The sequence below is a fragment of the Triticum aestivum genome, chromosome 3A (genome assembly GCF_018294505.1).
Source record: "Triticum aestivum cultivar Chinese Spring chromosome 3A, IWGSC CS RefSeq v2.1, whole genome shotgun sequence".
In the NCBI taxonomy this organism is placed as follows: domain Eukaryota; kingdom Viridiplantae; phylum Streptophyta; class Magnoliopsida; order Poales; family Poaceae; genus Triticum; species Triticum aestivum.
The window spans coordinates 703,029,266-703,101,354 of NC_057800.1; the positions used below are offsets into that span (position 1 = coordinate 703,029,266).

At 44.3% G+C, this 72,089-nt stretch overlaps 3 protein-coding genes and 1 pseudogene across 3 annotated transcripts; 1 reads left to right on the forward strand and 3 right to left on the reverse strand.

Annotated features, from left to right (window-relative positions):
- Nucleotides 1-8,664: 8,664 nt before the first annotated feature.
- Nucleotides 8,665-10,064, reverse strand: LOC123059268 (anthranilate O-methyltransferase 3-like). The gene is made up of 4 exons (XM_044481874.1): nt 9,990-10,064; nt 9,441-9,836; nt 9,095-9,361; nt 8,665-9,006 (listed from the first exon to the last, which is right to left on the reverse strand). The coding sequence occupies exons 1-4, from the start codon at nt 10,062-10,064 to the stop codon at nt 8,665-8,667; spliced, it is 1,080 nt and encodes a 359-aa protein (XP_044337809.1).
- A 9,458-nt stretch (nt 10,065-19,522) lies between these two features.
- LOC123059267 (anthranilate O-methyltransferase 3-like) lies at nt 19,523-22,333 on the reverse strand (annotated as a pseudogene).
- A 13,053-nt stretch (nt 22,334-35,386) lies between these two features.
- LOC123057210 (ent-copalyl diphosphate synthase AN1, chloroplastic) lies at nt 35,387-51,412 on the forward strand. The gene is made up of 15 exons (XM_044480303.1): nt 35,387-35,756; nt 43,151-43,230; nt 43,364-43,664; nt 43,750-43,933; nt 44,041-44,255; nt 44,365-44,485; nt 44,604-44,716; nt 44,831-45,057; nt 45,451-45,566; nt 45,670-45,768; nt 45,869-46,111; nt 47,335-47,461; nt 47,612-47,860; nt 49,474-49,692; nt 51,317-51,412. The coding sequence occupies exons 1-15, from the start codon at nt 35,387-35,389 to the stop codon at nt 51,410-51,412; spliced, it is 2,760 nt and encodes a 919-aa protein (XP_044336238.1).
- Nucleotides 51,413-55,579: 4,167 nt separating this feature from the next.
- On the reverse strand, nt 55,580-58,019 carry LOC123059269 (probable jasmonic acid carboxyl methyltransferase 2). Its single transcript, XM_044481875.1, has 4 exons — nt 57,027-58,019; nt 56,431-56,823; nt 56,096-56,362; nt 55,580-56,024 (listed from the first exon to the last, which is right to left on the reverse strand). Exons 1-4 carry the CDS (start codon nt 57,099-57,101, stop codon nt 55,674-55,676), a joined length of 1,086 nt encoding a protein of 361 aa, XP_044337810.1. The 5' UTR covers nt 57,102-58,019; the 3' UTR covers nt 55,580-55,673.
- Nucleotides 58,020-72,089: the final 14,070 nt, after the last annotated feature.

Genomic DNA, 72,089 nt, shown 5'->3' on the forward strand with positions numbered 1-72,089 from the left:
ACCACTCCTGTTGCCATAATCCAGACACCTCTGGAAAGGAACCTTTCGGCCACGGAGCTCCGGCCATCTTGCTTATTGATGCGCCTCCGCACGCCGCATGTTGCCCCTCGATCATCTTCGGCTTCACTTCAAAGGTCTTGAGCCACAGGCCGAAGTGAGGGGTAACGCGGAGGAAGGCCTCACACACGACAATAAATGTCGAGATGTGGAGAAAGGAGTCCGGGGCTAGATCGTGGAAATCTAGCAAGTAATGGAACATCAAGCCTCTAATGAATGGATCCATAGTAAGGCCTAGGCCCCGGAGGAAGTGGGAGATGAACACAACGTCTTCGTTGGGTTCAGGAGTAAGGACAACCTGCCCTCGGGCAGGCAGCCGATGCGAAACCTCGGCGGTCAGGTATCTGGCCTCCCTCAACTTCTTGATGTCTTCTTCCGTAACGGATGAGGGCATCCATCGGCCTTGAAGGCTAGATCCGGACATGATTGAAGGTTCGGAGCACCCGACCTAGGCTTTGGGTGTTAGAACTCGAGGCGGGGGAAGGATTCGATTGAGCACGGGAGGGAAAAAGTAAAAGCCTTGTCCCTTTATAAAGAGGGTGAATATCAAGCGTCCTCTCCGTAGCCGTTTGGACTTGCCTATAATCTAGGAGTCCTAGACACAGTTGGGTTACCCAACCCGTATTGATGAGAATCCCGTAATAAGGGGACACAATCTCTGCTTTGACAAGACGTGTCGAAAAACTGCCTCGCGTCATGTGCGGGGCTAGTTAAAGGAAACGGTTCGAATAATAAACGAGCCGTGACGTAATGTCATGTTGCCAAAATAAGTTAGCAAATTGGATTTTTGAAGTATTATTCTCTCTACGGTGGTATGTGGAGCTTATTTTGCAGGGTCGGACACTGTCCTTATATTCAAATTCTTCCGTGGTGTATTCGGAGGAGGAACCCGCCTTGCAATGCCGAAGACAACACTGCATGCCGGACTCATCGTCATTGAAAGCCTGGTTCACGGGCTACTGAGGGAGTCCTGGATTAGGGGGTCTCCGGACAATCGGACTATAACCATTGGCCGGACTGTTAGACTATGAAGATACAAGATTGAAGACTTCGTCTCGTGTCCGGATGGGACTCTACTTGGCGTGGAAGGCAAGCTAGGCGATACGGATATGGATATCTCCTCCTTTGTAACCAACCTTTTCTAACCCTAGCCCTCTCTGGTGTCTATATAAACCGGAGGGTTTTAGTCCGTAGGACACAATAACTACAACATACAATCATACCATAGGCTAGCTTCTAGGGTTTAGCCTCTCTGATCTCGTGGTAGATCTACTCTTGTACTACCCATATCATCAATATTAATCAAGCAGGACGTAGGGTTTTACCTCCATCAAGAGGGCCCGAACCTGGGTAAACATCGTGTCCCCTGCCTCCTGTTACCATCCGGCCTAGACGCACAGTTCGGGACCCCCTACCCGAGATCCGCCAGTTTTGACACCAACAAGGGGTATTCCTCGGAATACGTATTCCCCACTGGATGGCGTACTTCTGTTATACTTTGGCTTAGAGTACGTTTTCTTGTGCAGAAGGCGTATTACCTAGGAAGGTGCTTTCTGTTTTCAGCCGCCAGGGGCCTGTTTGTAGAGTTATTTTTACAGAATGGTCCCGGGACTTCGTCGGGCTATAACTTTTCAACCACAACTCCGTTTGAGGTGAATCCAAAGCCCATTTCTTCATCTCGTCGAGCATGTTCTGTTCAGATCATTTTCACTATGTTTTGACATACTAGAAATGACCTTATTGCCCTTGTCATTAACCAGCCCCTTTCGAAATGGAAGTGTTTCCGGCGAATCTTTCTGCGATGTTTCCGCACATCATCCCGGAGCCTTCTTCATCCCCGGGCAAGCCACAACCACCATTTGCATGATAGCCATGCAGTAGCTTTGGTTTTCAAATTGAAAGTTTAATAACTGTATGTTTTCTTGGCTACTGATGTCATTATTTCAGTTATGCTTATGGATCGGTGATTACCGCCATGCTATGTTTTCTTGCACTCTGTTATCATGTTCTACTTGTTAGTATTACTTTCATATTGCCATGCTTGATAGTAGTACATGTTGGGTTGGTCATGTTCTTCGGTTCATGACTAACGTCGGTTACCGAGTACCGTTAATATGCATTGTTCCTTTGTTGTTAATTTGTTAAGTGTTTACTCGATTATGTTATTGATGTATTATTGCATGATATTTATTGTTGATGTTAGTGGTCATGTTATACTATGAGTAGTGTTGTACTGGTGATACTCATGCTCGTCATTATGCCATGCTCAGTTGGATATGATTCATTGTTGATATGGTGGATAGTTATGAGTGTACCCTCTTGCTCATGTTGATATCATGCTCATGCATTGTACTTGCATCATGTTATTTTATCATGGCTCGGCATATTGCATTCAAGTTTAACCTGATTAAATTGAACTTGAACAACTGTTGGCTGAGTCATGGTGCCACCATATGAAGCTGACCAGTGCAACCACACTTGCCTTATGGGAGGGTCCTAATTGGGTCTATTGTTGTGCCTCTCGTTGGTGCCTCCAATGAGGGATGGTTATGCGCGGGCGCTACCTTGGCCAGGTAGGGCGGCCTAAGTCTTGTGAGCCCGAGTTTGGTCATGTGCACATGTGCCCGTTTGGGACCATTTATTGTTTTTGCCACGACGTTGGCCGTTGGTGTCTTTGGTAGGCACGGGGCCACCCATGACTTAGCCCAGGGGGAAGTTAGTCGTAGTGGTCGGGAGAGTGTCATGGCAGTAGGACGGTTTTGTCAGAACGTCGTTGGTCCACCCGAATGGGAGTGCAAGGCCATGGGTTCTGTGGTGTGGGTAAAGTGCGCTACCTCTGCAGAGTGTATATTAAATCTATCGATAGCTGTGCCCGCGGATAAGGGCCCAGTTCGTAGTTGGTCACACTGTGGGTCAACAGTGATAATAATAACTTGCTTAGTAACAACCCTGGTTCGATGATGAGAAAGCGATTGGTTGTGATCGTGAGATGATCACCGTGGTATCGAGGATACCGAGTTGATGGAGATTTGTGGTTGTGATCGTGAGATGATCACCGTGGTATCAAGGATACCGAGTTGATCGATATTTGTGGTATTATGCGAGGGTCAAGGGTAAAGATCAAGCTCCTTGTGGTCATTTAATGATCACTACGGTATTGTCAAAGCCAAGCTTGATTGGATCCTGATATGATCGTGTGATGTCCGTGATGGTTACGAGGTAACCCGAACAGACTAACTTGGTGCATGATAACGTCATCATGTTGCATGATAGTGTCATCATGTTGATATGTTCATGCCATGCTCGTATTGTTCTACATGTATCATGTTGTTCATGCCATGTTATTCTGATAGTATCATGATAGTCCTTGTTAACCTGTAATTGCCATGTTGTTGTATGTCTTGATTGGTTTGGTTGTTGTGAGCTTGCAAGTACATTCAATGTATTAACCTGGCATGTCATGCCAGTTTGCAGGTCATGCCGGATTTGATTGCTTGTTTGTCGTGGATCCCTTATTTGCGAGCTAGGATAAGCGTTCCAGGCAGAGTCCCTGCGGAGTGGAGTTCATCACCGTCGTCGTTGTTCCGCTGCTAGAGTTATTCCACTGCGATGTGTTGTTCTGCTGCTTGCATGGAGCAATCGTGGCAGGCGTAGTGTCGCCGTGCCGATGTAATCCCTTTGTACCCTTATAGATTGTAATAAAAAGCTGATTTGTTCTATGCTAAGCAGTGCTGTATTCCAGAAGACTTCTCCTCGATCTCTGGGCTGGAATACGAGGCGTTCCGGTTTCTCTGAGCCAGGGTGCCACAATCTTCACCATAAGCAGATACTTTCTCAGGTAAACCCCTACTATTTAATAACATTCATGCCACATCATGTGTGATAGCAGAATGGTTACATTATTTCCCTCTAAAATGAATCCGAAATGTAATATGGTTGGGTACTTGCATCTTAGGACATAGCAGCTGGGGGCTATAAAAGGTTCCATTATCTAAAGAAAATGATGTAAATTTTACTTTTTGGGTTACCTGCAATGGATGTACCTTCCATGTCAAGCCTTGCAAGCTACTCTTAAACTTAAGGGATATGCTTTTTTAACCATCAAACTTTCAAGATAGATTTTGAGAAAAATAGAAAATTACAATCAATTGTTCTTAACTTATTTTTCTGTGTTGTTAGACATGAAGTATTGCTCCTAGTACTTTGTTGAATCAACAGACATCATTTGTGTTCAATTTTTTTGAGTATTCACGTAATGTGAAATATGCAGCGTTAATATATTTTAGATTTGATTTTGGTTGACTACATGCTAAATCAATTATATGATTTTGTTTGTTTATGATGTCAAGCTTAAGAAAATCAACAATAGATCTAATTTTTCATTTGATATGCCAAACATATAACATGTTTGCTTTCTTTTACACTTCCTATGTTGGTCTACAACTATACAGTAATGCATGGTTTAATGCTGGTTTTGGCTTATAACTTATCTATGTATTCTGCTAATTTCAGTAATAAACAAGCCCTTCATATTGCCATACAAATCATTTAATTAATAATTTCGATGCCCTAGCTTACATTGACCTGGCAGATTGAGAAGCTACAGAATTATAAACATGAACCCGTAGATTATAAATGACTATAAGGTGGTTATAAGGATGGATGCCTTTTAAGGAAGAGAGGAAATTTGTTAAACTGCACATATTATTTCCATGAAACGCCCCCTGTGCATATGGAACACTTTTAGTAATTATATAAGTTGAGAATCATTACATACATACATGCAAATAGTAGAATAAGTCAACATCAAAGTAAGTCACAACAAAGCACAACTTGTACTTCTAATGCGTATCCATGTGGTTTGTTACGTCTGGTAAGTTTTATCTTTCCAATTTTATTTTATTGCCTCCACCATATAAAAATTATGTATTTATACAAATGAAAGCATTCGAGAATTTCTGTAGGAAATAGATAAAGAAGTTTAACAACTTAACATCTCCCATCCTCCTCTAAACTGAAAGTAATTTCATATTAAGCCATACGGACGTGATCCACCTTCTTTGTTGGAAGTTCAGATTAGGGAATGGGAGGAGGGAGCAAGATAGTTTTAATTGGTCTAACTAGACTTTTGTTCTTTGTCGATGTAGTATGATGACTATTTAGGGTCATATCTTGTGTATTTCTCTAGATTCAAGTATTTTAAGCCCTAGTTTGGGTGATATGTGTCACCGGCTAGCTATCAGCATTGGCGGCGCCAGATACTTTTCATCCTAATGCCTATGGGTCACCCAACTTGCCAGAGAAATGTTGATGACAACTTATATTTTTATTATCATGCTTAAATGTTTATAACCATTCGACTAATGATGTGATTTACAGGACACTGATAAAAACCAGGCAATAATATACCGCATTGATGAAAAAGTTGAGTCTGACATGCAAGAACTTGCCCAATATCATCTCCAGAGGTGTGATGATACAACTAATAACAGCAAGACAAAGCAAACCTTCATGGATGTTGTTAAAACTTGCTACTACGCTGCTAATTGCCCGCAACATATGGTTGATAAGCATGTCTCAAGAGTTATTTTCGAGCGTGTTATTTGAAACAGAATTGACCCAACCACCCCCTGAGTGAATCCTCATAACCAGAACACTACCCCCGTACCCCCCGCGTCGCCTCCCCGAGCGAGGCGACCGGGGGCTCCCCTTCCCTGCCCCTCCCAGTGGCCCCCCTCCTCCTTTCCCCTCCCGCCGCCGCCGGCGTAGGCCACCAGGCCTGGCTCGCGTGATGCCGACGGCGGCGGCCCCGTTCTTTTCCTCCCCGCGCGGCGTTGTAGCTCGGGTGATGGCGCTGGCGCAGTGCACCCAGGCCGGCGTCAGATCTGGTGGCGGCTTGTCTTCGCAGGCGGCGCAGCTTCCGAGTGGCAAGGTGGCGGTGGCGTGGCTGCTTGGCTGCGGGGCGGCGCGATGGCTGGTGGCGGCGCCCTTCCGGCCCAGATCTGGGCCCTTTTGGGCCCCATCTGGGTCTGGGTGGGCCTGGCGTGTGCTTTCCGGCGTCATCTCCGGCGGACGGAGGCGTGGCTTGGGCTGGGGATGGCGGAGAAGGTGGCGCGAGTACTGCAGCGCAGCGGCGGGAGCTTCACGAGCCCGCTTCGGGCTCGGCCGGGCAGGGGTGTCTGGTTTGCTCCTGAAATACGTCAGGTCGGTCACCGCTGAGGGTGGTGGAGGTTGTTCCCTCCCACATGGCCGCTGACCCTGCTGCTCCTCGTTTCCGGCTGGCTCCTCTCGATCCCGCCGGTCTCGCTTCGCTTCTCACGGTGAGACGGCGATGGTGACTGCGTGTCCGTGGTGACGCATATTGGTGGACGGCATGTATGGTGGAGCGCGATGGATCGTCTGGGGTCGTGGTTGATTGGAGGTTGGGAGAAATCCTTGTCGGCTTGTTCGGGACCGACGCGGTGACGCCCGTGGGCGCCGCCATGCCTTCCTGAAGGGCGTCGGATATCCCCCATCCCTCCCACGGCCCTTCGCGTACCGGGGGAAACCCTAGGGCATGTCCGGTAGCAGCGTCGTTGTCGTCGCGTTCCTTCTTAAAGGTGTTACTTGGTATGCGGCGTTTCGTGGTGCTAGGAGTGTGGTGGAATTCTCCGGCGGGCACAGCGGTTGCGAGTCAGCTTCGTTTTCGTTGATCCGCCGTTGTTGGCATTTCTTTTCCTTTTGTGTTTTCTCTTTCTTTTCTTTTGGGCGTGCGTGTACTGCTTCCGCCCCAGCAGCTATCGTTGGTTGTATCGATGTTGTGGCTTTGTAATACAAAGCGGGGGGGAAACCCTTTTTCGGTAAACAGAATTGACCTCCGTGTATCATTTGCAGTGATAATTTGCACAAACAGAAGTAATGTAAGTAGTGGTAGATGAATGTATAAGCAGCTGTGTGCTCGCATAATTTTTGTGTTCATTTGTTTTCACAAGGCCACACCCTTGCGCCTTTTAGACCCGATTTATTGACCATGGTTGCAAGAGAGCAAGCACTCCTTTTCTTTTGACGGGAAGGAGGAACTCCTTGCGAACCAGACCTAAGATTTGTATTGTGGTTGCTGAGAAATGTTCTGCTAAGGAACTAGAAAATATTGGTTGGTGGAAAGACAAATTCGAAAATAATAATAGGATTATCATAATCCACAACACGGTGCCGAAAGAAGTCTTAAGTCCAAATGACGAATTACAAAGGAGAAAGATTATCATAACCCATGGCACGATACCAAATGCAGTCTTAAGTCTGAAGATGTTAGACGTAGCATGTCCTCCACATTGACTTTAATGGCAATAAAAAGGCTGCCACGAGACATCCCCGGCAGATCTAGGGCAGTGCTGGACTTGCAGCCAAAAAATTGTTAGCTAATGTTTTTACACAAGCCAATATTCGGCAATACTGAAAATTACCAAAAAGAATGGAGAACTTTTTTTAAGGTTGCCATATTTAGCAGCCAACCAGTAGGTTTGCCCAAACATTTGGCATTACAATATCAAACCAGCTGGTTGCCTGTTAATCCGTGGTGTGCTGCCACGTGTCACACACCATCAACACTCAACAGTGATTAAAAGGGCCGAAAAAGCTAGAACAAGGGAACACCCCACATACTTCATCTTTAAATAGAAAAAAATGAAGCACATAGTTGAGGCGCGTTATCAGGCATGCAGAACAAAAATAGTGGCAATAGCACTAGAAAACCGTTCATGCCTCCAGTCGCCAAGCTACAGACAACAGATATGAAACAAAGCTAGAAGCAGAATCCCCGTTGATGCGCTTGGCCTGAAGGACCCATGGAGACGCTGCCACATCAAAGACTGGCCTGAAAGTTACCTCGAGGCCTCTTCCAACTTAATTGCACGCCACTTGTTGCACTTGTGCATGCGTCACACCTACTTTGAAACCTGTTAAGGCGTTATAAGATTAACATACCAACCATTAGGATGCCACAGACAAGGCAACTGGAGGTTCTCATCAGATGCAGTGTATCTTGAAGAAATCAAGCAAGCAGGGAGAAACATCGGTTAACTTCTTTTTTTGATAAAAACACATGTAACTTTATTCATTCTCAAAACCATTACAGGTACTACATTGCTTTGGATCTGAGATTCAAGAATTACAAAGTAGCTCTCACGACTAAGAATTACAATAAAATATTTTGAAGACATTTTCTCCGTGGTATCAATCTTTGCAAGATAAAATGCCGCCTTGACTTCAGTAAAGAGACTGCAATTAGATTGGAGCAACGCTACTGCTACTCGTTCACATGCACAGACTCAAATACCAATAAGGGTGTCTGAAAGGCCCTTGAGCCAGCCATCCAAAAAGATGGGAAGTCGCGAGCGATGAGTGTGCTTGGGCCCGGGATGATTCCCTAGAAGTGCAGGTCGTTGAATCACAAAAACATCACCAAAATGTCGTGGAAAGATTCCAACTACACACAGATCAAACCAACAAAAGCAACATGTGACACAATAACATAAACTCATCAGATCCGAAATATCAAATCTGTGAGGACACCGAACTCTCTATCTTCATGGCACCGCCACAAACTAGAGTAACCGCCGGTGTGCCTGGTCATGCCTTCTTGAGGGATACCGCCAGCATCGGTCGTGGGCTTTTGGCATGTTCGAGTTGCAAGCTGCCTTCCAAGCTCCAGCGTCGCTCCAAGGTCCTCACGAATTCATCCATGACTTCTCCAAAATGAAGGACTATTATGGGCTCAAATATGGCTCTGGTCACACTAGCAAACCTGCTTGGGACCATAAGTGCGCTGTCCAGACCGACAAAAGGATTGTTCGCCTGCATCTCAGTGATTGAAAACGAGCCTTCATCTTGGATGATCTCCCTCAGCTCTTTGTTGGAAGGTTCATACACAGGCAAATAGAAAGAGTCAAACTTTGCTTTGTCGATTACACCCTGTCAAAAGCATACCAAAAGATCTGGAGGTCAAATACTCAGCGTTTGTTACTAAATTATGAAAATGCGATGCTAGAAAATATTGTACCTCTGAGACCATGACGCTTAGAATCTGAGCTACGAATTCGCAGAGGTGAGAGAATTCGGGGGTGATTACATCAGAATCCCTCCCTACAAGGGAAACAACCATCCGGCCTCCTGGGATCATTTCTTTGGCCCTCAGCTCGAGGAAACGTGTAAAATCTTTCCTGAACTGCTGTGCATAAGCCTGCAGGACCATAGGGCGCCTTTCAAGTCTGGTATGCTCATCAATGTCATATGCCGGGATCTGGTTCTTTGTTAGATCTTCAGGAGCCTGCGGAGATAAGGTTTTGCTTATACAAAATCAACAGAAAAGCAATGGATCAATCCAACGAGCAGTTTTAAACGCACACCTTTGAGAGCCAATGCAAGCTGTTGGACGAGAAGACAAGATGCAAGGAACCACTAGTGAAGAGCCTCTCGTAAAACGACCCCGGTAAGACACCGGCCATGACAATGGTGTCGTTGCTGCTTTGACGTAGCATGACCAGGTTCTTCACCACCATATTGAAGTCGTTGTCAGGCAGGTCGTTGAGAAGCACAGACACTTCAGGAGGTGGCTGTAGGAACTGGTGGCAGTGATTGTGGATGGCCTCAACGGCAATCGACACTAGAGCTATCGCGTTTGGACCAGAGGAGCAGCCCAGGTCGACAATCACCATCTTTGTGGGCAACAAGGTGCTAGTGCCGGGGCATAAATCAACGATGGCCGCTTCTATCAGTGGCTTCATCCTCTTCTGCTCACCATTCTGTAAATCAAGGTGCAGTTCTTCAGAAAATGTGCACATTATAATGAGTAGTGTGGCTCCCAAGCGTGTGTGAAGAAATTCCTGATGGAATTGTCGATGGAAGCCAGGTGTCAACATCATAGTGACTTAATCTGGAGGGAAAAATATACATACCTGAACAAAGGAGTTGCGAGCATAGCTTGTTTCCCCTTGTCCTTGATTCATATGCACCGTCAACATGGACGCCATCGCCAGCTTCTTGGAGCAGGACTAACGTCAGTCACCTCCAGATTAAAGCTATGTGAAGGAACCAGATTATAGTAGCTAGCCGGAGAGGCCTGGCTCGCATATATATATCTATGTCTATGATCAGGATTCCATGATTTCTAGCAACGTTTAGCCCACGCTGGCTACTTTTCCTACATTGAAAGCTGCTTCAGTTTTTTTTTTTTTTTTGAAAAGTCTGCTGCAGCGTTGGCTCGCGTTGCATCTCGGTACTGTATCCCGAAATAGATGACATATAAATTGTGTCAAAAAGTCAATACCTTTCTAGTTTGGCCGAACATAGATACAAAAATATAAATATACACAATATCAATATATCCATCATTAGTTATATTTTCAAAACTTATTTTTTATATATTATAATTATTGATATTTCCTACTCCCTCCATTCCACAATGTAGTGCTTCCTCTATCCACGTGCTTCAACTTTGACCGTAAATTTAACTACCAAGACCGATTGCGGCGGGAGCAAAAATTATATCAGTGAATTCGTATTCGAAAGAAGTTTTTAATTATATAGTTTTTTTCTCCTGCCGCAGTTGGTCTCATTGGTTAAATTTATGGTCAAAGTTGGACCTCGGGAAGCGCGGATGCACTATATTTTGAAATGAAGGGAGTACTATATATTTGGTCAAACATGTATTTTGTTGACCTTTTGACTTATTTTATACGCATATATTTGCGAACAGAGGGATTAAGTGACATTCATGCAAGAATGCGCGTATGAATCAATGGAATCATTTTCCTCGGTCTATATTTTTTTTATACACAGCAGTAAATAAACAGTGAGAAAAAACTACGAAACTAAATAAACAGTAAAAAAAATTCAAATTTCCAGGTTCTTGGCCATTTATTTGTGTTGTCAAATATTTTGATTTATCGTTCAGTTTTTTATTATAAATTTTGCAGCTGAACCTGAATCTGAACTTCCAGTGTACGTTTCACCCTTGTTTTTTCACGCATTTTGACTCTCGTTAATTATTGTGGTTCTGCAATCTCGTGTCTTCCACTGTTTTCGGTCAATGCAGGCATACGACTTTTGCTCAGTAAGACTGTTATATGAACACGTGCGTGCGTGTACTGCTGTGCTCCAAAGTCTCTCTGGATATAAGCAACCGGAATATTATGCCGCACGCTGCTACGACCAAAGAACACGTGAGTTGTAGGCTGTGGTACTATTGACTGCATGGTACTTCCTTCGTTTCATATTACTCGTCGCTCATTTAGTATAACTTTATACTAAATCAGCGACAAGTAATATGGAATCGAGGGAGTAGCTGACAATGTTCCAGTCCGGCTGCTTCGAACGGTCACTCCCCGCTTCAGATCTATACCAAGACAGATCGAGGTCACATACGTACGTATACGCACGTGTTCCAGTCCGGGTGCAACATAGTAGTGTTTCAATACGTGGACTAGGGCGTCTCCAAACCGGATCACCAAATTTTCGCCCACGAATATCCACGGACAGCCGGCCGGGCAGAGAGGGGCCATCCGATGTCCGCGCAAGATTCGAACAAAATAAGCAAGTTGAGTTGATGCTAGCGGCGGGCGTCCGACTTGACGGTGGTTTTGGACAAATCAAGCACATAGACCTCCATGATAGCATCTCCAACAGCCGTCCAATGCGCGACGCGCTAAATATCAGAATACATCGTCATATGAGCCAGCTTTTGCGCGCGGCGGTGCGCTGGTTCCAGCAGGCGCGCTATATTTCATCTTTTTTTTCTTGACGCCTATTATGTGAACTACGATTCGATACACATTTGGTTTCGGTAGTATAGATGTGAGATAGTTCGTCACATAGCCTACTTCTACGATACAAAATAGTGCATAGATAGTTCATAATCTTCTCCTGCGATAGATAGATAAAACGAAAAACTACTACTACACGTCATTCTCCGACTCGAACTCTGCCTCGGTGATGTCCTCCTCCAACGTCTGATGGTAGGCGTCAAGGAACCGCTCGTCGTTGGAGTCCCAGGACGACGCATCTCCTAGCGCGATGTTGAATTTAGCGACCGCCTTCCGCGTTCACTTGTCCTCGCGATAGGAGGCTCGCTCCTCCCTCCTCTCGTCCCTCTCCGTCCTCCTCTCGGCGAAGCACTGTTCCTCATTGATGATGTCTTGCGGGAAGCGTTAGCACCACAGTGCCATGGCTTCCTCATCCATCTCGGCCAGACTGAGACGGCGCTCCCACTTCCGGTTCTCGCGACGGTCCTCGTCGGTGATAAGCCGCGGGGGAGGCGCCAACTCCTGTGCCCGCTCCCGCGTCGCCACGTCCGTGAAGTTCCTTTCCCAATGGGACCGCCGGAGGCGCCACGCCGCAGCATCGTACGCACGGGCGCCCTCCTAGACGGTGTCGAAGGTTCCGAGGCCGAGGTGCACGTCGCCCGGCCGAATCTCGATGGAGTAGGTGCCGGACGGACGCATGCGGATGCCGTGGTAGCCCAAAGCTCCCCGACGCCGAGGTGGCATGGTGGCATGTCAGCGGTGAGGAGAGAAAGCGGTAGAGGGAGCGACGATAGAGTGGCAGAGGACGCTGCAATTTTATAGGCGCGCCAGACGTGGTCCGCCAAATCTAGCGTGCGAGCTGCTGCCTTTTCCCGCATGCTAGTTTCCCGCCTCCGATGAAGTGCACGATAACGCCCCGCGCGCGTCTTTTAACACGACTGTTGGAGATGCTCTGAGTACCCAAGCAAGTGCCACCTGAGTCTTGGTGAACGCTGCGGTAGGCTTCGCACACTCAACCAGCGCCGTTTGGACATTGACCTTGGCGGTAGGTAGCAAAAACCTACCAGTATGAACGACGGCAATAGAAAAAAGGAACAAATCCGAGAAAGATTTTAGGACGGGTCAAATCGTGCTAAAGTTTGATCAAAGGGTCAGAACAGTGAATTTAACAGCCCCATGCTGCTCCCAGCTTTGCATTTGGACGAAAACACAACGTCAACACCGACACCTTTTGAGGTATATAGTAATGGAGGGACACAGCTTTGGTGCCTTAAAAGCACCTGTCTTTAGGTCACTAACATATGGGTCAGCACCTGTCTTTGGGTCATTGACATGTGAACTAGTTATATGTTGGGCCCATATATTATAGACACAAAGACAAATGCCTTAAGGCACGAAAGCATAGTCCGTAGTGGAGGCGAGAGAGTTGGCCTCCGCATCGAGGACCGGGCTTCACTGGGTGTCATATTGGGGACGCGGAACGCAGCACCTCCTCCCTATGTTGCGTGAACTCGTTGTCAGACCGAGCAGTGAACTGTGGCGCCATCTGGTCCTCGTCGTCCGAGGCGATTGGCTCCGCCTTCATGGTGGACGGAGCCATGGACAACGACGGGTCCAGCGACAAAATAATTTTAAACAATAGTATTTTATAGTCTAGCTAGTGCCAAAGTTTTCTTAAACAATATGAGCAATTATAGATCAACTTTTGACAAGCTGTTACTTCTTGCCAATAGCCGACGATTCTTCTTCGAAAGAACATAATACTAGGACCTTATCGGTTCTTATCCAGCGAGGACAACTCATTTGTTTGCAATGCACAAATAACGGATTTGGTGGCAAGGTTCACTGTTTTGGTTACCGAATAGGCCACTTTTACCGAGGGGGACTGGTAAACATGGTTACCATGAAATTTTGAACGAAATTTATAATTTGAATTTGAATTCAATTTTTTTCAAGTTGATATAGATAGCCCCTTGAACTTATATTAGTTCAAAAAAGAGTGCAAGAAGGAGAACTTGAACCAACTAACTTTCAAAACTGCAAGAAGGAGAACTTGAACCAACTAACTATCTTCTATCATCTATCTTCTATCTTCTATCTTCTATTTACTAATTGGAGGCACCATACAAACTCCCATATTAATCCACATCATTAAGAATATTTCAACCATCGATTCTATATAATTGATTTATCTTGACCTTACGATTTGTGTTGCATTAATCTTGCTGGAAAAAATACACAATCTGACCCAACCTACACGTAGGTAATGACTAGCAGAAGAAAAAAATCATCCCTCCTAGAAACCACGTACAGAATTCTCATTCCCTCAAATCATCCCGTCCCCCGACCTTCCAAGTCCTACTCTGCCTGGAGTGTCACATCCAACCTCAAAATCAAGAAGATACAGTTTTGGTCATCCCACCAGCACCGTAGTATGCTTTCCATGGCGCTGCTCCACCAGGAGCGTCACCTCCGGCTCAGGTTTGAGAGGCTGCAATTTTGGTTATTGCAGCAGCGCGATGGTCATCAGCGGTCCAGGTAATACAGTGGACACAGCCGTCTTAGACAGCCCCGGGTATGCTCTTGGGCTAAACACTGATTTCTCGGATTCACCCAGTAGGCAATATATGTGCAACTCGCAACCTTCCACGTGTAATCATTTTTTTTATTTTTTTTAGAAAAGGAGGATATTACCCCCGGCCTCTGCATCTGGACGATGCATGCAACCATATTATTAATTATTCACAAAGACCATACAAGGTGATACATCAATAAGCCTGAAGTCACGATCTTCGCAACACCGTTGCTACTTGTATCCCCTTGATTAAGGCATGCCAATGTGTGTAATCATTATAGGATACTAACACACCGACACCTCTATTTTTATAATCTCAGCATGATATATATAGCTTTTGTTGGATGGCTTTTTAAACTATGCCATCAGCCTCTACAGAGATGAATAGATTGTCTTTTCGATAGATCTTCTACTTATGGCGGCGATTCTTGGTGGCATGGAGCAGTGGAGGCTTGGCGTCAGATGTGTGGCGATGGACACGCGCAGGAGGTCGACGTTGTCTGGCGTCGTGGTGGCGTCGATGGCAGAGAGGCCTGACAAGGTCGATACGTCAGTACATGCTTTGAGGATGGATCGAGGGAAGACGAAGGTGACGGCCCTTTGCAGCGTGTGCGTGTGGTACTCACTGAGAGTGCATCGGACCGGAGTGTTACCCAGTCCCGCCTATGTGGCTTTGGATGGGGCATCCGGCGTTAGTTGTTAGGATTTTGTGCGATGTCTGTTTGGTATTTGGCCCGGACATTCGGCACACCTTCATCAAGAGGATAGGAGTAGCAACAAGTGTTGTCTAGATGGTGGCTTCGGGCTTACTGTTGTATTTCTTTGTAAGATCTTTGTGAATAATAAATAATATGGCCGCATGCATCTCCCAGATGCAGAGGCCGGGGGTGATTCTTCCTTTTCTAAAAAAAAGAGAAGATCTTCTACTCCATGTTTGTTTATGATCCAAGCTCACCCGCCGTATAGCTGCATTGTTTTTCATTGTTTTCATAGCAACCAGTCTTAAGTGGTTGTGTCACTTTTAGTTCTATTCTTAATATTGTATTAGCTGATCGTAAGATTTCTTCTTACACTTTTTTATTTTGTCTAGGTATCCTCTCTACCACACAAGGGTTGACTCAGAGTTTTCTCCTAAGTTCTTATTGTTTTGTCTCGGTATCCTCAGTACCACACAAGAGTTTTCTAAGAGTTCTCTACTTAGTTCATCAAATATCATCCTCATCGGTGATCAAAGCCATTTTGGATCAGGAAACTACATGGAAATGAAAGAGATTTTGTGGATTGAAAATCAATGCACAGTGTCCATGAAGTTTCTGTACTTGGAGCACATAGTACTATAATAATGCAATCTCTGTGAAGAATATCATCAAGTAAGAGAGATTCATGGCAAGTGTATGTTGTAATCTACTACTCTGCATGTATTTCCTAAAATTGTACTGAAATAGTTCCTTATTTCCTAAAGCTTTAGTTAATTCAAGATTTATGTTAACAAATAAGAAGCACATTTGGGAATGATTCTGATCTGTATACATAACTTCGAATTTGAGATGCTACATTGTTCTTCTCTTGGGGAGTTGGTGCAAAATCTATATGAAAACCATTTGAAGTCCAGGACTGGAGGTGACGCTCTTTGTTCCAGTTTCTTATGTATATATGCAAGAATTTATCTGTAGTAAGCTGATATATTCAAACCTGTTGATACTTTTAAGGCTATCGGCATCATGCCAGTGCAAGACAAGCACCACGTCTCTTCCTCAAATTATCCCATCAGTAGCATGTGACAATGGCATATGTCTGATGAAATCACACGAGAACAACCATGGACCAAGCTTGGAGGTGCCTCATTTGCCATTATTTTTTACACATCTCATTTGCCATTTTGTTGAGTAGGGTGTCATGATTTAGAATAGTATCTGACCAGCTGAGCTCACAGTGTTCTGCATCTATTCAATTGTCCACGTACTGTTGACATTAAAATTCACCAGTTTTCTAATGAGGTATATTGTTGTTCATTGGGAGAGAGCTTGCTTAGTGCATCATTAATCTGTATTGTTTGTAAGAATTATTTTTTCTGAACATTCCAATCTTTACCTGTTCAAGGCTTCAATCTCAGCTTTAGTTCTTAAATATCCTATCCTGCATGTTTTGTGGCTACAACCGAACAAAATGTCAGTCCAAATATGTTATTCTTAGCCATGGTGTACTAACTAGCCTTTTCTTTTCTCCATATAATGTAACTATTGTTGAATTAATTGGTTGGGAAATGCCCATCATTTCTTGCAAAGAATCATGATTACTGATTGTGTGAAAAAAAATAGAATAGCAGCCAGTTTGATACAACTTATTTCGGCAGTAAGTTTTATTTCAGAAAGGAGGTGCATGTTGATACTCTGTAATCACGTCTGCTTCTAAATGTTATAGCTTGGTGTTAAAATCACAAGCCAGGTCGTAACAGTTAGCTTTACACAGCTACTTTTCATACGTTCGAACTTTATTATTACTCAAAGTACTGCTAAATTGTAGTTCGTATGTAGATGTCGTTGAGAATTTTTTTTCTTAACTGATCACACTGTCTTACCTAATACTCCCTCCGTCCGGAAATACTCGTCGGAGGAATGGATGTATCTAGATGTATTTTAGTTCTAGATACATCCATTTTTATGCATTTCTTCGACAAGTATTTCCGGACGGAGGGAGTATCAGTTTTGTATCGGATTCTGTGAAGCATGCATCCCATGACTCCCGCGAACAATATTTGTTCTGAATTGCTATCTCAATCTATCAAATTTGACACCCCCAATATCCCCAATTCAACTGCAAACATGTTTAATCTATATGTATATTATACAAGGATGAAAGTAATGCCGCTCGGATGCGTGGAGTGGAGGAAAAATCTTTAGATAGCTAGGTACCTGAAATGATAAGATGTCAACATCCGATAATTACATTCATGTAAATCCATTGAAGTTTTGTATCAGATATTCCAGACATAAACCTGTACTTCTTTTGTTTTTGCTACCAACTTTAACCTCTTATTCGTTTTTACCGTGGGCTTTCAAACAAGCTAACATTGTTTTATATGCTAATTTCAAACAATAAGTTCAAGTATGGCAGCAACGTGGGATATGCTTAAACGCTATAAAAGGAATGGTAAATGAAACATATTTTAATGTTTAGATTTCAAAATTATATTGGCATCACAAGATTATGGCTATCAGTTAAGAGTCATAAGTAAGTTAAGATTTTGATTCTCCACGTGTTCTTTTTTTATCGATCGGTTTTCTCCAAGTGTTTGTGAAATGAGGAAACAACTGTTTTGAGATTCATTTGCAATAAAACAAGCTATGTGTTTAAGTGTTTTAGATAGTAAACTTTGAGAGCTTATTTCTGAATCTTAGTATCAGTCAATCATACATTTTTTATATAGAAATATTCTTTCAAAATAAAGTTTACTAATATTTGTTCAAATAGCTAGCCCATGAGGGTGCACGGGTTGATGACTAGTGTTGAACTAATTGAGGTGCTGCCGTACTGTACTGTACACTGGGCGTTTAAATTAAAAATACTCAAAAAATTCGATTTTTTTTGCTTAAAATGCCCATTTACTAAGGGGCATGGAAATACGCAGTAACCATGGTAAATCTCGAAATTTCGAGCGGTAACCAAAACCCTGGCGAGGTTCCATATCCTTCTGTGTCACTAGCTGGCTTGGTTTGCTCGTACACTGGCTTGTGCGTCGGGCTGCATCTGTCTTGGGCCTGGTCTTCTTGGTGCTAAAACAAAGTTAAATAGAATGATTGCATGATAGTCAACTTTCAAGTGAAATGTTCTATTCCAGTTAATTATTGTTCATGGTGTGGTGCTCCTGAGCGTGCTACAGTGCTCATGGTGCTCCCATCGCTGAAGCAAGGGTCATATAGAGCTAGTGCTTACATGTGCATTAGTTGGAAGGGTCATATAGAGCTAGTGCTTACATGTGCATTAGTTGGTTGCTAGTAGTTTGTTTATTCATCACATGGATACGATATGAAACATTTAATATAGTTGACACTCAATGTCGGCAAGGAGTTTCTTTCCTGCATCAGCCACACGAAGACCAGCGATGCAGAATTAACTAAAACGCATTAGTGCCAACTGGTATTATTGATTTTATAACTGCTTCAGTCTCATCCCACATCTTACCCAAACAGATTTTATAACTGCTTCAGTCTCATCACACATGACGGATGTGGCGCTTTATTGCCGGATGTGGCGCTTTACATATTTATTTTCTCCTTTTTTGCTCGGATTTTGAGCTTCCTTGGATGTTAAGACTCTGTTACGATTTCTAATAATATGGCTGCATGCATCGACTGATGCAGAGGCCGGAGGTATTCCTCCTTTAAAAAAATATCTTACCCAAACAGACATAACAGAAACCTCAGGCTGAATTTGTTGCCCAAGAAATTTAGGGCAATATTTGGTGTGCAGCAAAAAAAGGAAAATACTAATGCTTTTGCAAGCCAATATCCGGTCATATCAAAACAACCCAACCAGTTATGTAATTTAGGTACCAACATTTGGGGAGCCAGTTGGGTTTCAAACCATGCAGCCTGCCAATCCGCCCTATGCAGACGACAGTAACAAACATAATAGTTTTCTTGATCTTCTGCATGCCGTCGACAGTAACGAAAAAGGGAACAGAAAAACTAGAGCAAGGGGACCACGGTGCTTCATCTTTAGACAGAGACACAAAGTATATAGTTGAGCCTTACTGTCTGGCAGGCAGAAAAAGGATTAGTAGAAAATCATCCATACCTTTAAATTATATAACAAGCTTATAACAGATCACACCACAGAGACAAAAGGTAAAGAAAACAGAACGCCAATTAATGAGCCCGGAAGAACATAGGGAGACATCTCTTTCAGCTTGGGTACCACTTGTCGCACTTATGCCAGCACCTGCTTGAACATCCTAATCAGGAAACCTCGCGTGAAGTGAACAGACCTGCCCAACCTATCAAGGGGTAAAGGTCACCATACCAACCATTACAACGCCACAACAAGCGGTTCTCATCAAATTCTGTGTATTCTGGAGGAATCAAGCTAGCAGTGACTCACACCGGTTACCTGGTCATGCCCTCTTGAGGGATACGGCCACCCTCGGTCGTGGGCTTCTGGCAAAGTCGTCTTGCATTGCATCATGCCCTCCACACTCCAGCGCCGCTCCAAGGTCCTCACGAATTCATCCATGACTTGTCCAAAATGCTGGACTATTACTGGCTCAAATACGGCTCTTGTCATATTCACAAACCTGCTTGGTACCATGAGTGCGCTGTCGAGCCCGCTTTGAGGGCCGTGCACCCGCATCTCACTGACTGAGAAGGAGCCCTCATCTTGAATGATCTCTCTCAGCTCTTTGACGGAAGGTTCATAGAACGGCATGTAGAAAGAATCAAACTTCGCTTTATCGATCACACCCTGTCAAAAGCATACCAAAAGATTTGGAGGTCAAATACCCACGCGTGTTAACAAATTATAAATAGTAATCCCTCGGTGCCAAAATGAAAGACCATTTTCGACACTAGTGTCAAAAAACGTCTTATATTTTGGGACGGAGAGAGTACTATACTAGAAAAAAAACAATGAAAACGTACATCTGAGACCATTACCCTTAGAATCTGAGCTATGAATTCCCACATGTGAGAGAATTTGGGGGCAATTACACCTGACCCGAGTCCCTTCATACAAGGGAAATGACCATCCGGCCTCCTGGGATCAATTCTTTGGCTCTGAGCTCCAGGAAACTTGTGAAGTCCTTCTTCAATTGTTGTGCATAAGCCTCAATGACCATAGGGTGCCTTTCCAGCCTAGTGTGCTTATCAATGTCATACGCCGGGATCTGGTTCCTTGTTAGATCCTTAGGAGCCTGTAGAGACAAGGTTTTGGTTACAGAACCAACCAAGAGAAGCACTGGATCAATCCAACGAGCAGTTTTAAACTCACACCTTTGATAGCCAATGCAGGCTGTTGGACGAGCAGACAAGATGCAAGGAACCACTAGTGAAGAGCCTCTCATAAAAAGACCCCGGTATGATACCAGTGACAACGATAGGATTATTGTTGCTTTGACGGAGTGTGACCAGGCTCTTCACCACTGTGTTGAAGTCGTTATCAGGCAGGTCGTTGAGCTTCTGGTGGTCGCTGTAAGAACTGGAAGCAGTGACTGTGGATGGCGTCGATGGCGGTCGACACCAGTGCTAGCACATTTGGACCGGAGGAGCACCCCAGGTAGGCAACCACAATCTTCGTTGGCAATAAGGCGCTGGTGCTTGTGCTGCTGCATAACTCAGCAACGGCTGCTTCTATCATCGGCTTCAACCTCTTTTGCTCAGCATTCTGCAATCGATTGAGTAGTAGTTCTTCGGAAAATCCAGTCTCTAATGTTCTCTTTATATTCTTTAAAATGTTTTCAGATTATATAGTTTACTAAGTAATATAAGCTGTGTGAACGTATTCTTGACAGAACTGTCTTGAGAAGCAAAGGAATCAAAAGGTCCAAGCTAGGGTTCCTCCCCTGCTCCCCCGCCGCCGCTGGCCACCCCTCACCACCTCCAGCCGGCGCCGGCCGCCGTCGCGCGCGCCCCCCGGCCTACCTCCCCCTCCTCCTCCCCCTCCCCCTCCCCCGGTGCTCCCGTCGCCCCCCCCCCCCCGAGACGGCGGAGCGCCCCCCCTGCCCGCCTCCCCGTCTCGACCCCCTCCTCCTCCATCTCCCTTCGCCGTCGCCGGCAGTGGCCTTCGGCGTGCCCCGATGGCGTCGGCACCGACGGACGTCCATTCCCTGTGCGCCTGGAGGGGGAGTCGGGGCTCCCTCCTGCCCGGCGGCTGTGCTGCTCGGCTCGCGGCGCTGGGGCCCGGCGACGGAGTTCTGCGGGCCTCGGGTGCTCTCGACGTGGCGGCGTGGCTGTTGGCTGCGGGGCGGCGCAGTGGGCGGCTGGCCGGCGGCGCCCGCTCGGCCCAGATCTGTGCCCTTTCGGGTCCCATCTGATATGGGCCGGGCCTTCCGTCCGGGGCGCGACGGCGTACCTCCCTGGTGGTGCTGCAACGTGGCTGCAGGGACTGTCCGAACCCGTTGGGATTCGGCCGGGCCGGTGTGGCCTGGCAAGTCCCTGTCGCTATGTCCGGTTGGCTCAGCGCAACGGTGGAGGTTGTTCCCTCCTGCGGCTGCGTTGCGGTTGCCACCGAGCCCGGTGTCTTCTCGTCCTACTCCACGTCTCGTGTTGGTGGCCTTAGTGAGATGGTGATGATGGTGCGGTATCCGTGCTGACACAGGCTGGTGGGCGGCATGTTGGGCGGTGCGCTTTTGTTTGTCTGGGGTGGCGGTGGTGGTTTCGGGGCGGGAGAAATCTCTAGCGGCTCGTTCGCCACTGGCGCGGCTGCGCCCGTGGGTGTTGCCGGACCCTCCTGAGGTGCGTCAGTGATAGCCCTTCCCCACTGACATGCATGTACCGGGGGAAACCCTAGGACTTGTCCAGGCAGCAGCGTCATCGTCGTCACATTTATTCATGAAGATGTTGCTTGATACGCAAGACTTCGGAGTGCTTGGCGGGCGTTGGTACTTCTCCGAAGGGTGCAGTGGGTGTCAGCCATCTTTGCTTAGTTGAGTTGCCGGTGTCGGCATTTATTTCTTTTTTCTTTCTCTCCTTTTTTCCTTTTGGGCTTGTTTGTGTTGCGGCTCCATCAAGCTGATTGTATCGGTTGGGTGTTAATTTATAATCTAAAGCGGGGGGAAACCCCTTTTTCGTCCGAAGCAAAGGAATCAAAGAACATTATGTGCAAACGCGAATTATAAAGAGTGGGAAAAACGTACCTGAATACCGGAGTTGCGAGCATAGCTTGTTTCCCCTTGACCTTGATTCATATACACCACCTGTTTGGAGGTCATGGCTTTGCTTGGAGCAGAGCAAAACTCCAGATTTTGAATATGCAGGTACCAGATCAGGATGGCAATGCTGACAATGCACTGGAGGTACAATATACTCTTTTTTCTCTCTGATCAATGGAGAAGTCTTTAGTGGGCTTGTGGCTGCTTATGGGCAGCTATAGTAGGGTGGGTCAGGATGCTTCCTTATTTTAAACCTTATTACAATCAGCATTTGGATGCTTGCCAAAAGATGCTAGGGATGAAATGTAGTATTACCTCCGTCCAAAAAAGCTTGTCTTAGATTTATTAGACAAATGTAAGACAAACTTTTTGGGACGGAGGGAGTATTTATTATAACTGGGGATCACTGATTTTCTAAACTACTTGGGCCCAACAAATGGTAATATCAATGTGCTAGATGACATGTTATGTAGATGCAGATCAGGTCACACTACATTGAAAACCATTCACTGCTAGAGGTTGTTTTCGATCCACGTAATTGCTATTTTTATATGTTCACTAGGAGAATCTACATGAATATCACATCGATATCTTCAGAGCATGTGGAGCGGAGCTGGTTCGATCTGCCAAACAAATTCAAAATCAGTCCCGCAGAAAATGAAAATAAAATTACACTCACCAATGCTGTAAGGCAACAATATAATATATTTTTCGATTACATTGCTAGTCGCCATAAGCTAAAGCCTGAGACCCTAAGGAGGCCGAGAAGGCTCCACAGTTGAAATCTCAAGCCTTGGTAAGTGATACAACCAGCATAACTATCAGTTTTTCAGTCTGATTTACTTGGGAGCTGCCTTGCAGGCTCAAGTGCTTCTCCGCTGTCCTCACAAATTCATCCATGACCTCTCCGGACGACCCAAAATGCTGGACAACTATTGGCTCGAATGCAGCCCTCATACAATTTCTTCAGTTGCCAATAGTTTTCTTTCCTGTTTAAGTTACATGTATCTCTATTCCTAACCTTCTGTAAACTCTTTCTGTTAGTCCTCTACAATGTTCGCAAACTCATGTTTCCCTCACAACAATGCGTTTTTCTTGGCTATAGTGCTCAACACAAGGGTGTCAAGTGTCTAGATATTCCAACTAGTCGTGTGTATATTTCTCGTGATGTTGTTTTTGATGAAACCCAGTTTCCCTTTGAAAAACTACATCCAAATGCCGGTGCTCTTCTATGAAAGGAGATTCTTCTCCTTCTTTCTAATCTATCCGGAGTTGATTGTGTGGGCAATGATGACTGCATTGATCCAATTACGACTGATTCTTCTAATCGTTCATCTGAGTGTGCTGCTACAGGTGCCAGCAGTGGCGAAAACGGTGCACCGAATGGTGCAAGGGCGGCAGAAAACGGTGCTTCTACACGTTCTGCAGCTGCCACGGGCCATCCGACGCGATCTCCCTCGGGATGTGCGCCTCTGATCGCGCCAGGGCCGACAACATCGGTCTCGGGATTGCCGATCTGCCAGGCGGCCCCGCGCCCTGCGCCTGGCCCGTGTCCACCTGCGGCTGGGCGCTCGCTTCCACCCGGCCTGACCCACTCGTCTGCTGCCACGTCAGCCACTCCCGGCGCTGGGCCAACTTGGTTTTCCCTTGAGCCCCGCGTCTACATCAGGCGGGGTCCACCCTTGTCGACTGCGCCCGACGTGTGCGTACGTGTGGGATTCGAGCCCGATCCTGCTGCTTCCCCAGGATCTTCTGTGGCTCCTTCCTCATCTCTTGTGGTTCGATTGGCCACAGAAGATCCGGCGGTAGCGGATCCATAGCAGACGACACAACAGCCTTCTCGGGATTGGTTCCGAGCCCTGCAGCTGATTCTTCTTCACCTGCGGCCACTGGATCTTCTGTCCTGCAAACTGCTACATTGCCACGCACACGTCTCCAAGCAAGTGTTATTCAGCTCGTAAATTACAAAACAAAATAAGGTTTGGCTGCATCCACAGGAAAACCACGCACACATCTCGAGGCACTTGCTGATCTGAAGTGGAAGGCTGCCATGGATGATGAATTTCAGGCTCTTCGGAAAAATCGTACTTGTCATTTGGTTCCTTAACGACAAGGTAAATATTTGATTGATTGCAAGTGGGTATTCCGAATAAAACGAAGGTCTGATGGTACAATAGATCGTTAGAAAGCTAGGCTTGTTGCTAAGGGCTTCAAGCAAAGGTATGGCATATGTTAGAGTTGTGTTGAATATTGTGTACAAGGTAGGTTACAGTTGGACTTGTAGTTGTACTGTGTTTACATAGGATGTGGAGTCGTGTTCAAGTAGGACACTTGTATCCTAGACCTCTCATATATAACGGGGGTAGACACACGATGCAACCTATGCCAACATAATATCACCGGAACGCAGGGGGAAGCCGGCGGCATGTGCCGGTGTCCAGGGCGACCGGGTGCGGTATTGTAGCGGTGTCATGGAGAGGAGCGCCCATAGTCAGGCCCCGAGGATGTAGCCATATTGATGAACCTCGTTAACAAATCTCGATGTCGTGCTCGTGTGGTTGCTTGATCTTCAGATGATCGACGGTAATGCCTCGGATTTATTCTAACAGGTGGTATCATGAGCTAGGTTGTTTCAAGGACACAGATCATTGATTAGAGGTGGAGCAGAATTCGTCGAATCGGTCGACAGTCGAGGCCTGTGACTGGAAAAGATCGATGGAGCGATCGAGTTCTGTTCGTGTTGAAAGTAATCGGAAAAGGCAGATCAGCGGGAGGCACGTGTGCTTATACGTCAGCAGTAGGCGAGACGTGCAGCGATCGTGGATCTATCGGGCGAGCGTACGAGGGGCGGCTGGCTGGCGAGTTCGTCATATCGATTCGATCCGGACGGAGCGCATGCAAGGTGTGTGGTCACAAGGCTTGTGTGCTGGAGGCTTGGAAGTTGGAAGCACAGATAGGAGCAGGCAGCCCAAGTAAGCTAAAGGGCGGTATGGCCCAAGCGAACTAAGGGGCGGCAGGCCAGAGGCGAACACCAGGCTTGGTAGCAGGTCGAACCAGCGACTACGTGTGTGCGCGGCCGTACGTGAGGCAGGACTCGGGAAGCCAGATGCCAAGGCACGTGAGGTTTGTTTGGAAGAAAAAATACGGCACAAGGGCTAGTCAGATCGTGATGCTGTCATGGAAAAAGAAAAGAAAGGGAGAGGCCAGCTACATACGTGTGTTGAATCAGGTGTTTGAGCTAGTTAGCTTTGTTGATCTGATTTGGTATGTTCACACGGGAAGGCTATGTGGAATTTGCTTTGGTTTTCTTTGTTGGTACACATTTGTGTTTGGATGGCGATGGTCACGATGATGGCTTGAGGAGTCTGGAATGTGTCTGCAGTCGGACAAGTTCGGCTGGGTTGGACTAGATGGTCTGACGGATCGATGCGAGTCGATTGGTACAGAAGACGGTGGTGGAATCGGCGATGACGACATAGGTGCGTGATGCTGATAGTGACCGGCTTCTGGGGCGTGGAAACACGTGGCACATGCCCGAGGGCTTGTGCGGCTTCGACAAGACTATGGCGCGGGGTTGATTCAAGGTGGTGTATACACGGAGCTTGAAGTTGACGGGGCGCGTGGGTGGACTGATCATCTACCATGGAGTCATGTTGAAGGTGGAGCTGGAGTCTGGAAGATTTCACTCGGTGCTGATTGAGGGGCTACGGCGTAAGAGCTCAGAGAGTCGAAGCCTATTCAGTGGGAAAAGCGAGCGACATGCAGTTCGGACTGGAGCCCAGTGGTCTGATGGAAGCGTAAAACTCGTCATCGGTCGGTGATGATCGATGGTACTCTGCAGTGAGGGTTGAGTGGTATGGTTTCGTGACCCTTGAGACTCGACCGGGACAGGGGAGGCTCGACGCGGTAATAGCGGCGAGGAGTGCGGTATGCACGAGGCATGGAGACGGGCCAGGGCTCTGGTGGTCATACATGTGGTGAGACAACTGCGAATTTGACTCAGGATGACTACAAGCAACGATGAAATTCCTTCAAGTTTCAGACAAGCGGTCAAGAAAGGAGCGATGATGTTGAGTTCAACTAACTCTTATGTGTGGCACCCCATATGTGAGTTGTTCACTTTCACGCAGGTCAATGATCAATGTGTGATGGCGTTGAACTGATGCTCTGGAAGTTGAGAGCGCAAACTAGAGTAATGTGAAACTTAATTTTGCTCGAGTGTTGACTGTGGTCAAAAAAAGGAGGGACTACAAGTTGCAGGTGGAGTCATATGGAGTTTTTGGAGTAGCAGCGGTGCTCATGGGATAAACTCAAGTTCAATGTACATGGAAGTTTGACGCATGGACGAATCCAAGGTGGTGGAGAATATTCGCCAAGGTGGAGTTTGTTAGAGTTGTGTCGAATATTGTGTACATGGTAGGTTACAGTTGGACTTGTAGTTGTACTGTGTTTACATAGGATGTGGAGTCGTGTCCAAGTAGGACACTTGTATCCTAGGCCTCTCATATATAACGGGGGTAGACACACGATGTAACCTATGCCAACATAATAGCATCGGAACGCAGGGGGAAGCCGGCGGCATGTGCCGGTGTCCAGGGCGACCGGGTGCGGTATTGTAGCGGTGTCATGGGGAGGAGCGCCCATAGTCAGGCCCCGGGGATGTAGCCATATCGGTGAACCTCGTTAACAAATCTCAATGCCGTGCTCGTGTGGTTGCTTGATCCTCAGATGATCGACGGTATGCCTCGGATTTATTCTAACAGCATAGACTACGAGGATACTTTCAGTCCAGTTGTTAAAGCTGCTACTATTCGTCTTGTATTGTCTATTACTGTATCTAGAGGATGGAGTCTCAGGCAGCTAGATGTGCAGAATGTGTTTCTTCATGGTGTTCTGAAAGAGGAAGTATATATGAAACAACCTCCAGGGTTTGAAGACAAGAACAAACCGTGTCATGTGTGCAGGCTTGACAAATCTCTCTATGGACTGAAGCAAGCTCCCAGAGCTTGATACTCTCATTTAAGTACAAATTTGCAGCAACTCGGTTTTGTTCCTTCAATGTCTGATACTTCACTGTTCATCTACAACAAGTCTCATACATCAATCTTTGTGCTTATTTATGTTGATGATATCATTGTTACAAGTTCTTCAAATGAAGCGGTGACAACCCTTTTGTGAGATTTGAATTCAGAATTTTCTCTCAATTATCTAGGAGATTTGCACTTCTTCCTTGGTATTGAGGTCAATGAAAACAAGGAAGGTGGTCTTCATCTTTCTCAGGAAAAATATGCAACTGATCTTTTGAGGATAGTCAGGTTGTAGAATTGTAAACATTCACGAACACCATTGTCCAGTTCAAAAAAACTCTCTCTCACTGAAGGTGAACCTTTGAGTCAGGAGGATGGCACCAACTGTCAAAGCTTGGTAGGTGCACTATAGTATTTGACCCTTACTAGACCTGATATTGCTTTTTCAGTCAATAAAGTTTGTCAGTTTCTGCATGCACCCACTACTGCCCATTGGACTGCAGCAAAACATATATTGAGATATGTGAAAAACACTTTGTTGGATTGACCTTCAGCAAGTCCTCATCCACGCTTGTGAGTGCTTTTTCGGACTCTGACTGGGTAGGTTGTTTGGATGACAGAAGGTCAACTGGAGGTTTTGTAGTTTTCCTTGGTCCTAATTTGATCTCATGGTATGCAAAGAAACATGCTATAGTTTCAAGGTCAAGTACTGAAGAGGAGTATAAGGCATTGGCAAATGCAACATCAGAAGTTATTTGGGGGAAAGCTGTTCTTAAGGAACTTGGTCTTCATCACACACAAACTCCTTGTCTTTGGTGTGACAACCTTGATGCCACATACTTAGCTGCTAACCCTGTGTTTTGTGCAAGAACTAAGCATATTGAGATAGATTATCATTTTGTCAGAGAACGAGTTGCCAACAAGGAACTGGACATTCGTTTTGTACCCTCAAGAGATCAAGTTGCGGATGGTTTCACGAAAGCCTTTGCCACAAGACCGTTTGAAGAGTTTAAACGTAATCTCAACTTGAGGAGTTTAGATTAAGGGAGGGCGTTAAACATCCAATATTATGGGCCGCCAAGAGTTATCTTGGGCACCACTTCTAGGAGATAGAGATAGTTCTCTTTCTTGTTTAAGTTACATCTATCTCTATGGGAAACGTTTCCAGCCGGGGCACCGGCCGAACTGTTACGCCGGTTTCACGCAAGCCGCGAGATGGATCGTAATTATGCAGCCAGAAACAGCTCACCCCTTTCCTTATCTGCAACACATCTCCTTCTTCCTTCTCCATCGCTCAGCTCCCCCGCCCCATCCCCACAACTCTGTTCCCTGTCCTGCACCACCGGCGTCGCCGCAACTCCAGTCCCCCGTCCCGCACCACTGCCTTCGCTGTTGCGACCCTCCTCCTCCACCCCCCCCCCTCCGCCCTCAATCTCCCTCCTCCTTTTTTCCTTTTCTCTATGATGGCCAACGCTTGCCCTGAATCCCGTGATCCCCGACGACCATCTCTCATCGGAGATGGACACGACGACAAGGGGGGAGCCCTGTGCGGCTGCGATGCCGGAACCAGCATCTATTTTTGCTGCAACCTGCCGGCCAAAACGCTGGAACCGGCGAGACTAGATGCTACGAGCGGCGAGGTGGAGCTCAGCGACGAGCTTCAAATGGAGGCGACCGGTGCTGCAACCAGCGCGGATTTGAGCTGGAACCGGCCGACAAAATAGCTGCATCCAGCGTGGATTTCTGCTACCAGAAACAAGGCGTGTTCCGACCGGCAATAGGCATAATGCTGAAAGCTTCAACCGGCAAGGAAAAATGCTTCAACCGACATAAAAAAAGCTTCAACCATGAAAAATCATAAACAAAAAAAGTTTCAACCGGCAGCAAAAAAAGTTTCAACCACAGATGACGGAAGCCATGGACGAGGACGAAAAGCTGCAACCAGCTCTGTTGTTTGCTACAACCGGCTTTTTTTTGATACAAACAGAGGATGGTTGTGGGGCACGGGCGATGACGAGTTTCGCTGCAACCATAGTCGTTTTTTGGTACTACCGGCGAATTTTTTTGCTACCTCCATCAAGGCAGAGCTATGACCTCGCGACAACGGGGATGATGATTTTTGCTGCAACCATAATCGTTTTTTTTCTACTACCGGTGAAGTTTTTTGCTACATCCATTTTCAGGCGCGACGGAGAGCACGAAAACAAGATGCTGGTGTGGGGTTGCCGTGAATCCCGGCGACGAGAACTAGCAAAGAGCGGGGAGGGGAGGGGCGGTGCTGCGACCTGGAGGGAGGCGGGTAGTAGGAGAGCACGCGCCCCCGCCCCAGCGAGCTGTGTGAGATGCAAGGGGTTGCGTGCGCAAGATGCGGGGGAGAAGACAAGCGTTTCAGCGAGAGGAAGAAGGGGGCTGGGCGAATCGTTTTTTACCTAGATCTGACGGTCTCCGCGATTTTGATCTGACGGCCCGCGCGCAACAGGCCGAAACGTTGTGCCGGCGCGCCGGCGCACATCACTGCCCTATCTCTATTCCCAACCTTCTGTAAGCTCTTTCCGTTAGTCCTCTAACTGTACGCTTGTGTAATCTTCTCGAGAGGTTTTCTCTCACTATCAATATATAAGCACGCAGGCTCCTATCGAGGGAGTTGAGACGCTTCGACATTAGTTTACACATACATCAACAATCGCAGTGGACTCATATTTTTTCAGAAATCTAGTTTAACCAATCCAAAAATTGTTCTTATTTTCCTTTGGGCCGTTAATTTAGTCGTCAGTAACACAAGATATAGTATGAACAAATTCTTGACCAGTCAGTCTTCAAAAGCCAAGTTTCAGGATTAGGGACCGTAGAAACAACACTCCTGAACTAATTAAGAGAGCAAAAATTACCTGAATACTGGAGTTTTGAGCATAGCTAGTTTCCATTTCTCCTTGATTCATATGCGCCATCTGTTTGGAATTCATGGCTCTGATTGCAGCAGGGTGAACCTCCAGAGACCTTGAACAAGAGAGAGCGATCTTCTGGCTGCTCGTCTTATGCTAACTGGAGATGGCTCTTCTGGCCGCTTATTGGGTCGAATAATAGGGTCAACGTGCTTTTCCATCCTAGGGCCAGCTAATAGAAAAGTTGAATATAAGATTCGATCAAATTAAGACCAGGATATAATATGCATTGTTGTGTAGATCAATTGTCCGGATATGCATTGTTGTGAAGATCATTTGGTCGGATATTGATTGTTGACAATGTTTCATTTTGTAGCCTTTCCGTGCGTGTAGTGTGTTCTTGAAGTTGGAGAAGAAGAATTTCACTGTCATGCATTGTTGGTTGAAATTAAATGGACAACGCAAGTGACATCAATACATTGCCAAGACCGTTGCCGATGGAACGAAGGAAGAAATCCGTGATCCAGCCGACCCAACAAAAGAACCATCCAAAAAGGTTAGAAGAGGGTTCGGAGGAAAGAAGTGGAATGAGGAGAGGGTGAAGCGAGAAGGAGCGGCGGCATGGAAGACGGAGATATTCAAGGACATCTTATTGAAGATGTCGGAGGCATATGTCAAGCGTTCCAATGTGAAGGAGGAAAAAAAGCAGAGAGTTTAAACATGTTGATGGCGCCGACCGAGAAGAAGTTCAAGCTCAAAGGGATGAAGACCATGCTCGAAGAGAAGAAGGTTGAGATCACAGCCACTTCGAAGGACGCAAAGATGTTGACCTAGCTTGAAGATGGAGGATTTAGATGATGACGCAAGGATGATCGTGCAAGCCGTTCGTTTCAAGATGTTGAAGCGATAGAAGGAAGAGCTCGAGGCAGAGGCAGCGACGGAGAAGGAGGAATAGGTGACGACGATAGGTTAAGCGTGGAGGCTCGGATTGCCTGTCTGAAGGGCAGAAAATCCAAATTTTTTTCTGAAACTGCTGGACTAATATTCTTTTGTGATCGGACATATAAAAACTGTGCATATTTGCCCCTTTTTAGTTGTGATCGGGGGCTGATGTGATCCTACGCTCGTGTTATGATCAGACAGATTTGAATTTGAAATTGCCCATACTAGTGGACACTTAAGTGATAGCTTTTGATGGTCGGCTCCCGCATCTATGTTCATGGGCTGGTCCCTCAGTCCGCAGACGGATCCGGTGTTTTGTTGAGATGCCTTAACTAATACTCCCTCCTTTCCTAAATATAAGCCATTTTAGAAATTTAATATGAACTACATGTGAAGCAAAATGAGTAATATATATATATATATATATATATATATATATATATATATATATATATATATATATATAGAGAGAGAGAGAGAGAGAAACGGCGGGAGTATAATTCAGATCCGATAGTGTTGTCTTAAAGGATTGGTTATTATAGGATGCAATATGGAAAAAAGTTGTAGTCGGCGTGCCGGTTGAAGCTTTGGCCAATCGCGTCACGCGTGTCCAATCCCTGCAGACTGTGTGTACCCCTCAGGCAGGTACTTCCAGCCCTCCTCCCCCCGCGGGCACTGTCGCGCGCCCCTCGCGCCCTTTGCGCCCCACCAGCCACCGCCTAGCGAGATTGCACACCGCCGTCCGGGCCCCTTGTCGCCATGGACGCGTCCATTGCCATGACCGCGCCCTTCGCCATGGCCGCACGCGACGAGGCCAAGCACGAGATGCCTCCGACTAGCAGTGGTGCGACCAGTGAGGACGTACAAGGGGGGACACTATGTTGTTGCAACCACCATTACTGGATTCGGCCATCGCCGACTCTAGACCTGAGCCAGGGAAGATGTCATGGCTGCCTGCTGCCATGGACGGACAGGTGCGTACGCAAGTGTTGCAACCATCACCTAAAACAACTTCAACAGCTGTTGAAAGGAGCTTCAACCACAGGTAGGAAAAGCTTCAATTGGCACTACCCAACAAGAAAAATCTGCAACCATTTGACCGAAAAACTTCAATCATATATAGAGAAAGCTTCAACCACGGCACCGTGCAAGCGGAAAAAAATTGCAACAATTGACCGAAAAGCTTCAACCACCGATACGAGTGTTGCAACCATTGACAAAAGAGCTTCAAGCATATATAGAAAAGGCTTCAACCATGAATAGAGGAAGCTTCAACCAGCCACTATCAAACTGAAAAAGTTGCAACCCTTACGAGAAAAGCTTCAACCTTAGGTGGAAAAAGTTTCAACCGAAAGATATGCAAAGTTTCAACCGGGAACTGGAAGATGAAAGAAGTTGCAACCGTTACAAAACAAGGTTTGATCGTAGATGAAAAAAGCTTCAATCGGCATGGTGGAAAGCTTCAATCTGCGATGAAAGTTTCAACCGGCATGGGAAAAGCTTCAACCTAACGCCCAAATGGTGGCAAGCAGCGACGTTGAGTGCTGCACCAGCAGCACGATAGTGGAGCGACGACGGTGGCTACTAGGTGCTGCAACGACGAAGGGTGTCGGCGTGCTTCAAGACGACGTCGTTTTGTTTGCTATGAGGGGGCGACGGCTTCCTACTGGACTGGGCGAGGACGGATGCTGCGACCGCGACCGCGACCGGTGGCAACGAGGATGGGGACGGGGATGGAGAGCACATCCAACATCGCTGGACTGCGAGAGGGGGGAGCAGGTCCAGGTGAGGGGGTGGTGGCCGGCCACCAGGGACGACGTCCAGGTGATTGGGGGGAGGGGGGAGGAGGGAGAGGGACAGTACTAGCGCCGGAAGGAGATGAAGAAGTCAAGGGGGGGGGGGGGGGGGGGCAGATCAGACGACTGGGGCTTGCTGTATCGGATGGACTAGGGCGCGACAGACTGAACTGTTGGCCTAGCGCGCCGGGGCCTACAGTGGCCATGTAATATTGTATATTGTCTTTAGCATGCATGACGATATGGGCGCAGAGATGTCCTTATCACACTAGAAGCGTCCATGTCTTTTGTCCACTACCGAGAGCTTCCCACAAGAGGAATCATTCCTTTCTCTCTTTTTGATTAGTTTGGAGATAGCTAACGGTTCTTGGCATGCGGTGACTGCTCTCTCTTTTTAGTTAAAATATGTTGATCCTTTGCTTCTTCAGAAGGGTATTGATAGGCCAGCATTCCAGCAATTTCAAATACGATATGTGCATTGTAAGCGCCACACCATGTAACTAATATCCTGCCTAAAATCAATGTGTAATTATAAAGCTACCTTATAGCTTACATCATTATAACACTAGGCTTTTGTATGAGAGCCCACTCCCCTTACTTTTCACATCTCTCTTCTTCACATAGACAAAGATGTTATAGCGTGCTATTTAAAATATTTGCTTATGTGCTTGTGTTGGCGCCGCCTCCTTGCAGCGCCGCTTCTTCTTCTACCTCTCGTTGCCTCGCACAACTCTCCTTCTCTCTCTATCTATCAAGAGCACCAGAACGCGCACACACACATGCATTAACCAAGGAAGAGGAACAGCTTTGCCAAAGACACTTCCTTGGTTACCATCGTGGCTACATGGTTTTCCTTCAGACCTTTCGACCTTTTTTTTCCAAACTAGTTGCTCCACTAACCAACTAACTACATGCACTAACCCATGATCTTATCTTCTCCTAGAATCTCTCTAGGTCCAAAGACTAGTACGTGCATGCAGCTGACAACTAGATAACTACTCCTCGCATGCAGCTAACAAACTAACTAGCTCTCTCAGTTCATCTAGACATGATTAATTCTAACATTCACCTCCCTAATCTTGTCATGTCAACTCCTCTAATCTTGATGCAGATCACCTGCAACCTCTTGTCATGAACTTTGCCTTCGCAGCACCATCGCCCCGTCGTCGCGGACGATCCATCTCGCCGATGGCATCACACCACCATGTAGACCACCGTCGACCAGCTTCATGCTGATCCTCATGACGGCTTCACGCCGCCGTACATCTTGTCAGCAGCATCTCACTGCCGTCTTCTTGGAACGGCATCTCACCGTCGTCTTCTCGTGGCAGCATCACACTGCCATTGCTAGCGCCGGATGGCATCGCGCCGCCGCCGCACCGAGCGGCATCGCACCGTCTCCTTCTTGTGGCGGCATCACACCGCCGCCTCCTCCTCGCGGCATCGCACCGCAGTCTTCTTGTCGCCGCAGCATCACGCCGTGGCCTCCTCTTGACATGGACGACGCCTTCGCGACGCCGATCACCACGCTGTCTTGCCGCACGCAGCGACCACCTCTTGACGTGCATGACACCTTCTCGACGCCGATCATCACGTCAGCTGAATCTAGCGGTATCACACCGCAACCGGCCACCAGCGGAACCACGCCGCCGATGACCTCCACCTCGCGTCGTCGACCTCCGCATCACATGGAGTCCACCGCGCCGCCACGCAGGAGCTCCATGGCCTCCATGCCGCCGTGCAGCGCCGCCGCACTCGCCGCGGTGCCGCGCACCTCCATAGGCCGACACACGACCCGGAACTTCATCGCGCCGCCGACGGACGCCGCCACCGTCGGCACGCCTCCGGCCGGCAAGAGCAACGACGCCCCAAGACAACCAAGCTCATGATACCAATTGTTGGCGCCGCCTCCTTGCAGCGCCGCTTCTTCTTCTACCTCTCGTTGCCTCGCACAACTCTCTTTATCTCTCTATCTATCAAGAGCACCAGAACGCGCACACACACATGCATTAACCAAGGAAGAGGAACAGCTTTGCCAAAGACACTTCCTTGGTTACCATCGTGGCTACATGGTTTTCCTTCAGACCTCTCGGCCTTTTTTTTCAGACTAGTTGCTCCACTAACCAACTAACTACATGCACTAACCCATGATCTTATCTTCTCCTAGAATCTCTCTAGGGTCCAAAGACTAGTACGTGCATGCAGCTGACAACTAGATAACTACTCCTCGCATGCAGCTAACAAACTAACTGACTCTCTCAGTTCATCTAGACATGATTAATCCTAACATTCACCTCCCTAATCTTGTCATGTCAACTCCTCTAATCTTGATGCAGATCACCTGCAACCTCTTGTCATGAACTTTGCCTTCGCAGCACCATCGCCCCGTCGTCGCGGCCGATCCATCTCGCCGATGGCATCACACCACCATGTAGACCACCGTCGACCAGCTTCATGCTGATCCTCATGACGGCTTCACGCCGCCGTACATCTTGTCAGCAGCATCTCACTGCCGTCTTCTTGGAACGGCATCTCACCGTCGTCTTCTCGTGGCAGCATCACACTGCCATTGCTAGCGCCGGACGGCATCGCGCCGCCGCCGCACCGAGCGGCATCGCACCGTCTCCTTCTTGTGGCGGCATCACACCGCCGCCTTCTCCTCGCGGCATCGCACCGCAGTCTTCTTGTCGCCGCAGCATCACGCCGTGGCCTCCTCTTGACATGGACGACGCCTTCGCGACGCCGGTCACCACGCTGTCTTGCCGCACGCAGCGACCACCTCTTGACGTGCATGACACCTTCTCGACGCCGATCATCACGTCAGCTGAATCTAGCGGTATCACACCGCAACCGGCCACCAGCGGAACCACGCCGCCGATGACCTCCACCTCGCGCCGTCGACCTCCGCATCACGTGGAGTCCACCGCGCCGCCACGCAGGAGCTCCATGGCCTCCATGCCGCCGTGCAGCGCCGCCGCACTCGCCGCGGTGCCGCGCACCTCCATAGGCCGACACACGACCCGGAACTTCATCGCGCGCCGCCGACGGACGCCGCCACCGTCGGCACGCCTCCGGCCGGCAAGAGCAACGACGCCCCAAGACAACCAAGCTCATGATACCAATTGTTGGCGCCGCCTCCTTGCAGCGCCGCTTCTTCTTCTACCTCTCGTTGCCTCGCACAACTCTCCTTATCTCTCTATCTATCAAGAGCACCAGAACGCGCACACACACATGCATTAACCAAGGAAGAGGAACAGCTTTGCCAAAGACACTTCCTTGGTTACCATCGTGGCTACATGGTTTTCCTTCAGACCTCTCGGCCTTTTTTTTCCAGACTAGTTGCTCCACTAACCAACTAACTACATGCACTAACCCATGATCTTATCTTCTCCTAGAATCTCTCTAGGGTCCAAAGACTAGTACGTGCATGCAGCTGACAACTAGATAACTACTCCTCGCATGCAGCTAACAAACTAACTGACTTTCTCAGTTCATCTAGACATGATTAATCCTAACAGCTTGGACCGAAGTCCCTTAGAGCAAGTAATAAATAAGCTTATTATGTAAGAAGGTTATAAGAGTTAGAATATTATTTTTCTGCTTACATGGAGGGGAGAGAAGAGGTGCCGGCTACAGAATAAGAATCAGTTGCAGCACGTGCTCCTAGGCACTACTTCCTCCGTCCGGGTTTATTGGGCCCGTGAGCAAAAGAATCTCGTCCATTTTTATTAGGCCCGCTTTGAAAATCATCAACCTTTTCCTCTCAAATTAATTGCTGATTCCTGATTCAGAGAAGCTAAACACCGGAACCTGCGCCACGCATTCATCACTCCGCGCGCGTGAGCATGCATGCATGAGCGTCATTGGCAGGGACTGCTGGGATGGTTGTTGCATGCATGCGCCAGCAATAACTAACGCACAAAACGAAGCATCAACTATCTAGGGGTTAATGCCTAAAATAACGCATCTATTTACTGCTTGCCTTGGTCCTGCCAATCTTGTCTTTGGGCCTAATAAGCCCGGACGGAGGGAGTATGTGGGAGTGGGAGGTGGGTCATGTATTAATAAAGTACCTCCTCCGATTCTTTCTTCTCTGCGCATAAATAGCATTCCGGATACCAAGGAGAGCCCTATTGGTTGTTTCTTGGACTGTTTTACCCTTGGAAAGCGCTGGACAATTTCAATTACTGCATGCAGTGGATTGGCTGGTCCTTACGGCTCATCTTATCTCTCCCGGGCGGGCAGTACGGGCCCGCTGCATGCCCTGATTTATTGGCTGATGTTTCGTTGCAGCTGCCAAAGCAATGCTAATTACTGCGGTCAAAGCAGGGTATGCTGGGAAACTTGTCAAGGCACGCAGACTATTATAGAAAAAAAATCATAAAAAGTTATGCGCAGACTAAAGCTGGCTGTACTATTAACCATGCTCTTAACACATGACCTCTTCTAAACTAGCGTGCTATATAAAACCATGAGTATCATTCTGCAATAATGGATTATAGTCCTCAAGCATAGCATGGTACTAGTGTGGATCCTTCAGAGCTACCTTGTACAAAGAGGGATAGGGTTAGGGGAAGAGGTGGTGGTGTTCATGTCAAAAAGCTGCTTAGGTTGCAAAAATCCTGAATTTCCTCGCGGCACATAGTTGTCCCCACCCTTTTGACTTGTTCGTGCTCAAGGGTTGGGTCAATGACAATGTGGTGGCGGTGAAGCTAGACGATAGAATAGGCAAACTAGAGGCCGAGGATCATCAATTTGGTTGAGATGGACATGTTGTGGGCTTTGATGGTGTGGTAGTGTGGAGCTAGGGAGAATGGAATGACCATCACCGGTGTAGGGTAGAAGAGCTTTGGTAGAGCAGTGCCAATCTAGGGATTTGAGATATAGAATTGGGGAATTTGGGTGGAGGACGTCGGATGCATTTTCTGCCCGACGCACGTTTTGATCAAGTTGCTCCCACCGGCCGGCCCAAGTCCATGGATCAACCTTTCTTTATTTTCGCGAGTCCGTATGCTGAAATGCACATGCGGGCCAAGTTAGTTTATGTGCAGAATAGCAAGTCGATTAATAGTTGTTCGGTGGTACCACGTGTAAACGCGGGATCTTTTTGTTTTCAAGAAAAGAGAAGGTACATATATACCACAATTGTTTGTGAGAAACAGAAGCACAAGAAGAATCTTACTTATGTCTGAAAGAGGCGAGGTCTGTAGAGCCGCGCGGTCCAGTCTTGGCGTCATTAACTAAATTCAGATCCGGTTGGCCTGTCTTAAGGATTCGTTCCTATTGGATGCAATATATTGTATGGCGACGACGCGGCCGCAGAGTCAGAGATGTCCCGATCTCTCTCGCTGCAAGCGACCAAGGCTTTTGTCCACTACCGCGAGCATCCCCCAAGAGGAATCATCCCCTTCCCTCCTTCTGATTGGTTTGGAGATAGCTAACGGCTCTTGCCACGCGGTAGCTGCCCTCTTTCTTTAGTCAATAATCTCTTCACTGATTAAGCAGCATCTTTCCCTTTGCCTCTTCGGAAGGGTATTAATAGCCCAGCATCCCAGCGATTTCAAGTACGATACGTGCATTGCGAGGGCCACACCATGCAACTCCATCCACCGCCGGCGAGGGCATCCGGCATCTTCGGTTCACGGCGGTGCGCTCTTCTGCAAGGTCACCTCCATTCTACCATGTTTCCGCATGCTCTAGTTTATATTTAGGAATGTGATATTTGGCACACGTGTGCCATATAAGCAAAACTGTCACACCTCTACTTCTTTCATTTTAAAGTACCACACGATCTCCCGTCCTTTAACCCCGCCTCCTCCCAAATGACCCCGGAGGCTCGCCCGAGAAACCTGTTTCTCCCGCACATCTCGCGCGCCCATCCCCGAGAAAATTGTCACTTCTTCACGTCTACGACATGATTTCTCCTCAGGACAAAGTTACCATGATATTCGTATGCAAGTTATCAGGCCTGTGTTGTGTAACTTACCATACTATTTACATAGAACGTACCATATACTATGCTTCAACAACTACACCCCTTCAAAGTCACCACTGTATTTTATACACAAGTTAGAAGGTTTTCGATGTGTAAAATACCATGGTACTTACACATAAGTTATCAGGGTATATGTACATCAACCTCCCCCTGGTCAAAGTTACCATGGGGGATTGTACATGAGTTACCGGGTCTACAGTTCGTATATTATCATGTTACTTGCACTTAAAAACCTGAGTGTGTTTCGGTAGCATTTTCCATAGGTCAAAAATTACCATGATGTTTTTGCGTAACTTATCACACCTATAGCACGTGTGCCCCTCATGACACTAAAGATTATGTCACTTTCTCGTGGCACGCCATGTGTTGTGTTCATCCAAGAGGCCCACGCGCGAGGCGAGTGTATGTCTTTAACAACTTATTTTCCTTTGATAAAAAAAGTTACCATCATGTTTATATTGCAAGTTATCGGTTATGCGGTGCTTATATTATCATGTTATTTACATGAAAATTATTGGGGATGTTTTGAACAACTTTTTCCTGGGAGAAAAAGTTATCATAGTGATTCTAGGTAACTTATCAAGCCCGTAGTGCTTAAAATATCATGTTATTTACACTAAATTTATCAAGGGTATGTTTCAGCAAATTCTCCCCATGGATCAGAAACTTATCATGGTGTTTAGTTATCGCATTGCATATATTTTCATGCTATTTACACATAAAAATGTCAAGGGAGGGAGGTATACTACCGTGCTATTTACACAGAAGATATCGGAGTACCTTTTAAAAAAAATCCCTACGGTCAAAGTTATCATGATGTTTCTACCTCAGTTATCAGATGTGCCCTGCGTATATTACCATCTATTTACACACATAAATTATCGGGTATCTTTTCACATTTATCTTCCCCAATGGTTAAAGTTACCACGATGTTTGTATCTAAATTATCAGGTCTATAGCATGAATGTTATCGTGCTATTTACAGAAATTACCGGGGGCGGGTTCAACAAATTTATTCCCAATGATCAAAGTTACCATGATGCTTGAAACAAAAAAAAATCCAGTCCTAACATATTAAAGGCAAAAACATGTCAAAAACAGTATTTCCCTTAGCTTGTTCAACAATCAGTGTCATAGGTGAGGTGGTTAGTTCCCTTTGTTGATTACCTGCAAATCAGAGATCAAATCCTAGTCCAAGCATTATTTTTGCCCGAACATTGGGAAGTCGCGTGGGGCCATAATTGACGATTACGAAAATGAGGGAGTCACGAGCGGGAGATCTGGAGGCGTGCAGGAAAGGAAAGAAATCGGGAGGGAGGTCGGGGAGGACGTGCGGGAAAGGAAGGAGATTGGGAGGCATGTGGCAGTTTCGCAATCTGGCACACGGTTGCCATATACATATTTCGTTATATTTATGTTATCCTCTTGTATCATATATGCGGTGACGAGGATGGTTTTGTGCATGCATGCGACGGCCTCCTCCAAAAAATAAGAAAAATAAATCCGAATGTGAATTCAAGTTACTTGTTTGAGATGGAGTCAAAAGAAAAATCATCTCGTTAAATGTCAAATCTATCACAACAAACCAGACAGACCCAGATATTCATTGATGTCAAGTTGCCAGAGCAGTCGTTTTGATGCCGAGCTCTGCTGGTCCTGCTATTTTCAATCTTTTCAAAATAATAATAATAATAATAATAATAATAATAATAATAATAATAATAATAATAATAATAATAATAATAATAATAATAATCATAATAATCATAATCATATTTTGAAATTTTAGAAAATTCTGACATAGGTGTGACCTACGTACTTCTAATTTTGTATTAACATATGTTTTTATATGTGACTTGTGCAATTAAACAAATGTGGGTTTATAACAATACATCTTCTATGGACCCATATTTTTTATTTTCTTTAGTTCTGAAGTAATCATTTTTTGATGAAATTTACAGTTATGTATTTCATGGTGCATATGTACTTGTGAAACAAAATTTAAAATTGTTTGAACCTTTGAAGTGTAGTTTTTCATTTTAAAAATGAGACCCAAGGCACCCGGGTTCATTTTTTGCAATTTCTATCAAGTTGCCCCTTACCTCTTTCTCTTTTGCAGTTAAACAATCAGATTCATGCCTAGTCCGCAGCAAATATGCTACCACTGATTTGATGGAGCCCGCTAGCACGCGCTCGGCGAGGTGGATGGTTCATGCCACTTATGTTTCCCATGCTGAAGGCACTAAAGGTATTACTTGATTTGGACTAAGAACGTCAAAAAAAAAAAGATGTAAGCCTGTGTATGTTAGGCAACATATTTGAATTTGATGATGCTGGTATTTAAATTATATTATTTAAATAGTTATAAACTAGTCTTGAAAAAAATCTCAATATTATTGACGCAAAAATAACCGATCATATCTTTAATTTCAATTCAAAGTTTAATATGTACTTCGAGTAACAAACGAAAAAGGGAAGTCTTTATTCATATCAATCTGTCTTTTTTTCTTCCTTTGTTTTGCGAATGTCTTTTTTCTTCCTATCGACAGATACTATCTTAGTTCTCGTGGTTGCAGGGTCATTCGTCATATTATACACCCTATTTTAATATATTTGTCTAGGATTATTTAGTGAGCATGTGTACTGTATTTTCCCCTCATATCGTAGCACATGTCTAGTGTGCTTTAGTCTTCCGAAACGTGTCCACTAATTTCTCCTCCGGCCAACCCTCGCCTTTCTTTATATTCACTTTGCCCATGAGCAAATGATGCCCTTGGGATAGTGGCGCTAGCAGCCAACGTGCATTTCTTTCGAGGAGCTAACATACTTGTAGTGGAGGGCAAAATTTTCCTCTAAGGCTCCACCTTGCGCCAGTGCTAAGTTATGCTATATACAAAAAAAAAAACTAATTTGGTGGCGTAATTAAGGAGGAGAGCCTACAAGTAATATATAATATTAACAAAGCTTAGTTATAACAAATTAAACTAAGCCCTCTGTATTGGGAAGTTCAGTTAAGCTTATAAAAGTACTAAGCACATGCTCTAACCACTCGTGCATTGGGAGGGGTCTGAGTAACTTGGGTTAACATTCAGTCTATGACTAGAACTTAATAATTACTCCATGGGTTCCCTAAGAAAACCACTCCATGGATGCCGCTACAATATCCTGAGACCTAAAACTTGTAAAATATGCTTTTTATGAATTGAAACCACATGCATTTACAATCCATGTTGTTTTCCAATACGATGACACAATGATTCTTAGTGATATGATTATCGGTGGAAGTCACCATAAGTTTATCGGCTAAATTCCTTGGTCAACTTTCCCCAATCTCAAGCTATTTATGTTGGGAAGTTGTATGTGTGACATGTTAGCCAAATGTTGATCGATCATCTTGTTACCATGATAAATAATCAATGGTCTCACTTTCATTAGCATGTTAAGTCAAGATTTGAATTGACGGTAGGCTCCTTTATGCGATGATCACATACCCACCTACAAAACATGCAACTAACAAAACTTACTATCTATCTACTACTCCTATAAAAGCACGAGTGTAGTAGATTCACACTATCTCAGCCATCAAACCACATAATCTAAGGGTCCAAATCGCCTCAATGTTGAGTACCTCCACATTTAGCATGTAGTTAATGATATTCCTAATATAAACATTAGTGCTAAGCACATAATTAATATCATACCTAATAGAGACATGCAATTAATACCCATCTAACATCCATGCACATTGCATGTACACAGTTACTAGTAGTTTATTTTTTGGATGTCTATGGTACTGTCTTTTTTTCATTTAACTTCTCAGCTCCATCGTGTAGATACTGTTAAAGTACCTAATACAATGCTTAGAGGATTTTCTCCATTCAACTAATTTCAAAAAATTGTATTTAACATTGAAACTAATTTGGTTGCTAGTGGCACAAGTTTTTTCAATATTGCATGGAACAAAAAAGTTCTCATCGGTATCGGTCAACGTATTCCCCCCAGCACTAGAGTTCCATAGGATATTGCACGGATTCTAATATAATAATTGGAAAATAAGGGTAAGTGATGTTCTAGCTTAGGTTGGGTTTGATGGTGGTTAGTGTGGATTCATGCATTGTTACTCTATGTAAGCAAAATTTATGTTTACTTGATGCCTTATGGTGGATATGTCATGTTAACTTGTGATGTTTTCTACTATTGAACTTGAAAGTGAGTATATTTCACTATAGTTGCAGGGTTACAAACCAATCCAATGAAAGAGGAGACTCAGATCACCAAACAACCAGAGAAACCACTTTACTTTGATGACCATGAAGTAATTCCCAAGGCAAACTTCTAATTCTATAGTGATTTCATTTACTTCTGGATAAAAAGCTTTCTATAGTTATAATGAATAACTGACCGACTATCAATTTGTTACTTACCATGCCAATCTATATTTCCAACAGGTTCCAGAAGTAGATTTTCTGCCTCTAATTTATCAAGTAAGGGCAATGCTAAGATCAATGAATGATGGGGAGATCAGCATCTCAGCATACGACACTGCTTGGGTTGCCCTAGTGCCAAGGCTAGATGGTGGCGATGGACCCCAATTCATGACGTCTGTCAATTGGATCATCAACAACCAGCTACCTGACAACTCGTGGGGCGACGCGGCCTTGTTCTCTGCCTACGACCGAATGATGAACACTCTTGCTTGTGTTGTAGCACTAACAAAGTGGTCTCTTGAACCCAGCAAATGCAAGAAAGGTAGTGTGAAGTCACATATATTTTCAAATAGACAACTGATCATTGATGGACTCCTATGCTTTGCTATTGACCATTTGGTGTTTAGGACTCTCATTTCTTGAGGACAATATGTGGAGGTTAACGAAAGAAGATCTAGAGCCAATGCCCGTTGGTTTTGAGATTGCATTCCCTTCTCTCATAGAAGCTGCTAGGAGCCTGGGGATTGAATTTCCATATGAACACAATGCTTTGCAAAGCATATATTATAACCGAGAAGTGAAGCTTAATTTGTACGCATCATGTTGAACTAATCAGTTGTAGAATACGATGCATCACTTTTTCCTTTGTTTCCATCAGGAAATTTTCCTCATTAATTTCTTATGGTGCTACAATGTAGGATTCCAAAGGATCTGATGCACAACATTCCGACATCACTTCTATATAGTCTTGAAGGGATGCTTGGATTGGATTGGCAAAAGCTCTTGAAGCTAAAATCCTCTGACGGTTCCTTCTTGTGTTCTCCTTCAGCCACTGCTTATGCTCTTATGCAAACTGGTGACAACAAATGCTTCGAGTATATCAGCATGATAGTCAAGAAATTTAATGGAGGCGGTAAGACGTCCATAGCATCAGATTTATTAAATTTTATGATGTAGCACACTCTATTAGATTGCCATTTTGTAATATGTGATCTCACATTGTTCTTCTTGACCATCTCCAGTTCCCAATGTTTACCCAGTTGATCTTTTTGAGCACCTCTGGGCCGTTGATCGATTGGAGCGTCTTGGGATCTCACGATACTTTGAACGAGAGATTGAATATTGCATGGATTATGTCAAAAGGTTTTTCTTTATATATATTTTGTTAGCATATTTTTTATTTCAGGACCGCAGTATAGTAATGCTAGACTTGAGGTACTTTATGAGGAAAGAGTTATTTAGCTCCCTTTTCACTATGTAGGTATTGGACAGAAGAAGGGATATGCTGGGCTAGAAATTCAAATGTAGCAGATTTGGATGACACATCTATGGCTTTCCGACTACTACGACTACATGGATATGATGTCTCCCCAAGTAGAACACAATTTTCCCTCTTACATTAACAATGAAGTTGTATTTCTTGATAACAATGTTGTACTTACTCTATAGATTTCTCTAATTTTGTGCATCAAATATTTTGTTATGCAGGTGTGTTTAAGCATTTTGAGAAGGATGGGGAGTTTTTTTGTTTAGTGGGACAATCAACTCAGGCAATCACTGGGATGTATAACATGAATAGGGCTGCTCAAATAAGTTTTCCTGGAGAGGATATCTTGCAGCATGCTAGGGCTTTCTCATATAAATATCTTAGAGAAAGAGAAGCCCAAGGCACAGTTTGTGATAAATGGATCATTTCTAAGGATCTACCTGGTGAGGTAATAAGTCTACTACTAGAAATTGAGGTTTATATATGCTTCATAACACTTGTATAATTCATATTGTTTGAACAATATAAAAGTGTTAAGAATTTAGAGATAATCCATGCATCATTGGGTGGATTTACACAAGAAACATTAAGTGAGATTGTTCACAATATTGCACGTAGACGAGATACAATATATATAGTTCTAACAGAGAATACAATTGCTAGTTAGTATAGTCTTACCAAATGTGAGTATAATCTAAGATTCATGTCAGTTTCTCAATAATATATGGTATTCTTTTGCCATTTCTATTTTTAGGAAGTCTCAAGCACATATATTATCTTGTTTACATAAAAATGACCTTCTGTAGACATGATAAAAATAATGTTGTTGGTTGATTGATAGGTACAATACACGCTGGACTTTCCTTGGTATGCAAACTTGCCACGTTTAGAAGCAAGAACCTATCTGGATCAATATGGTGGTAGTGATGACGTATGGATCGGAAAGACATTATACAGGTGAAATTTATTACTATATTAAAAAATTATACTTTTTGTGTGGCATATTTCTTTAGCAAGGATAACGTAAATTTACCCATAAATTATGAATCACTTTTGGCAGGATGCCACTTGTGAATAATAATACCTATCTTGAGTTGGCAAGACTTGATTTCAATAGTTGTCAAGTTCTACATCAGCTTGAGTGGCATGGTTTGCAAAAGTATGTAGTAGTCCCACATACATTTTATTTTCTCTTATCTTATTTTCCTACATTAATTTAGCTTAAAAATTCTAAAATTCGTTGGCATTATATTTTGTAGATGGTTTACTAGGAGCGGGCTCAAGGTTTTTCAGGTGGCGCCAGAAGATGTTTTAAGAACGTATTTTTTAGCCGTTGCTAGCATTTTCGAACCAAGCCGTGCCAATGAGCGATTTGCATGGACCACAGTGTCAGTGCTTGCCAACACTATTTCAACACACATTCGTAGCAACTTTACGAGAAAGGAAAGGATGGTACAATTTTTACAGCATGGCCCCCATGAACAAAATGATGACCCATCATGGTGAGTATATCAACCAAGCATGACTGAGCATTCCGGTCCAATGTTGAATCAACGTGCCAGATGATAATGTTTTGGCATGGGTCGCTTTGGTTTCTTTCCCTCTCACTAACAAATATGGAAACACATATGATAATGTGATACTTGCATTGGCTTAGTTGTACTATGGATGATATCATAATGTTGTCAAATTAAATTAAAAATGTGTGTTGTGATTAAATCGGCACCACCGCTATATTTCATAGATTATGGAAGCATACAACTTTTCATTTGTAAACCTAGAGTAAACATGATTAATTATAACATTTTTCATATCAAACATGTTTCATACTATACAAGACAAGTTGGTGCATATGCCATCACTTATTTATTCATTGGATTCAATATCTAACTAATTCGTATGTGTTTGTTAAACTGGTTTAGATCAATTTATACAACTCACTATATATAGCACAAGAAATGAAAGGAAGGATCAACTTTGAATTTGATCCATCCGCTCTTTCCTATCAATAGAATAGTAGAAACCATGTATCATTTGTGTTTTGCGGCTTCACATTCATTCCCTCTAGCAGAATACCATGAAAATATCAAAACGAATTAATCCATTTTTGGTGTATAATATGCCATCTATCATTTTGACCACACACTAAAAGCTTGCTCTATTATGGTAAATTTATTCCATACTGCCACATTATGGTGTAAAAAATGTCTCCTGATATTCACCATCTTTGGAAGTAATTGCTATTCTCGAGCAAAATTTTAAGTTATTCCTCCCAGTCCTTGTTAGCTAGTGCATTAGACTCACACAAAAGCTTATTAATCATTTTTGTTAGAATGGTCCAAAGATAATCAATTTACTAATGCCTTACATGCATTCACTTATCATTCCTAATGTTTTGTGAGACTAATATTATTTTAATTTAGATATTTTATATTTGTATTGGAAGTTGATATTTGAGCAATATGGCATGCATGCATGGTACCTTAAACTCTGCAAAATCTAAGCACCTTAATCTTGACATTGTCATGTTATTGTTGCTATTGTGTAAATCAACACAATTACTCACTAGTTCTTTCATTATTGCATTAAGGAAATTCATTTCAGATGGTACTCCGTTCCATGATAGAAGCATTAAGTTTCATGGCAGCTAAACCTATGCTTGTTATACAACCTATTATGTAATAGCAAATCCAATGTAGTGATCTAACGAAAACCATGCATTTAGGCTTAAAGGAAATACAAAAGACGATATTCTTGCAAGTGCACTTCAACAACTTATTGATACTTTAGCACAAGAGGCACTACCTTCGCGCGAAGGACCAAACTACATCCACAATCTCTTACGATGTGCTGTAAGTTAAAAAAGCGCTGCTCAATTTGCAAGTTATTACAACATCTTATCAAACATATATTTTAATATTATTCTTTGAACTTCTAGTAGAACTAGTTTTTTACAATGTTATATCAGATATATATTCTAATACCATTCTTTGAAATTTTAGTGGAATGAATGGATGATCGAACAGATATACACTGATGATGACAAATATACAAAATCTAGTGTTATGCAACAAGGGTCGTGCGTGGTTAACGGAAAACAAACATGTTTGCTTCTTGTTAAAGTTATTGAGATTTGTGCTGGACGAACTGGTGAAGTACAATCCATGATAAACAATGTGCATGGCGCTCGGTTCATTCAACTTGCATCCTCTATTTATGACAATCTTCACCATAAGCAGTTACTTTCTCAGGTAAACCCCTACTACTTAATAACTTTCATGCCACATCGTGTGTGATGCCAGAATGATTACATTGTTTCCCTCTAAAATGGATCAAAAATGTAATATGGTTGGGTATATGCATCTTAGGACGCAGTAGATGCTGGTAATAAAAGGCTCCATTATTTAAAGAAAACAATGTAAAAGTTGTACCAGTTACCTTTACCTGTTTGGGATACCTGCAGTAGATGTGCCTTCCATGTCTGGCCTTGTGAGCTACTCTTAAACTTAAGGGATGTGCTTTTTTTAACCATCGAACTTTCAAGATATATTTTGAGAAAAACTGAAAACTACAAGCAAGTGTTATTAATTTTATTTTTGTGTTGTTAGATAGGAATTAGTTGGTCCTATTACATTGTTGAGTCAAAAGACATCATTTGTGTTCAAAAGGTTTTTGAGTATTCACGTAATGTGAAATATGCGGTGTTAATATAGTGTAGACTTGATTATAGACTAAGTCAATTATACGATTTTTTGTTTATGATGTGGAACTTAAAAAAATCAACAATATATCTATTTTTTAATTTGATCTGCCTAACATATGATATTTTGTTTTATTTTACACTTGCTATGTTGGTCTATAAGTATACAATAATGCTTGGTTTCTGTGCTGGTTTTGGCTTATAACTTATTTATGTCTTCTGCTAATTTCAACAATGTGATCGCAAATGCCAACATTAAACACGCCCTTCATATTGTCATACAAATTATTTAATTAAGAATTTCGATGTCCTATCTTACATTGACCCGACAGACTGAGAAGCTACTAAATAGAGATGAAGTTTTCTGTTAGTAACAGAAGTATAAACATGAACCCTTAGATAATAAATGACTATAAGGTGGTTATAAGGATGGATGCCTTATATGGAAGAGAGGAAATTTGTTAAACTCCACCCACTATTTCTATGAAATGGCCCCTGTGCATATGGAACGTTTTTAATAATTATATATAACTTGAAAATATCTACATAATTACATGCGGATAGTAGAAGAAGTCAACATTAAATTGAGTTATGATAAAGCACAACATATACTTCTAATGTGCATAAAAACTAACCAGTTTAGTTTGTTACGCCTGGTAACTTTTATCTTTACATTTTTTACTTTATTGCCTTGATCACATAAAACTTATGTATTTATAGAAATGTAAGCAATTGAGAATTTCCACAGGAATAGAGAAAGCAACTAACAACTTAACATCTCCCATCCTCCTCTAATGGAAAGTAATTTCATATTAAGTCATACAGATATGATCCACCTTCTTTGTTGGAATTTCAGATTAGGGCATGGGAAGAGGGAGCAAGGTAGTTTTAACTGGTTTAGCTAGACTTTTGTTCTTTGTCGATGTAGTATGCTGAGTAGGTAGGGTCGTATCCTATGTATTTCTGTAGATTCGTGTATTTTAAGCCCTAATTTGCGTGATATATGTGTCGTCGGCTAACTATCTGCATTGGCGGCAACATAGAATTTTTTCATCCTGAGGCCTATGGGTCACCCAACTTGACAGAGAAACTTTGGTGATAAATTATATTTTTTATTATGATGCTTAAATGTTATAGTCGTTTGACTAATGATGTGATTTGTAGGATACTGATAAAAAGCAGGAAATAATATACCGCATTGATGAGGAAGTTGAGTTTGATATGCAAGAACTTGCCCGATATCATCTCCAGAGGTGCGATGATACAACCAGTAACAGGAAGACAAAGCAAACATTCATGGATGTTGTGAAAACTTGCTACTACTCTGCTAATTGCCCGCAACATATGGTTGATAAGCATGTCTCAAGAGTTATTTTCGAGCCTGTTATTTGAAACATAATTGAACATAAATAATGTAACTAGTGGTACATGAGTGCATAAATAGTTGTGTCCTCCAGTATTTTTCGTGTTCATTAGTCTTTACAAGGCCACACCCTTGCACCTTTTAGACCAGACTTGTCGGCCATGGTTGCAAGAGCGCAAGCACTCATTTCCTTTTGACGGGAAGGAGGAGCTCCTGGCGAACCATTCCTAGATTCATCATGTGGTTGCTCAGAAATGTCCTGTTAAATCTCTTTTATACCTACGATATTATAAACAAATAGGTAAGGAACTAGAAAAAAATGGTTTGGCCAAATGATAGAATAGAAATAATAAGAGGAATATCATAATCCACAACATGGTGCCAAAACCAGTCTTAAGTCCTGAGGTCAAATAATGAATTAGAAAGGGAAATGATTATCATAATCCACAACATGGTGCCAAAAGCAACCTTAAGTCCTACGACGAAATGATGAATTAGAAAGGGAAAGGATTGTCATAATCCACGGCACGGTACCAAATGCAGTCTTAAGTCTGAAGATGTTGGATGTGTGTCCTCCAATTTGGCTTTAATCTCTACTATCTAAAAAGAGCCTAAGGTTCCCTTTCTTGCCAGGATGCCACGTCCAGCCCAATCTTCGTCCAACCTTTGTCTGCACCTCCTTCGTCTCTCGGTTTATTTGGTCCACCACATTTTTTCGTCCAACTACGTTCCCAGTCTTCTTCTCTCACCTCGACTGCTCATGCCTCCGTCTTCTCCTCTCTCCCCGAACGGGCTAGCTAGGGTTCCCAACTTCGCATACGCCACTACTCACATATGACATAGCTCACCCAAGCATTCCAGCTCGTGACCTCCTTCGCCTGGCTCACACCCAAGACGAGCCCGGGTGAAGGAAACATGGCGATGGAGGCCTGCAATGGAGGCCTACTCCGCGCTCCAGCTAGCGCGCGGTCTCTTTGCCAGGCCCCGTCCCAAGCTGCAACCAGGAAAACCACCTCCATCGTGTACTCGCACTATGCGTGCCGCATCTGCCTCTCCTCCTCCTACACAGGGCTGCCTCCACCGTGAAGTGATGTCGTGGCCGCTAACTCACATCCACAAATTATCATCAATACCTCCATGGATCTGACAAAACTACTGCAGGAATGCCTAGTAGTGGCGGGTGGGAAGAGGCCGGCAATGGCGGGCAAGGCTCCCAGGGGCACCCGCCATCGACCTCCCGCCACTGCTATTATGTCATCAGTGTTGGGCGGGCGGTCCGCCACTGGTCGATCACTGCAGTGGCGGGCGCACGAACATGCACGCCACTGATTATCTTTCTTTAGCGGAGGGCGGTGCTTTCCTGCCCGCCACTACTTATACATGTTACAATGGCGGGCGGTGTGGCTCGCCCGCGGTGCGTATTCATGATAATTACAATTTTGCAGCCACGGCACCAATTGTGCTGCCATGGATGCGTTTTGCATAAATCCAATATAAAAAGCAAATAAAGCATGCATTGTACCCTTAGGCATGCAAGTTCACTGGGTAATTAATACTCTTCAAAACAACTAGTAACACTTCAAGCTTGTTCGAGTTAACAAACCAACATCAAAATATGACATGCATCTTAACTAAGTAACTAAGATTTCATCGGCTAGGAGATATTTGACTGGAAGTTGTTGTTCCTATTGTCTGGAAAAGATGCGCGAAGCCACTAGGGAAAAGCCGCTCATGGAATGACCTTGTACAACACCAGCTAGTACAACAACAGGCTTGTGATTTGCATGTGCGCAACCAGCAGACTCTCCAGAGGTGGGTGTTGCAATTGAAGTCATTGTATGGGAGATCATTGAGGAGTAGACTGACTTCACCACAGGTGGTTGTTGCAACCGAAGAAAGTGGCAGCAGCTGGCCTTGAGGGCGATCGACACCAGTGCCCAAGTCCACGATCACCATCTTTCCGCATGAAAAGGTGCTTGTGCTGCTGCATACATGAACAATTGCCTCTTCCATGAGGGGCTTCATGCTGTTCTTCTGAGCACTCATACAGTTTTGAGGAGTCAAGTGACAAAGAAGAGGCGAAAGAAACAGTTAATGCGTAAGTCAAAAGAACAGAGGGTACCTCAAAACCAGAGTTGTGGGCATAGCTTGTTCCGCCCTGTCATATTGCGACAAATGAACATATGAGAGGAGTCAAGTGACAAAGAAGAGGCCAAAGAAACAGTTAATGTGTAAGTCAAAAGAACAGAGGGTACCTCAAAACCAGAGTTGTGGGCATAGTTTTTGGCGGACCTTGTTCGAATTTGCGGATCCGAGCAGCTCCCAATTTTGGTTGGGGGTGACTTCAATATCATTAGGAGGAGAGATGAAAAGAATAATGATAATTTTGACGGAAGATGGTCATTTATGTTCAATACCATTATTGAAATCTTGGATCTGAGAGAGATAGAGCTTTCCGGTAGAAAGTTTACCTGGGCTAACGCGTTGCCAAACCCGACGTATGAGAAGCTGGATCGAGTTCTCGTGAGTGTCGAGTGGGAACAAAAGTTCCCTCTCGTAACGGTCCAGGCTCTCTCGCGCGGAATCTCGGATCACACACCTTTATTCGTGGACTCAGGTGAGCCAAACCACGTGGGAAACAAAAACACCTTTTCTTTCGAACTTGCATGGTTTGAACGAGAAGGCTTCCTGGATCTGGTAGCCAGGGAATGGGCTAAAGATGCAGGAGGCACGACCTCTTGCCAGTGTTGGCAGAACAAGATTATGCATTTGAGAAGTTTCCTACGGGGATGGGCTAAGCACCTTAGTGGGGTTTATAAAGTTGAAAAGGAAAGGCTCCTTTCTCTGATTCAGGCCCTAGATATAAAAGCCGAGTCCATGATTTTGCAATCTACGGAGCTCCAGATTAAGCTCGAGGCGGAGATGAGGTTGAAAGAAATTCTCCGTCAGGAAGAATTGAAGTGGGCGTTGCAGGCTAAGGTTCGCAGAGTGGTCTAGGGGGACGCAAACACTCAATTCTTTCACTTGATTGCTAATGGCAAACACAGAAAAAAGAGAATCTTTCAGCTTGAGCAAGAGGAAGGAACGATTGTAGGGCATGACAACCTGAAATTTTATATCACCGAATATTATAAGCAGCTATTTGGACCTCCGGAGGACAGTTGTGTATCCCTCGATGAGTCCAGGATTGAGGATGTGCCTCAACTAACTGCTCGTGATAATGATATTCTGGTTGCCCCATTCTCGGAGAAGGAGGTGTTTGATGCTATATCGCAGATGAAAAACAATAAGGCTCTCGGGCCTGATGGATTCCCGGCGGAGTTTTACAAGAGATGTTGGCACATTATTAAGGGGGATTTACTTCCAATATTTCACGATCTTTTCTCTGGACTGCTTCAGTTATTTCACTTAAATTTTGGAACAATAACACTGCTTCCTAAGAAAACGGATGCTGTGAGAATCGAGCAGTTTAGGCCGATCTGCCTTCTCAATGTTAGTTTCAAAATTTTCACCAAGGTTGGGACTAATCGGCTCACACAGATTGCGCATTCTGTAGTGCAACATTCCCAAACTGCTTTCATGCCGGACAGGAATATTCTAGAAGGGGTGGTGGTCCTGCATGAAACGCTCCATGAAATTCACTCAAAAAAGTTGGATGGAGTCATCTTTAAGGTGGATTTCGAGAAAGTGTATGATAAAGTTAAATGGCCATTCCTACAACAGGCGTTGCGTATGAAAGGCTTTGATGAAATCTGGCGACGCCAGGTTGAGTCATATACGCAAAAAGGGAGTGTTGGAATCAAAGTGAATGATGAGATCGGTCATTATTTCCAGACACAAAAGGGCCTGCGACAAGGGGATCCGATGTCCCCTATCTTGTTTAACATTGTAGTGGATATGTTGGCAATTCTAATAGGAAGGGCCAAGGAGGCTGGTCAAGTGGGTGGCCTGGTACCTCATCTAGTTGATGGAGGTGTGTCCATCCTCCAATATGCTGATGATACAATCATCTTTATGGAGCATGACTTGGAAAAGGCGAGAAATATGAAGCTGGTGTTATGCTTATTTGAACAATTGACCGAGTTAAAAATTAACTTTCACAAAAGCGAGTTGTTCTGCTTTGGTAGAGCCAACGATGAACAAGAGGCTTATAGGCAATTGTTCGGGTGTGATTTGGGGGCTTTGCCTTTCACCTACTTAGGAATACCAATCCACCATCGTAAGCTGACAAACACAGAGTGGAAGTGCATCGAGGATCGATTTGAAAAGAAACTGAGTTGCTGGAAGGGCAAGCTCATGTCGTATGGAGGCCGTTTAATTCTGATAAATTCGGTTCTCACGAGTATGCCTATGTTTCTTTTGTCGTTCTTCGAAGTCCCAGTTGGAGTTAGGAAAAGACTGGACTTCTATCGATCGCGTTTCTTCTGGCAAGGTGATGAGATTAAAAGAAAATACCAGTTAGCCAAATGGGATATCATCTGTAGACCGAAAGACCAAGGGGGTCTTGGTATTGAGAATCTTGAAGTTAAGAACAGATGTCTTCTCAGCAAGTGGTTGTGGAAGTTATCAAGTGGAACTGACGCCACTTGGGCGCAAATCCTCCGTAGCAAGTATCTTCAAACCAAAACTCTGTCTCAGGTGACAGTAAGACCGACTGATTCACCCTTTTGGAAAGGGCTTATGAAAGTAAAGTTGTCCTTATTTAATAGGACAAAGTTTATTGTTGGTGACGGTGCCAGTACGCGATTCTGGGAGGATACTTGGCTCAGAGAGACCCCCTTAGCAATCCAATATCCGTCTTTGTATTGTATAGTTCAAAGACGTGAGACTTTTGTTGCCACGGTATTACAATCGATCCCCCTTAATATTCAGTTCAGAAGGGCATTAGTGGGTAATCGTTGGGAAAAATGGCTGCATCTAGTAAGGAGACTGATGGACATTCAGCTTTCCCAACAACCAGATGAATTATGCTGGAAGCTTACTAGGTCTGGAGTTTTTACTGTTAAATCAATATATGTTGATGTTATCAATTCAAGCTCGATTCCTAGTTCCAAACATGTTTGGGCTGTCAAAGTCCCTTTGAAAATCAAAGTATTTATATGGTTTCTGCATAAACAAGTTATTTTAACCAAGGACAATTTGACAAAGCGTAATTGGACATGATCTACTAGGTGTAGTTTCTGTGATCGGGATGAGACGATCAAACACCTTTTTCTTGATTGCCCGCTAGCTAAAGTTTTATGGAGGACGATCCATATTGCTTTTAATATTACTCCACCGAATTCAGTCAACACGTTATTTGGAACGTGGCTTAACAGGGTAGAGCCTGAGTTAGCGAGACATATTCGTGTAGGAGTCTGTGCCTTGGTGTGGGCGCTCTGAAATTGCAGAAATGATTTGGTTTTTAACAGGACAACACATATTTATTTTTTGCAGGTTATTTTCAGAGCCACGGCGTTGATCCGTTCGTGGTTGCTACTCACTCCGACGGAGGCCAGGGAGCGTTTGGTTACTGGATCTATCCGCTGGGAGATGGTAGCTCGGGATATCTTCAACCGGTTTGGATGGCGATCATGTAATAGGATAGGCAATTAGTTTACCTATCTCTTTTTCAGCCAGCCGGTTGTGGCGTCTTTTATATGGCTAGTCTGTGTTTCTAGCCCATGTTGGCTTTGTGTGAGCTTTGTTCACTTTTCAGTAAGAGACTTTGAGACCTTGTTGGAACTTATTTGATTTAATAAGATGGCCGTATGCATCGATCTGATGCAGAGGCCGGGGTATCCCCTTTTCGAAAAAAATATGAGAGAATATCCTATACCTCTGAATAACTTCAATAATATACTCAAATGCATTGTGAGATAAGAAAAAAAAGACAGATACTTGGCTCAAACAATGAAAATATTATTACAGAACATATCTTTCTTTTCGTCTCTCGAAAATCCAATCGAGTTTATGAATTGATGAGTGATACAAGCTAAGCAATAACACGCCAGTTGCCATGTCATGCCTTGGTGAGCGATACAACCAGCATAACTATCGGGTTTTTGGTCTGCTTGACTTGAGAGCCACCTTGCAGGCTCAAATACTTCTCCGCGGTCCTCACAAACTCATCCATGACCTCTCCAGAGGATCCAAAATGTTGGTCTATTATCGGCTCATATATAGCTCTCAAACTATTCGCAATCATGTTTGGGGTGAGGCATGCATAGTCCATGCCGCTTGTAGGCTCGTGCGCCTGCATCTCGGTGACTGAGAAGGAACCATCTTCCTGGATGATTTCCCTCAGCTCTTCAAGGGAAGGCCCATATGCTGGTATGTAGAAAGAATCAAACTTTGCTTTGTCAATCGCACCCTGTTAGTGATCCAAAAGAGAAACTCGAGATGTCAAACAATTACACGATTGCTACAAATGATAAAGCGTACCTCTAAGGCCATGATGGCTAAAATCTGAGCTACAGTTCCCCAGACGTGAGAGCTTTCGTTTATGAGTTCATCAGAACGCCTCCCAGCAAGGGAAACAATCATCCTGCCTTTAGGGACCAATTCTTTGGCTCTCAGCTCCAAGAAAAGTGTGAAATCTTTCCTGAACTGTCTTGCATAAGCTCCAGCAACCACCGTGAGTCTTTCACGCCTGACATGTTCATCGATGTCGTACGCCGGGATTTGGTTCATCATTAAATCTCGAGGAGCCTGTACCTCTAAAGAATCAGATAATGAAGGAATGAAGGCTGTTGGAGTGGAGTGCCGAATTTACACACCTTTGAGAGCCAATTAAGGATGTTGGATGAGCAGATAAGATGCAAGGATCCACCAGGGAAGAGCCTCTCGTAGAATGACCCTGGTACAACACCAGTTACAACAACAGACTCGTTCATTTTACGGAGCGGAACCAGGCTCTTCACCACCACGTTGAAGTCATTGTATGGGAGATCATTCAGGAGTACACAGACTTCCGGAGGTGGCTGCTGCAACTGAAGAAAGTGGCTGTGGGTGGCCTCAAGGGCGATTGACACCAATGCCACCGCATTTGGACCAGAGGAGCAGCCCAAGTCCATGATCACCACCTTTCCGCACGACAAGGTGCTGGTGTTGCTGCATACATCAACGATTGCCGCTTCTATCAGGGGCTTCATCCTGTTCTGCGCAGCATTCTGCACTCGACTTGTACTTCTTCAGAAATCCAGTTAAGTCTTTCCCAATATTATTCTTTATTTATGGTGTTTAGTTTAGTTGTCAGTAATAGTATAAGATATAATATGAACAAATTCTTGACGAGACAGTCTTCAGAAGCCAAGTTTCAGAAGGGACCATAGAAATAACAGTACTGAATCGATCAAGAGAGAAGAAGGTATACCTGAATACTGGAGTTGCGAGCATAGCTAGTTTCCTCTTGTCCTTGATTCATATGCACCATCTGTTTGGGATCCATGGCACTAGTTGCAGCAGGGATAACCTCCAGAGACCTTGAACCTCAGAGAGCAAGATTGGGAAGGAGATGGTGAAGATGTACTGGAAGTTCAGCTCTTCTTATGCTAACTTGAATGGCTGTTCAGGGTGCTTATTGGGTGGAACAATATGGTCAACGTGCTTATCAATCCTAGGGCCAGCTAACAGAAATGTTGAATGAACGGTTAAATTCAAGTCAAGGATATAATACATTAACAACCTGTCACTACTAGACTTTATTTTAGATAAGCAGACTTGTCATTTTCTATGCTCAACTGAGAATGACTGTTCTGGCAAGTTACAACATCATCCCTAGCTCCCTACTATATCGCGTGCAAGAGAGAAACGCTCTGAAGCTAAAACATAATCATGAACAAAAACTAAGAACAGGGTGGGCCTTAATTGAGATCAGATGCATAGAAATCCATTGAGACCACGAAACACGAACTCTAACAATAACTGAAACCTAACTTTTCACTGAATAATGAACTAACATACGAGATCCATGATCACTTAGAATGAAGTTGTGGTGTGAACATGTACTTCGACCAATAGGTCACACCTTTACAATATAAACAGCAGTCTGTTCAAACAGCAAAAAAACACAATATATAAATTCATAGAGATAGTTTGCGTAATGCAGTCTGAATATGATGCTGCCTTCCAAAATGCCAAGGATAGCCTATAACCATCAGCCACCGATTCATCATCCTGAATAACAACAAACTGAAGGATACTGTAGACATTATTATCTACATATTGTTTCCCTAAAGAAAGCAATGCTTCAATCTCATCAAATGTGGTGTACCTTCAGGAAATCAGTCACAGACCGGCCAGTCGGGTGATCATCAGCTCATCATGCCTTAGTGACCGAAACAGTCAGCATAGCTAATCCGCCATGCGCTTCCTGCAAACTTCCCTCCAGACTCCAGCGCCACACCACAGTCCTCACAAAATTACCCATGAGGCCATGACTTCTCCGAAATGCCCATTGATGCGCCCAGACTTGAAGAACCCAGGGAGGGAGGCGCTGGCACATCACAGGTTAAAAGGTCCCTGTGCGTTACCCCAAGGCCTCTGCAGCTTGAATGAAAGATTAGGTCAAACTCAAATCAGGATATTATACATTAATAACCTGTCACTACTAGAGCTTGTTTTGTACCAGCAGATTTGCCATTTTCTATGCTCAAATTGTGATGACTATTCTGACAGGAGTTACAACATCGTCCCAACTATACCGTGTGCCAGAAGGAAAGGCTGCGAGGCTGGAGGAACAGGTTCACAAGAATAATCAAGAATAAAAGGACAGAGTGGGCCTTAATTAAAGTCAGATGCATAATCCGAGACCATGAAAAACGAACTTGAGCAATAATTGGAAGCAGACTTTGACTGAATAATAATGAACTTATAGTACGAGATGCATGATCATTTAGAATAAAGTTGTGGCAGGAACATGTACTTCGAGAAATAGGCACGCATTTACATTATAAACAGCAGTCTGTTCAAACAAAAAAAACACGATATATAAAATTCATAGAGATAGAAGCGACGCCATCACATACCCCACACAAGAAAACCCACCCATGTCTTGTAGTTTGACTAATGAGCGAATATGGTGCTGCTGCCTTCCAAAAGGTCAAGGATAACCAGCCACCATCCGCCACCAACTCACCATCCTGAATAACAAATTGAAAGAAACTGTGGACATCATTATCCATATACTGTTTCCCTAAAAGAAAGCAATGCTTCAGTATCATCTGTTTGTTGCCTATTTTTTTTTCTTTTTTAACCATCGTTGCCTCAAGAATTTTTCCAGCTTGCAAACTACCGGTTGCATTCGGACCACACCTGCTTGAACATATATACTCCTGGATCCCTCCCATGAACAGACCTGCACAACCTCATAAGAGGCACTAATAGCCAACCATTATAGCATGTTGGTTTGCATTAGAACTTGTGCAGGACGCCCACCCTCCTCCTGCTTGCACAACCGTCTCCTATGTGTACAGAGCCACCTAATGCTAAGGAGGAGGGTAGGCGGCATTTCGTCGAACGGATGACGGGCGATGGAGGGGATGGCGAGCCGAGTCCAACTTCCAGTTCCCCTTTTGCTTTGCTTCACATCCAGCCACCAGCGGAGCTTGAAATAAAAAGTTGGGCAGGCCGGACTAAAGGAGAGCACAATATTTTTTTTCCAAATTATGATTCATAAGGATATTTCACAAGATTGAGCTAGAAGATATGTTCAGGCTGTTGTTGTTCCAATTCAAGCAAGGGCAATACATGGTCTTCCACTCTTCCTCTACTTCAGTTATGTCATCTCTTTTTCTTTTAAGAAAAAAGTCCATTTTACTACCTTCAAGAAAATGGGTGGTTCACGTGACCCCCTGATCATTTTTTCTGCTCTCCTAACCGCCTAAACTTTCCAATACCGTTCAAAAATCGTCTTTGATGGTTTGCTCACGTAGTTTGCTGACCTGGCCATGGTCAAAGCAGTATTTGACCAACTGTTGCTTCTGCCATGGCCGCCCCTCGTCTTCTGGAGTCCTCATGGCCGGAAAACACCCCAAGGTCTGCTAGCTTGTCGCAAAGCCCCGCCTCGTTCCCCTGTACCCCCAGCTCATGGGAATCAGCCCGGGAGTCCCCAAGACTGTCACCCACGAGTTCCCTCCATAGGCTCCGATCGCTGTTTGCTGCAGGAATTAAAAAAATAAATCCCAGCCATGGTTGCTGCGGTTGGGCGTCATCATCCTCTCCATCGATGGCTGATGCTGATCCTGGAGTGGATGAAGTCGTTCATGGTTATTGTGCTTTCCAATCCAACTCTTCCCCACACCTCTCCTTTGCTGCTTCTACAAAAAAAGAGAAAAGGATTAGAAGAGGAAGAGAGATAGATAGAGAGTTGGAGCTGACGCCCGAAACCCTAGACGACGCCCGGTGACCTGCTACTGCTTTTGCTAGGACCTCATGTCCTCACGAGGCCCTGTCCCGACGAGGAAGTGCAAGTGGTTGGGTCCATGACAGATCTGGCCATCGCCATGGACGACACTCTGCTGGATCTCCCTATCCTTCCAGCAGCGGAGAAGGAGGAGGAAGGAGGGGTAGGGGAGGGGGCTGCGGCGGGAGAGGTGGTCGCCGGATTTGGGGGACATGTCGAGGTGCGAGCCCGACAGTGGCGGTGGGTGAGGAAGGGCATCGCTGGTGGGAGGGAGAAAGGGAATCAAGAGAGTGTGGGTCTGGGTTTGGGCCTCTGTGCGCTATGTGTATACATATGTTGGTCGGTCGATAGTAGTAGCGTTGGGTTTATACCCCACAATACTACTATGGCCTATCTTGGGGGGTATGGTGGAGACCACTTAGTAGTAGGGTCGGGTTTATACCCCGCGCTACTATTATCAACATAGTAGTAACGTGTGTTTATAGCCCGTGATACTACTACGGCTTGTCCAGGGGGGGCACGATGGAGACCACTTAGTAGTAGCGCAGGGCTTATACTGCACGTTACTGCTAAGCATCTATCTATAAGGTATTTCCTAGTAGTGTTAAATTAGTTTTTCCATGGAAGATAAAAGGTAAAATTGTCATGCTGATAAAAGTTGAATAGCCATGGCAAATAAAAAAGTTAATTTTTCCATGGTAATAAAAGTAAGACATTTCGATGCCAAATAAAAAGTAAAATTTCAATGGCAATAAATGTAATTTAGCATGCTATAAAGTTAAATTGCCATGTTCTTCAAAGGGTAAAAATGTTATGGAGATAACATTTTCATACATTTTTTGTGTGTGAAAATAACCCCAAAAATGTTTAGAAAATTTTGCTATGATGAATGACACGCACTTTTTTGAAATAATTGCCATATGACTAATCCACGCAAGTTATTTGTCACAAAACTGCTAAGTAAACTATAATTTGTAGCAATGTATTAGAAAATACCACGGTCACATGAAGCAAAAAGACACCATAATATGAGAAAATATTTTGCCACGGTCCAAGAATTAGATTTTCCATGATTAAAAATAAGAAATTCGCATGGTGCATGAAGCATATTTGCCATCGTGCAAAAAAAGTTAAAGCTGACATGTGAGCAAAAAAGCATGAATTGTTGGATGGAGGCCATGCACGCTAAAATTTGCCATGGCAAAAAATGGTGGACTCCTTAAGCAACAAAGAACCTGGAAAATTGCGCTGGGGATACATATCGACTTGCCATCAGTGCATAATGGGATTTGCCCATAGGAACTAAAGATTGTACCTATAGAATGGTCGAACAAGCCTGGCAGTCTACAGAAGGGAATATGGGACTTGCGGAAAAGCTTGCTTTGGTACATAAACAGTTGCACGTATGGGATAAAACAGTATTGAAAAAGTCATCAAGGAAAATAAAGAATGTACAGAGAGAGTTGGAGCAAGTTGCAAGGGATACTTTGACACACCAGAATGCTCAAAGGCAGAAAGATTTGGCCGAAGAACTTGAGAAACTACTTCAGATTGAAGAGATTCACTGGGCCCAAAGGAGCCGGATCAACTGGCTCATGTTTGGTGACAAAAATACTTCGTATTTCCACAATTTTGCCTCTGCTAGAAGGCTACGGAATAGGATCACCAAACTACGAGATGATCAAGGCGCATGGCTGGAGGGAACTGACTATCTGAATCCATTTATTTCAGATTATTTTGTGGGACTCTTCTCCACAGAGATTGATGAGCCTGACCCGGTGTTCCTTGAGAAGGTAAATCCAAGAGTTACCAGTGAGATGAACGAAGCCTTGCTGAAACCTTATACTGCAGAGGAGGTTAAGAAAGCTCTTTTTTCTATTAGAGACATGAAGGCGCCTGGGACTGATGGATTGCATGCTATATTTTTCAAGAAATGCTGGAATATCCTAGGGGGTGCTCTTACTAGTGAGGTTCTGAATGCAGTCAATAATAAGGTAATCCCGGATGGTTGGAACGACACTGTCATCGTACTCATTCCCAAGGTAGATAGCCCGGAGAGAATTTCACAATACAGACCTACAAGTTTGTGTAATGTTCTTTATAAAGTGATCTCCAAAATGATAGCTTTCAGATTAAAAGCATGTCTTGATGATATTATCTCTCCAGTACAAAGTGCTTTTGTGCCCGGCCGACTCATTACAGATAATATTCTCCTGTCCTATGAATGTCTTCACACAATAAAAAATAAGAAGGGCAATACAGGGTACTGTGCTGTAAAACTTGATATGCATAAGGCCTATGATCGAGTAGAATAGAAATTCTTGGAGAAAATGATGGTGAGATTGGGGTTCCACAAAGAGATTGTTGATCTTTTGATGGCATGCGTTACCTCAGTGAAATATAAGGTGCGGTACAATGATCAAGAAACAGAAGGTTTCATCCCTTCTAGGGGGCTCCGGCAAGGGGACCCCCTGTCACCATATTTGTTTCTTCTGTGTGCAGAGGGTTTATCTAGTGCTCTATCTCAAGCAGAGGAGGTTCGTGGCATTGAAGGGGTAAGGGTGTGCAGGAATGCACCATCAGTCTCTCATTTACTATTTGCTGATGATTCCCTAATCCTTATGAAGGCCGATATGAATAATGCAACCTCATTGAGACAAGTATTGTATGACTACTGTGCAAGTTCTGGTCAGATTGTGAGTGAAGGGAAGAGTAGCATATTTTTCAGTCCTAACGTGAATGTAGATGTCAAAGCTGAAATTTGCACAGAGCTTAACATTATGACGGAAGCCCTTTCAGATACATATCTTGGACTCCCCTCCATGATTGGGTTGGATAGAAGTGATAGTTTTACCCACCTGTTGGAAAGGGTGGTTAATCGACTGAAAGGTTGGAAAGAGAAATTGTTGTCCCTGGGGGGTAAGGAAATTTTACCAAAATCAATCATTCAATCAATTCCAGTTTTTGCTATGGGTGTGTTTAAGATCCCAAAGAAGGTTTGTAAGGAAATCACAGATGCCATGTCAGCTTTCTGGTGGGGAGATACAGAGGAGGAGAAGAAAATGCACTGGCTAGCATGGTGGAAAATGTGCATACCAAAAGTCAGGGGAGGTATGGGATTTAGGGATCTCCATGCGTTTAACTTGGCGATGTTGGCAAAACAAAGCTGGAGGCAGTTAACACATCCTGAAACATTATGTGCCAAAGTTCTGCGGTCTAAATATTTTCCTGATGGGAATCTTCTTGAAGCAGGACCCAAAAAGGGGTCATCTTATACATGGAAAAGCATCTTGGCGGGGCTACAGACTTTCCGAAGAGGTCACATTTGGTGAATTGGTTCCGGTGAGAGAATTAATATATGGGATGATCATTGGATCCCTTCTAGCCACACTAGGATGGTCATAACAAGGAGGGGTAATTCCTTGCTCCGGACAGTCGACGAACTAATGGTTCCAGGAACTGCTAGTTGGGATGAGGCACTTATAAGAAGCATCTTCCTACCTCTGGATGCCGAGAGAATCTTAAGAATCCCACTGTCAGAAAATATTGTGGAGGACTTCGTCGCATGGAATAACACCAAATCTTTCTCTTTCACTGTCCGATCGGCGTATTATGTTGAATGGGAACACCAGTTTGGATCAAGATGTTCAAGCATCCAGGGCACATCAAATATTAATCCGGTTTGGGAAACGGTTTGGAAACTGGAGATACCGAGTAAAGTGAAGATATTTATTTGGCGGGCGCTTCATGGTTTAATCCCTGGTATGGCAGTCTTAGCTCGCAAACATATTAAGGTTTCACCCCTTTGTCCCGTGTGCAAGTCTGGTCTGGAAGACATTAAGCACTTGATTTTCAGCTTCCCTAGAGCGATGTCAGTATTGGCGTGCACTTGGCTTGGATGATGTTGTTAAACATGCCCTTACGGTGGATCGCTCCGGTTCTGTCATTCTAGAAGAACTACTGCGAAGACCACGTGGTTCTTCGCCAGTGCTTGGCCAATTGGGACTACATGAAACATTGGCTGTGGCAGCGTGGTATATCTGGTGGGAAACGAGAGAATCATGCAAGGGGCAAATGGTCAAAACTCCAAGGAGCACAGCTTTTGCCGTTCATGCAATAACAGGCAATTCGACAGCTAAGCCAAGGGACAACATTGCTGTGAAGTTTACGTGGGAAAAACCAGGCCAAGGATCATACAAACTGAACACTGATGCCTCGTTCTTTGAAAACGGCGTCGGAGCAATTGCTGCGATCATCAGGAACTGTCGAGGAGAAGCAGTGGCGGGAGTGGCAGAACCGTTCACATATGCTGATAGCGCGACTACAGCAGAAGCGTTGGCTCTTCGCCGAGGTCTACAACTTGTCAATCAAATGGGTTGCTCCAGGGTGACGGTTGAGTCAGATTGTTTGGAGATTATTTCGGCATGTAGAGGCGAGGCTGACATTTTGGCACCATATTTTGCGATCTTAGCAGATTGCTTCCGGTATGCCCATGATATTGCTTCAATTCAGTTTCAGCATTGTCCGAGGGAGGCAAATGGCTTTGCACATTTCTTAGCAAGACATGCTTTTGATTCAAACCTGATGTTTACTTGGGATGATGATCCCCCTAGTTTCCTTTTACCGCATGTTTTGAAGGATGTAATTCTCATTAACTCATAATAAAGTGCCGAGCAGGTTTTCCCTTCAAAAAAAAGATTGTACCTATAATGCTAAACCAAACATATAGATTGAAAGTTACCATGTTAACTGTGGGATTAAATTTCCATGACACCTCTGACGAATGTAATATGATTGAACCAGAAAATAGTTTATTTGCAGAGATAGAAAACTGTATAAATTTTCATGGCAATATTTGTTGTTCCTATGCAAAAAAAAAGGGGCAAAAATGCAGTGCGGGTGTATATAAAAACTCATCACTGCGTATTTGAAATGCCCATGGCAACTACAGATTATGCCTACCAATTCTAAACCAAAGCTAAATTACAGATTGAAACTGTTTTCAGATGATTGATCCAAAAAAATCATTGCCCTTGATGCTGTATGAATGAACACAAAAAAAATCGAAAAAGTTGCCATCATACTTAATATTCTCTTTCACCCAATATGGTATGCAAGGATGATCCTCAGTAGTATGTGTTTGAATGTGTCAGCTGTTGAATCAGTGATGTAAAGCTGCACCATGTGAACTTTTCATGTATTCAGTGATGTAAAGCTGCATCGTGTGTTTTTTTTGACAGGATATGTCCAAGCCCAGTCTGACCTAATAGCTACCATCCCCTTCTAACCAAGGTTGGTACCTGAAGCCACAGTTATCCCTTGTGAGTCTTTCTTTTCTCTTGCCACCGAGTTTGATCCCTCTGTTTAAAGTCAGCCCCTACTCTGGACAAGCAAAAGCCGTGGCCGGCATGGACACCGATGAGATTCTCGACCAAGGTTCACCTGGGTCTGCGTACACATAACAAGATGCATCCACCTATGAAGGTTAGCCGGAAGTTATCAACTTGCTTTGTAAAAGGCTTGGGATTTTTAAAGTTTGTAGGAACCTTTTTTGAGCTGTCAAACTTTCTAGGTAGTTGCTTGCGAGACCAAGAAAGCATGTTTGACATATGAACCCGCTTACGCAGCATGATTTGAGGGTATTCATACAAAATCCTTTGTCAGTGTGCTTGCTTGACTGGGTTAATAAAAAGAAGTCAAGGTTAGAGGCTCAGCTAGGAACCGTTCTTTTACTCCTCAAAGTTGAGGAGTTAAGGTTTAAAGAGGAGTTTGAGGAGCTAAATTTGAGGGCCGGGGCACCTAGCCACCGCCATCAACCACGTGGAGAGGAGATTGATGGAGATAGCGCGCACACACGAGCACCTCCACGGCTTTACACACGCACATGCACTCCCCATGCCTCACCTCCAACAACTCTTCCCCGTCAGAATCGTGGCACCACCGCGGACGTCGTTGATCGGTCGCGGCACTGAGATTTGCCTGCCACAAAGTGTATGCGAGCCACCGCCTCTGCAGTGCGACACTTTGCCACCACTGGCAATCATTGGAAATCCATATGCCAGCGCCATCATGAGAGGAATGCCAGGAAAAGATAGGGTTTGGCGACTCGGCGAGAATGGAAGAGAGAGAGAGAGAGAGAGAGAGAGAGAGAGAGAGAGAGATGGGGAGGGGGAAATGATTGATGACGGGGCTCGTGAGAGAGGGTGAGTGGATTGTCAACACATTTCCTCAGTTTCGGCCGGAGAGCGAACGTCTTTCTGAAGATGTGTTTATATCACTTGCGCTGAGATCCGTGCAGAGATCTAACAGTCGTCGACGTGTTCACCCGAAATTTCTATAAAGCTGACATCAGAATTATAGCATTTAGGATAACATTTATTAGATATCCATGCTAGTTTCATAAAAGAGGCCCTACGTTTTTGTTTGGAACACAAGAGGCCCTACGTATTACGTGTTCGCTACCCTAAGACCAACCGATGGGTTGGTAAACGAGCTAACCTGTGCTGATTCGGAGTCCGAATCAATTCGGAGTGCGTACGTAATTTCCACCTGAATTCGGACAAACTACGTACACGTGCTTCGATGGCAAGCTACATACTATTAGTGCGTACGCACGTGGGGGCTAGGCGGCTAGCTAGCTAGGGTTTTCAGTCCCAGTTTGTCTAATTCACATCTAGATGTTTTTTAAGGATGTCACATCTAACCTTCCACAAGTATATAATGCATCAAAAAGAAACAAAAAAAACTAGGACAAAAAAATAAACCACAAACAGAGTGAAAATCAGCTTAGATGTGACATAGTTATGTCACATCTAGATGTGTTCTAGACAGACCTTTTCAGTCCATATATAAAGCTAGCACTACACAACAAGCACCAGTACGTAGGTACGCCTCCTCCTTGAGCAATACCGGCGTTTCGTTGCTCTCAATCTCGTCGAGCGAACACCCTAGCTAGGTCCATCATATCCAAGAAAAGTATGGCCCCGGCGGCTGAGATCCGGGGCCTCACGCCGGGCTACAAGTTCATGCCGACCGACGAGGAGGTGATCGCGTTCTACCTCATCCCACGCCTGCGCGGGCAGCCCCTGCCGCTGGACGGCGTTATCATCGACGAGGACCCACGGAGCGCGCCACCGTGGAAGCTCTTCGAGCGCAACGGGCTGGACGAGGTGGACGTGGAACATGCGTTCTTCTCCGCGTCCGGCGAGTATGCCAAGAGCGCCAAGCGCAAGGTCCGCGCCTACGCTGGCGGGACGTGGGTCGGGATGAAGGTTGGCAACAAGGGGAAGCTGCGCCTCGGCGGGGAGACCTTTGCATGGCAGGTGTACAGGATGAACTATCAGTTGGGCGTCGGCAGGAGGACCGGCAGCACGGGGTGGGTCATGCTCGAGTACTCCATCAAAGCACCAGCCGACTGCGCTTCCATCAAGGTGTGCAAGATCTCCTTTAGCGGCTACGGCCAGAAGCGGAAACGGGTGCCCGACGGCTATGTCAACGACTGTGATAGCGCCCGCGCCGCTACTCGTCGACTTGCGGCCGCGCTGCCATCTTCCACGACTACGTGTTATTCTGAACCCCGAGACGAAGATGCCGGAGGGGAAGGAGAAGCAGATTCAACTTGGACCTATCAAGAACCCTTCACGGCGGCGACGACGACGACGGCGCAGCAGTTTGATGATCAAGATACGCAACCATTGGTTGATGTTGACTTCTTGCCGGGATTCTCGTCAACTTTCCCTGCGTCGGCCGTGGATGACGGTATGATGCAACCCCAGGTGTTTAGCTATGTCGTGGTGGAAGGAGAAGCAGAGCCAACTAGGAACTATGAAGAACCCTACACTGAGACGACGACACAGCAGTTTGATGATCAAACTATGCAACCACCTGCTGATGTTGGCGGCTTCCCTTCGACTTCTACAGCGTCAGGCATGGATGATGGCATTATCATGCCACTGCAGATCGACCAAGAAACCCACTTCCCGGAGAAGTTTGTGGAGTATGGCACGGTTCCGCCGCTGACGAACCGAGAATTCTGCATGCCGGAGAAGTACGTCCCCATACAGCCGGTGATTGACCATGAAGCCGGCCTGCCCCAGGAGCAGTTCTTCGACGTCGAGGATCCGGAACTTCAAGTGCTCCTCGAATCGTTCAGCGACTTCGCTACTGCAGGGCAAAATGATCCTGGCTTTGGAGATTACTTTGCGAGTGCGGGTCAAGACTATGATCTTAATCACCATGTTTTGCCCAAGAATAGCTTCAATCAGCACCAAGTCTTCTAGAGATTTATCCCATATGCATTTGTTGTATAACTTGTTATTTTGATGTAAGCAGCAACATGTGTCCAATGCCTCTTCTAGCTAATCGAACATTAGGCCCGGGGCGATCCTCCTTTTTGTCATGACCAATGAAATATAGCTCTAGTTTCCTTCATCGCCACTTCTAATATATATATAATGATACTTGGCGTGCCATCTTTATGTGTAAGTCGATCATTTGCTTCTATAACTTATAACCCTAAAGAAGATTTCAATTGATCTGGAGTAAGAATGAAAACGGTGACGGGGACGGAGAGTGCATCTAACAACGTGGGACTGGGGAGCGGCTATAGATCAATCGATTGATTGTACAATGTGGTCAGTCGATTAGTTAAACAAAATAAAAGATAAGAAGACACAAGAAAATTGACTGACCCAAAATTAGGGTCAGTCGATCAGCCCAACAAGAAAGCTAACTGATCCGTCGCTGAAAAGCTTCTGTTGCCGTGTTCTGCCTTCTATCCAGCCCAAAAGTGAAACGGGCCTGAACCGCTAAGGAACCAAAGCCACTCCACTCAAAACAAGTGGATCCAGCTAACGCAGAAAATCAACTCAAAAAAGCTCATGCACGGAAGGTCTTCTTCCTCCCTCCTTCCCCGATCACCAACACAGCCACTGCCATGGATGCACAAAAAAAGCTCAGATGCGTTGTTGTCTTGTAATGTCTCCATAGATCTTGTTCCTCCCATTTCTTCCTTCCAACCTCCTTCCTCCGATCGCCCAAAGTTCTACAACACCAACACAATGGATGAAGCTTCATATCGAATAGCAACACCAAAAAAAAATTGCAATATTTAGAGAACTAAATTTGCATATTCAGAGAACTAAATTTGCGCACATTTTACAACAGCAAGACTGATATTACAGGACGTAGATACATGGACGTAGCAACATTGGTACCCTAGTTTCGAGATTAACTGCATGTATAAAACATTGATATCCTAGTTTGAGGTGAACAGCAAATTTCATAAACCCCTTAATTATACCCTGTCTCACTAGAAACATATCATAAAAATGGATACAAAAAATGATATATACTAAACGTACAGAGTAACTCAATCAAACTAAGAATTATAACTAAATCAAAAACCTAAACTATAAAAAATAAAAAATAAAAATTGCATGATCATGGAACTAAATCTTGCACACTATTAACAACAGCAAGCAAATCATGAACTGCGTGAAAAAAAGTTTTACGGCAAGTAGACACATTGATTTGTACAAAAAAGGCATTTAACCTACATGGATTATAGGGCACCTACGTGAATTCACAAAAATAACTATAGCAACGAAACTAATCCATAAAATTCAACATTTACAAAAATAAAACTTGTATCAACGCAATTTTATCAAATCCAAAACTAAACTTGCATGATCAAAGTACTAATATTGCGCTTTCATGATACTAAATTTGCACACGTTTTCCAACTGCAAAAGACTGATATTAACCTTTTCAATAACGTAATATAGTGTTTACTGGAGGTAGATACATTAAGTTCTACAAATGGATTTTAACCTACATGAATTATAGGGGAGCTAAGTGAATTCACGATTATAACTATTGCAAGAAAAACTAATCCATAAAATTCAGAATTTACAAGTAAACTTGCACCCTCAAAATAATAGACTTGCACATACTTTATAAGAGCAAAAATTCATATAGAATCCAATACTAAACTTGCATGCTCATCACAGTAAACTTGCACACCTTTTACAACAGCAAGACTGATATTAACCTTGTTGATATCATAATTTAGGGGTTGCTGGATTTAACCTACATGGATTACTGGAGGTAGATTAATGGAGGTAGATACATGGAGGTAGCAAAACTCAATTCACAAAAAATATAACTACAACTACAAAACTAATCCAGAAAACCCAAAAATTAAAAAAAACGAACTTGCATCTTCATCTACTAGACTTGCACACAGTTTATCAGAGCAAAAAAATCATAAAACCCTTGAAAAAATGATAATATGAAAAATGGAAACATGTAAAGTTAAATGTCTACAAAATGATAACCTAGTTTGAGGTTAACTGCAATTTTCATAAAACCCTTAGTGATACCCGGTATAAACTTGTATGCTAAAATACTAAAATTGCACATTCATCATGGTAAACTTGCACACATTTTTCAACAGCAAAGACTAATATTAACCATGTAAAAAAGGGTAGATATATTGATTAACAAACAAGGATTACTTGATGGATAACTCAATCAAGAAATTATAACTACAGCAAACAGAACTACATATATTGGTTAATTGAACCCACATTGATTCGTGATACTAAACTTGCAAACACTTAACAAACAGGAAAGATTCATACAAAAAAGCCTGGGTTAAAAAAGATTTGAACTACATGGGTTACACAATACCTATAATTAAACTCAAAGGTGAATCATACTTAATCTTGCATACAGTCTACAACAGAAAATAAGTTTCATACAAGAAATCCTTGAATAGCATGCACAAAACATTTCACCCCATAGAAATGTCATATATTTGAAGAACATTAATACAAACTCACCATCCTCCTGAAGCAAGCATCATCAACTACAACATCGGAAACCTCTGGGACTTCATGAGCTTCCACAACTGGTAAGCACGGATCGCCCGGACAACGGCAAACAGGGCAAACCATTCCTACATAAAAAACATCAAATTTGACTAGATACTAACCATACACACACTGAAAAAAATAACATTTGCTCGAACCTAGAAACAGACTACCAAAACCTAAAACCTACAAAGTAACTACCAAACCTAAACACATAAGAATCTGAAGAAAATCAAGAATAAGCTAGAAGCACACTACCTAAAATCTATTGAGAATGACAATATAAAAAAAGATTGGATCTTTAAGTACATACAAGACTTGGTTAACATAATCTCTTCAAACCCTAAAACCAAAACACTAGACATCTAACAATCCTTCCCATTCTACTTGCACTACAACCAAATGAATTATCATGATAACCCTAATCAGAACAAAATATTGGAACAAATCCGAACACTACAAAAAAAGACATACCAGAAGCATCATAAACTAATCCCAAATAACACAAGCACGATTCCAAGAAATCAGATCTGAAAAAAATCAAGAACACTAGGTAAACCATGATAAAAGAAAAGAACCCTAAAAGACTACTCTAACTAGCAAGAAACAAAAGCAGAAGAAGTGTAAAAGAACAGCAAGCAGATCTGACAACAAACTTCACGAACCCTAGAGGACAAATCTATCTACCAACGAAAGAAGTACAATAACAAGAGTCAAACAAAAGACAATTACCTGAAACAACTGATGAGATCCAGCAAAGCTAATCCCTCTGCCAAGAGAGCCCGGATTTGCATAACCTGCAAACAAAAAGAGCATGAGTAAAGCACCTAGGTATAAAATCAGATTAAGAAACATCAGCACATCAAGTAGATCCAACAAAGTCAGAGGGAGAATTAAACTCAAAACAAGCAGACCACAGGGGAGAGGAAGAGGAGAAGCTTCACGAACCCTAGAGGAGGCAAGGGAGAGGAGAAGACAGAGAGGAAGAGCGACTGAGCCAACCACGGGGCAAGTGACTGACAGATAACGAGCAGCGGGACGATAATAATACGAGAAGAGCGCAGACGGTCGGCATCCCACCGCACGGGCCAGGGCCCTTAACGGGCTCGCATAAGAGAACGGGCGCCCGCGAGGAGAGGAAGCCCAGAAAGCCGATCCG

Excerpts from the sequence above, each read along its gene's own strand:
- LOC123059268 (XM_044481874.1), bottom strand. The coding sequence starts at position 10,064 with ATGGCGTCCATGTTGACGGTGCATATGAATCAAGGACAAGGGGAAACA. Across the intron at positions 9,837-9,989 it reads CTCGCAACTCCTTTGTTCAG|AATGGTGAGCAGAAGAGGAT; the intron begins GTATGTATATTT and ends CTTGATTTACAG. Across the intron at positions 9,007-9,094 it reads TAAGCGTCATGGTCTCAGAG|GGTGTAATCGACAAAGCAAA; the intron begins GTACAATATTTT and ends TGCTTTTGACAG.
- LOC123057210 (XM_044480303.1), top strand. The coding sequence starts at position 35,387 with ATGACGGCTTCACGCCGCCGTACATCTTGTCAGCAGCATCTCACTGCC. Across the intron at positions 43,231-43,363 it reads TTTACTTTGATGACCATGAA|GTTCCAGAAGTAGATTTTCT; the intron begins GTAATTCCCAAG and ends TATTTCCAACAG. Across the intron at positions 44,717-44,830 it reads TGGATATGATGTCTCCCCAA|GTGTGTTTAAGCATTTTGAG; the intron begins GTAGAACACAAT and ends TTTGTTATGCAG.
- LOC123059269 (XM_044481875.1), bottom strand. The coding sequence starts at position 57,101 with ATGGATCCCAAACAGATGGTGCATATGAATCAAGGACAAGAGGAAACT. Across the intron at positions 56,824-57,026 it reads CTCGCAACTCCAGTATTCAG|AATGCTGCGCAGAACAGGAT; the intron begins GTATACCTTCTT and ends AGTCGAGTGCAG. Across the intron at positions 56,025-56,095 it reads TAGCCATCATGGCCTTAGAG|GGTGCGATTGACAAAGCAAA; the intron begins GTACGCTTTATC and ends GATCACTAACAG.